Here is a 72,089-nt window from a genome sequence, read left to right on the forward strand (position 1 = left end):
GGCCTAGAAGATGGAAAGGAAGCATGCACAAGTGGAAGGAACATGAAGAATGGAGCTTTGGAGGAGCTGACATCGACGCGCATGCGTGGAAGCATATAGATGGGACTCACACGCAAGAGTGGACGCATTCGTGTAGATTGGCAAATTCTCATCCACGCGTACGCATGCTTGACGCGTACGCGTGGATCGCAAAACTCATCGACGCGTACGCGTGACGCTCAGCACATGACCTCATTAAAGAACTCGTGGCTGGCGATTTCTGAGGAGTTCTAGGCCCAAATCCAACCTGATTCTGTATGGAAAAGACCTAGGAATTATAGAGGGAAAGTGGGGGATCATTCATTACACACTCACTCACAATTTTAACAAGTTTTTTGTTCTTGTTCATCTAGAGAGAGAAACCCTCATTCCTCTCTAGATCTAGTTTGATTTGATCTTACTTGTTGAAATTCTGAATTGGATATTGTTGATTTTAGTTTGAATTACTTAATTTGAGTTCTATAGTATAATTTTATTTAGATCTTGTGTTGGATTTATGTTTTCTTGTTATTTTCCCATTTTCTTCTCTTTTTGTGAATTTTATGGATCTTGAATTTCTACTAGTATATTAATGTTCTCTATGATTAATGGTGTTGTTTGAGTTGTTTTCCATTGATAATTGTTAGTGGGTATTTGTAATTGTCAATTTAATTGCAATTTGAATGTCTTTTGTTAGTACGTACTATGTGTTTGATGAAATATTTCCTCTGATTATGGAGTAGCTTTCTTTACTCTTGGCCTAAGCTAAGGAAATTGAGTAAATTTGAGTCATTGGGACTAATTGATTTGGTGATTTAAGAACCCTTAGTGGTCAATTTGATAACCAATTTGATAACCATTGATACTAGCTTACTACTAAGTCAATTAGTAGCTAAGATAGGACTTATGGATTGATGTTGAACACACTACAAGAAACATCGTTAAAATCGACGGCCAAATGACGGCTAAGCCGTCGATAATATTGAAATTTGACGGCAAAATAAACGGCACAGTTGGTCGCTATAAAGCTTGTCGATTTTTCAAAATGCTAAAAAAATCGATGGCTTTCATGACGTCGATAATAATTTAATAAAATCGACGTTTGTTTTGTCTGTAATATGGGTGTCAGAATTTTACATTCTTAATAAAATTGACAACATTGCCGTCGATATTATTATTTAAAATCGACGTCTTCTTTGTCGATAATTGAGTGAATAAAATCGACGGCTTTTGCGTCGATATTTAACTCAATAAAATCAACAACACTTTTGTCTATAATATGTTTAATAAAATCGATGACAATGCCGTCGATATGTGATTGAATAAATCGACACAGCTGCGGTCGATTTAATTATCTAGATTTGTCTATTTTAACTTTTAAAAGCAACAACTTTACCGTCGATTTTAATAGTTATATGTTTTAATTTTTTTCTATTTGAAAATAGTAAACCGTTAATACAAATAAACTTTTAAATATAAAAATAAAATTTATACAGAATATTAGATAACAAAACAAATAAACTTTTAAATATAAAAATAAAATTTATACTAAATATTAGATAATGAATTTACAAACTTATCAAAGGTCTTTTGTTCATCTATTTGTCTTGTAATAGTACAAAATATTCAAAGTAATTAAATAAGACTTTCGGTTGCATTTGCTTCCCTTATACTAGACCATATAATTCATATAAGATAGATGATAGGAGTGAATGTTGTGTATTTCTTGGCTATGGCCTATGGCCCTCAACACAAGGGATACAAGTGTTTAACTACAGCTATAAAAACAATACTCAGCACACATATTTTCCTTAATTTGACGAGATTAACTTCCCTTTCAAGACATGTTTTAGTGCTAAATATTCTGACAAGGTCATTGCTAGCTCTTATTCAACAAATCCTTCTCTCATTATTCTTTCTAACGGTGCTAAACTAGTCTTAGATCATCCCTGAAATGTCTCATCACCATTGGGCACCTTGTTTGGATCACAAATTCATCTTCAGACTTCAAATAGTCCATCGTTTGTAGAATCTGCACCAATTTAAAATGAGATCTTAAACACTAAAATTTCCCAAAAGCATCTACTTAATCGAGATTGAGTAGCCAACAACTCAAAATTGTCATCCTATGACAACAAGGTCGAAGAATAGAATAAAATTATTGTCTACTTAATTAAATATTCAAAGTAAAAAATACTCCTCAAAATAGCCACGGTTTTCTTCTGAACCAAAGAAGCAAGTATATCAAAAATTCAAAATAACTTCAGAAAACAATAACAACAACAGATGAAATGAAAGAAAAAGAAAGGGAAGGAATGGCGCCAACCTTGGGAATGGAATCCAGAGAATGAAAGTGGCGGGATTAGAACAGAACTAGAAATGCTGAGATCATAGCCTAGATGCTGCCAGTACATTCAAAAAAAGATCCACTCCTCTATTGGTCATTTCAGCAATTAAATAACTAAGGCAACAGCTATGTTCTTGCAACAGCAATTAAACTCAAAATACATACCAGTATAAACGCTCACGTTTGTCTAGCTCTGTTCTTGCTATGCCTTTTTCTTGCAGTTGCTCACCTAATACCCAGAATCATTAAAGCAAGTAAATTAAAGACAGTATTCAAAGAAACTAAATTTCTATAGACTGGCCCATAACATAATACCTCTTACTTTAGATTCAATCTCTAGTTCTAAGCTTTGCTCCCTGTGAATATGCCTCAGAACAGGCAAGGCTTTATAGAGTAAGTAGCGCAGTCGATGTAATTTGACCCTGGAATTTACCTCTCGATCCTGTTAAAACAAAGAAGATAGTTACACAATGACATAAGGTAAGCAAGTTTCAAAAGTTTCCAAGTTTCATCATATGCCATCTACCCTAAGCACTGGAACCTCCCGCAAGCAGGCTTTGCAATTGCAATTTCCTGAACAGAATGGACATGCATTCGTAACTTCCTTCCGGGTTTTACCTGGGTACCTAATTCAAGACAATCAGTGAGAGACTGGAAACTCTAAAGTAGTAAAGGTAAAAGGCTATTCACCTTATATCAAAATGGGAAGATTATTAATTCCTTCAAGATGACTGCATATAATAGTTTTCAAGGTAAAAGGCATTGAAAATGCATTCTTTGGCATTCCATCTTCGTTTAGAACATTCTTGTAATTATCCTATTCAATTAAAAAATTAATTAATTAAGTAATATAATAATAATAATCAACTCAATTTAATTAATTAATTATATTCTCACCTTCAACCATTTGTTAGCTACGCTTTTATATCCAGTGGCAAACACAATTGCATTAAATTCCTTCTCCGTCTTGTTTCCAAATATCACTTTGTTGTTCTCAATTCTCATTATATGAGAAGAGATAACCTGTCATATATGTTTTGTTGGTATAAGAAATTACATAAATTAATTAAAAATATTATTGATTATTTAAAAAAATACCTTGATTGCACCGTCTTTAATCATGGCAATGGTTCCAACATCAAGAATTGGAGACCTACCAGCAGCTTCCTTCAGATAGAATGGTCCCTTATTTGGACGAGGAATTCCAAATTGAGAGAGATCACCAAATTTAATGTTTGCTACAAAAGAGTGGTGGCGGCAGTAGTGATGATTTTTCTGCGACGAACTAGGACACGATAGATACTTGTTAAATGAATAGGCACTTAGATATTAACCATTAGATGAAATGGTGTGGAGAATCATATTTTCGGAGATGACCCCAAATTTATATTCTCTAGATAGATTTTCCCTTATTGTATATGAAGTCAAAGCTCTAAAATCTTTAGAAAGATATTAAACATAGTAGAAACCTGTTCAAGTGCCTTTGAGATAATGATTTCCGTTTCTTGCATGAATTAATCCCACACCGTTTTGCATGAGCAAGGTCCAATCAGTGTCCAACAGGATGGAATCTACATAGGAAACTTGGTCACGATGAGTGATCCATACCGAAGGTGAAAAATCTTGCCATGCCATATATAGTAACAAAACTACGCAGAAAACTTGAAACAACACTTGAAAACTAAAATATGTTTTGATCAGAGTATATGTCAGCAGAATAAGTGCAAAATTTGATATCCCGTCGAATAGAATCAAGTAATAAAGCGTACCTGTTCCCAACTGTCAGGATCTAGGCACAGTGGATCAAACTTCACGCTGCTGCTTTCATTGGCAACACTGTGATAAATCACTATTTTATGGTTTATATTGTGTTTAATTGTGTGGTTTTATCATGATCCTTACCCACTTATTCATTAATTTAGCATGCATTTATATTTCCTTCCTGAAATTATTACATGATTGAAAACTGCTTCCTAGAGACTTTTAATTATGCATTTTAATTCTCCTTTATTCCATTCGATACCGTAATCTGTGTGTTAAGTGTTTTAGGCTTTATAGGACATGAATGAGTTGGAGATTGGAAAGGAAGCTAGCAAAAATGGAAGGAACACGAGAAATTGAGGAGATAACCAGCGAGAAGTGACGCAACCGCATGGCTCACGCGTTCGCGCGAAAGAGGAGAAATCGCAGTGACGCGGCCGCATGGCTCACGCGACCGCGTGGATTGGAAAAGCACAAGTGACGCGGAAGCGTGGACGACGCGAACGCGTGGCAGGGAAAAACGCGAATGACGCGTCCGCATGGATGACGCGATCGCGTGATGTGCGCGATCTGCATAATCTGTAGAATTCGCTGGGGGCGATTTTGGACCCTATTTTGGCCCAGTTTTCGGCCCAAAATAGCATACTAGAGCCAGAGAACATGTAGAAACCAGGGACAACATTCATTCTACACAGTTTTAGTTTAGATCTAGTTTTTACTCCTCCTCTAGGTTTTTCTCTCTACACATTCATAATTCTTAGGATTTTATTTTTCTACCACTTTTTGCATTGGGATACTGAGAAGAGTTATTACCTCATCAAGACTTCGTCATTCTAGTTCATTTTCTTTACTTGGCTTTACTCTTCCATGTCCTTTGCTTTATTTAATTTTACCATTGGAATATTTTTAGGATTATTTAATACAATGATTACTTTTATTTTTAATTGATTATTTTGATTTTTATTTACAATGTCTTTCTTTAATTCCTTTTCATATGTTATGAATTTTACATTCACAATGAGCGAGTAGTTCCCTAACTTGATGGGGAGTTGATTGAAAGGAACCCTTGAGTTGGAAAGCTTAAAAGAAAGATTGTAATTGGGTTTATTGTTGGATTGCCCTCTAGTCACTAACACCAATCCCTTTTAATTAAGTGGGTTGCAACTTGTGAACGGACGTAGCATTCCAACTTGTTTGACTTTCCCTTACCTAGTAAGAGATAACTAAATAGGATAACCTTTAATTATCAATTAATCTAAAGAGTAATCCAACAATAATGGGGCTTCCAACTAATCAACTCCCAGTCAAGGCTTTTATTTACATTATTCAAATTCTCCAATTTAATTCCTGTTTACTCAACTCAAACCTTTTTGAAAACATCTGATTAATAAAATAGCACACTTTTCTGCAACTCGTTGGGATACGACCTGGGATTCATACTCCCAGTATTTTAATTTTAAATTTCTGAGACACCTTTCTAAATTGATAAGTGGATTTCTGGCGAGTTAAGAACTATACTTGCAACGTATATATTTTAATAATTTTTAATTCGCCAATTTCTGCGTGCATCAATTTTTGGCGCCGTTGCGGGGGAGTTGCAACAGTGTGCTAATTTATTGATTGGTATCTATTTTTATTGCAATTTTTCTTTTCATTCTATCACTATGAGCTGTACGTTTCTTCCGTTAAATGATGCGTTCACTTCCTGATTCAAGCTTGCCAGTATTTGACCCTGAAATTGAAAGAACTCTTTTACGTATAAGGCAAGCTCGGCGTCGGCGACTCCTCTTTGAGGACGAATGATGAGCGGATAATTTGTACGCTTTTTGGCATTGTTTTTAGTATATTTTTAGTATCTTTTAGTTAGTTTTTAGTATATTTTTAGTAGTTTTTAGTTAAAATTCACTTTTCTGGACTTTACTATGAGTTTGTGTATTTTTCTGTGATTTCAGGTATTTTCTGACTGAAATTGAAGGTTCTGAGCAAAAATCTGATTCAGAGACTGAAAAGGACTGCAGATGCTGTTGGATTCTGACCTCTCTGCACTCGAAGTGGATTTTCTGGAGCTACAGAAGCCCAATTGGCGCGCTCTCAACGGCGTTGAAAAGTAGACATCCTGGGCTTTCCAGCAATATATGATAGTCCGTACTTTGCCCAAGATTTGATGGCCCAATTTGGTGTAGCAATTCGGCCTCAGAAATTCCAGCGTTAAACGCCGGAACTGGCATAAAACTTGGAGTTAAACGCCCAAACTGGCATGAAAGCTGGCGTTTAACTCCAGAAAAGGTCTCTACACGAAAATGCTTCAATGCTCAGCCCAAGCACACACCAAGTGGGCCCGGAAGTGGATTTTTCTGTCATTTACTCATTTATGTAAACCTTAGGTTACTAGTTTACTATTAATAGGATCTTTTGACATTGTATCCGTACCTCATGACATTTTTACACGTTTCATTGTATACTTTCCACGGCATGAGTCTCTAAACCCCATGGTTGGGGGTGAGGAGCTCTGCTGTGTCTTGATGGATTAATGCAATTACTACTGTTTCTTATTCAATCATGCTTGCTTCCATTCTAAGATATCACTTGCTCTTAACCCGGATGAATGTGATGATCCGTGACACTCATCATCATTCTCAACTATGAACATGTGCCTGACAACCACCTCTGTTCTACTTTAGATTGAGTAGATATCTCTTGGATTCCTTAACCAGAATCTTCGTGGTATAAGCTAGAACTGATGGTGGCATTCAAGAGAATCCGGAAGGTCTAAACCTTGTCTGTGGTATTCTGAGTAGGATTCAATGACTGAATGACTGTGACGTGCTTCAAACTCCTAGCAGGCGGGGCGTTAGTGACAGACGCAAAAGAATCAATGGATTCTATTCCGGCCTGACCGAGAACCGACAGATGATTAGCCATGCTGTGACAGAGCATAGGAACATTTTCACTGAGAGGATGGGAGGTAGCCACTGACAACGGTGAAACCCTACATACAGCTTGCCATGGAAGGAGCCTTGCGTGTTTGATGAAGAAGACAGTAGGAAAGCAGAGATTCAGAAGATGGAGCATCTCCAAAGCCTCAACCTATTCCCCATTACTGAAAAACAAGTAACCAATTCATGTTCTTTTGCTTTTTACAATCAATCCTGATAATTTCTAATATCCTGACTAAGATTTACAAGATAACCATAGCTTGCTTCAAGTCGACAATCTCCGTGGGATTGACCCTTGCTCACGCAAGGTATTACTTGGACGACCCAGTGCACTTGCTGGTTAGTTGTGCGGGACTGCAAAAGTGTTATTGCAATTTCGTGCACCAAGTTTTTGGCGCCGTTGCCGGGGATTGTCTGAGTTTGAACAACTAACGGCTTATCTTGTTGCTTAGATTAGGACTGTTTATTTGTGTTGGTTTAGAGTCTTTTAGTTGAGTTTAGTTTCATATTTTAAGTTTGGTGTCTTTTGCATGCTTTTATTTTTCTCTTGATTTTCGTTTTTGCATATTCTTAGTCCCTTTTTGATTTATAAAAATTCTAAGTTTGGTGTCCTCTTTGTGTTTTTCCTTTAAAATTTTCAAAAATTAGTGTTTGATTTTCTAAAAATTTTAAGTTTTGTGTCTTTTTGTGTTTTTCTCTTTCCTCTTTTCAAAAATCAAATCTTTTTCATAAAAATTTTTCAATCATATCTTTTTAATTGCTATTTTCAAAATCTTTTTGATTAACTAATTGATTCAGTTCTCAATTTGCTTTGATCTTATTTTCTTTTTGATTTTTGAATTTTTATTTTAATTTCCTTTTGTTTTTATTTTAATTTTCGGTTAATTCAAAAAAAAAAACAACAAAATTTATCTCTTTGCAATCATTATCATTTCCCTTTTGTCCATTATGGACTTAAGTGGGATTAATCATTCCAAAAGGACTCTGGGGTCATATGCTAACCCCATTACAGCTGCATACGGGAGTAGCATCTGCACACCTCCCATCAAAGCAAGCAGCTTTGAGCTAAATCCTCAACTCATTATCATAGTGCAGCAAAATTGCCAGTATTCCAGTCTTCCACAGGAAGAACCTACTGAGTTTCTGGCACAGTTCTTACAAATTGCTGACACAGTACATGATAAAGAGGTGGATCAGGATGTCTACAGACTATTACTGTTTCCATTTGCTATAAAAGATCAAGCTAAAAGGTGGTTGAGTAACCAACCTACAGCAAGCATAAAGACATGGAAACAGTTATCAGACAAATTCCTGAATCATTTTTACCCTCCAAAGAGGATGACATAGCTAAGGCTGGACATCCAAGGCTTTAAACAAGAGGATAATGAATCCCTTTATAATGCCTGGGAGAGGTATAGAGGTATGCTAAGAAAATGCCCCTCTGAAATGTTTTCAGAGTGGGTACAGTTAGACATCTTCTACTATGGGCTTACAGAAAAAGCTCAGATGTCTTTAGACCACTCAGCTGGTGGATCTATACACATGAGGAAGACAATTGAAGAGGCTCAAGAGCTTATAGACACTGTTGCTAGAAACCAGTACTTATATTCTAGCAATGAGTTCGTTCCAAAGGAGGAAGTCATGGCATTAGTCACTGATCCTAATCCTCAAGAACAGATGAATGAGCTTAATCAACAATTGCTCCTGATGACAGAACAGTTAGCAGAATTTAAAGAAATGCTCCATGATACTAAGGTTGCTAACAAGAGCATAGAACTGCAGTTGAATCAAGCAAAACAGCAAATATCTAAACAAATAACAGAGGAATGTCAAGCAGTTCAACTGAGGAGTGGGAAGACACTGAATAACACTGCTCAAAAGAGCAAAAAGCCAAACAAGGAACAATTGACAGAGGATAACCAACCCACTGTTCAAAATCCCTCTAAGGACAGTAAGAGCCCAGAGAGGAATGTTATTGGCGTTCAAACGCCAGAAAGGGAAGGAAAGCTGGCGTTAAACGCCCATTCCTTGCCTAGTTCTGGCGTTCAAACGCCAGAAAAGGGGGAAAAGTTGGCGTTAAACGCCCATTTTCCACCCAATCCTGGCGTTCATACGCCAAGGGAGGATCAGACACTTGAGAGTGCTGACAGTAATCCCTCTAACAAGGCTTCTTCAACCACTTCTGTAAGGAATAAACCTGCAGCATCTAGGGTTGAAGAATATCAAGCCAAGATGCCTTATCCTCAGAAACTCCGCAAAGCGGAACAGGATAAGCAATTTGCCCGCTTTGCAGACTATCTAAGGACTCTTGAAATAAAGATTTCGTTTGCAGAGGCACTTGAGCAAATACCTTCTTATGCTAAGTTCATGAAAGAGATCCTAAGTCATAAGAAGGATTGGAGAGAAACTGAAAAAGTGTTTCTCACTGAAGAATGCAGTGCAGTCATTCTGAAAAGCTTACCAGAAAAGCTTCAAGATCCTGGAAGCTTTATGATACCATGCACATTAGAAGGTGCTTGCACCAAGACAACTCTATGTGATCTTGGAGCAAGCATCAATCTAATACCTGCATCCACTATCAGAAAGCTTGGGTTGGCTGGAGAAGTCAAACCAACCAGGATATGCCTCCAACTTGCTGATGGCTCCATTAAACACCCATCAGGCATAATAGAGGACATGATTGTCAAGGTTGGGCCCTTTGCCTTTCCAACTGACTTTGTGGTGCTGGAAATGGAGGAGCACAAGAGTGCAACTCTCATTCTAGGAAGACCTTTCCTAGCAACTGGACGAACTCTCATTGATGTACAAAGAGGGGAAGTAACCCTGAGAGTCAATGAGGATGAGTTCAAGTTGAATGCTGTAAAAGCTATGCAGCATCCAGACACACCAAATGACTGCATGGGCGCTGACATTATTGACTCTCTGGTAGAAGAGATCAATATGGCTGAAAGCCTAGAATCAGAGCTTGAGGACATCTTCAAAGATGCTCAACCTGATCAAGAAGAACTAGAGGAAGCAAAGGAATTTTCGAAAATTCCTCAGGAGGAGGATAAACCTCCCAAACCTGAACTCAAACCTCTACCACCATCCCTGAAGTACGCATTTCTGGGAGAGGGTGACACTTTTCCAGTGATTATAAGCTCTGCTTTGAATCCACAGGAAGAGGAAGCACTGATTCAAGTGCTAAGGACACACAAGACAGCTCTTGGGTGGTCCATAAGTGATCTCAAGGGCATTAGCCCAGCTAGATGCATGCACAAGATCCTGTTGGAGGATAATGCCAAACCAGTGGTCCAACCACAGAGGAGGCTAAATCCAGCTATGAAGGAGGTGGTGCAGAAAGAGGTCACTAAATTACTAGAGGCTGGGATTATTTATCCTATTTCTGACAGCCCCTGGGTGAGCCCTGTCCAAGTTGTCCCCAAAAAGGGAGGCATGACAGTGGTTCATAATGAAAAAAATGAACTGGTTCCTACAAGAACAGTCACAGGGTGGCGCATGTGTATTGACTACAGAAGGCTCAATACAGCCACCAGAAAGGATCATTTTCCTTTACCATTTATAGACCAAATGCTAGAAAGACTAGCTGGTCATGATTACTACTGCTTTTTGGATGGCTATTCAGGCTACAACCAAATTGCAGTAGATCCTCAGGACCAAGAGAAAACAGCATTTACTTGCCCTTCTGGCGTGTTTGCCTACAGAAGGATGCCTTTTGGTCTGTGCAATGCACCTGCAACCTTTCAGAGGTGCATGCTCTCTATCTTCTCAGATATGGTAGAGAAATTTCTGGAAGTCTTCATGGACGACTTCTCAGTATATGGAGACTCATTCAGCTCCTGTCTTAATCACCTAGCACTTGTCCTGAAAAGATGCCAAGAGACTAACCTGGTTTTAAACTGGGAGAAATGTCACTTTATGGTGACTGAGGGAATTGTCCTTGGACATAAAATTTCAAGCAGGGGAATAGAGGTGGATAAGGCAAAGGTAGAGGTAATTGAAAAATTACCACCACCTGCCAATGTTAAGGCAATCAGAAGCTTTCTGGGGCATGCAGGATTCTACAGAAGGTTTATAAAGGATTTTTCGAAAATTGCAAAACCTCTGAGTAATCTGCTAGCTGCTGACACACCATTTGTGTTTGACACACAGTGTCTGCAGGCATTTGAGACCCTGAAAGCTAAACTGGTCACAGCACCAGTCATCTCTGCACCAGATTGGGCATTACCATTTGAATTAATGTGTGATGCCAGTGACCATGCCATTGGTGCAGTGTTGGGACAGAGGCATAACAAACTTCTGCACGTCATTTACTATGATAGCCATGTTCTAAATGATGCACAGAAGAATTACACAACCACAGAAAAAGAATTACTTGCAGTGGTTTATGCCATTGACAAGTTTAGATCTTATCTAGTGGGATCCAAGGTGATTGTGTACACTGACCATGCTGCTCTTAAATACTTACTCACAAAGCAGGATTCAAAACCCAGGCTTATCAGATGGGTGATGCTTCTGCAAGAGTTTGATATAGAATAAGAGACAAAAAAGGGACAGAGAACCAAGTAGCTGATCATCTGTCCCGAATAGAACCAGTAGCTGGGGCGTCCCTCCCTTCTACTGAGATCTCTGAGACTTTCCCAGATGAGCAACTCTTTGCCATTCAGGAAGCTCCATGGTTTGCAGATATTGCAAATTATAAAGCTGTGAGGTTCATACCCAAGGAGTACAGCAGTGTGCAAAGAAAGAAATTGCTTTCAGATGCCAAGTACTACCTCTGGGATGAACCATATCTCTTTAAGAGATGTGCTGACGGAGTGATCCGCAGATGTGTACCCAGAGAAGAAGCACAAAGGATCTTATGGCATTGCCATGGATCACAGTATGGAGGACATTTTGGAAGTGAGCGAACAGCCACTAAAGTCCTCCAGTGTGGCTTCTACTGGCCTACTCTCTATAAAGATTCCCGAGAGTTTGTGCGTAACTGTGACAGTTGCCAAAGAGCTGGTAACCTGCCTCACGGATATGCCATGCCTCAACAAGGGATATTAGAGATAGAATTGTTTGATGTATGGGGAATTAACTTCATGGGGCCATTCCCACCATCATACTCAAACACTTACATTCTGGTGGCGGTGGACTATGTATCTAAGTGGGTAGAAGCAATTGCTACGCCCACTAATGATACCAAGACCGTGCTAAAGTTCCTCCAGAAACACATCTTCAGCAGATTTGGTGTTCCCAGAGTACTAATCAGTGATGGGGGCTCTCATTTCTGCAACAAACAGCTATACTCTGCTATGGTTAGATATGGAATCAGCCATAAAGTGGCAACTCCGTATCATCCACAGACAAATGGGCAAGCTGAAGTCTCTAACAGAGAGCTAAAAAGAATCCTAGAACGGACTGTGATAGCCTGGAGAAAGGATTGGGCAAAAAGCTTGGATGATGCTCTGTGGGCATACAGAACAGCATTCAAGACTCCTATAGGAACCTCTCCATACCAACTGGTGTATGAGAAGGCCTGTCATTTGCCCATGGAACTGGAACATAAAGCCTACTGGGCAACCAGATTCCTAAACATGGATGCTCAGTTAGCTGGTGAAAAAAGATTGCTCCAGTTAAATGAGCTAGAGGAGTTCAGACTCAATGCCTTTGAAAATGCAAAAATTTATAAGGAAAAGGCAAAGAAGTGGCATGACAAGAAATTGTCAACCAGAGTCTTTGAGCCAGGACAAAAAGTTCTGCTCTTCAACTCCAGGCTCAAATTGTTCCCAGGAAAACTCAAATCCCGGTGGAGGGGTCCGTATGTGATCACAGGAGTGTCACCATATGGATATGTTGAGCTTCAAGATATTCATTCGGACAAAAAGTTCATTGTTAATGGACAGAGAATCAAGCATTATCTTGAGAGCAATTTTGAGCAGGAATGCTCAAAACTGAGACTTGAGTGATTCTCAGTGAAGGTCCAGCTAAAGACAGTAAAGAAGCGCTTGCTGGGAGGCAACCCAGTCATTAGAAGGTTATATGATTAGTTCTTACAGAGGCAAGTATCAAAAATGAAGGAATTCACAGAGTTACAGAAGGATTCAGCTCAAAAAGCAGAGAAAATGAGCTTACTGGCAAAAAAACGCCAGTAAGGGGCATTTTGGGCGTTAAACGCCTGAATGGGTGCCATTCTGGGCGTTTAACGCCAGCAAGGTGGGGGGACCACAATTTTGTTTTCAAATCAAATTTTTTCAAACTTTCCTTTTCTTACCCATACTTTTCTACAAAATCACACTTCAATCATTTATCATTCACTTTCAAATCTTCAAAAATCAAAACCATTCTTCAAATTTATTTCAAATCAATTACAAACATTGTTCAAAAAAATTTCACCCTTTTCTCAATTTCTTTCCATATCTTCTCAAATCTCCTTTCAAATTTCTCTCTTTTTTCGAAAACTCCCCTCCCCACCTTATAAATACACGTTTGGCTCCCTCTTTCCACCACACCATTCGAATTTCCTATTCCTCCCTCTCTCTTCCTTCCTTTCTTTTGCTTGAGGACAAGCAAACCTCTAAGTTTGGTGTGCTTTTCCGTGATCACTAAGCCAAGATTCATCAATATCATGGCTCCTAAGGGAAAACAAACCAATTTAAGAGGCAAGAAAGAGAATAATCCAAAGAATCTTTGGAATCTAGAGAAGTTCCTAACCAAAGAACATGAAGACCATTATCACAAAATAATGGGTCTGAGGTCAGTGATCCCGGAAGTAAAATTTGATCTAAAAGAAGATGAATATCCGGGGATCCAAGAGCAAATTCGAAATAGAGGATGGGAAGTTCTAACCAATCCTGAGACAAAGGTTGGAAGGAACATGGTTCAGGAATTCTACTCAAATCTGTGGCTGACAGATAAGCAGAGAATGACTGGAACCGCTTACCATACCTACAGAACCATGGTCAGAGGGAAAGTTATGTACTTCCATCTGGACAAAATAAGAGAAATCTTCAAGTTGCCTCAACTTCAAGATGATCCTGACTCCTTTAATAGGAGGATGGTGAGAGTAGATAAAGGGTTGGATCAAGTTCTAGAGGACATATGCCTCCCTGAAACTAAGTGGATAACCAATTCTAAGGGTGTCCCAAACCAACTCAAGAGGGGAGACCTCAAACCAATTGCAAGAGGTTGGCTAGACTTTATTGGGCGTTCCATATTGCCCACTAGCAACCGTTTTGAGGTTACCATCAAGAGAGCAGTGATGATTCATTGCATTATGCTTGGAAGAGAAGTGAAGGTTCATCATGTGATTGCCTGTGAGATCTACACAATTGCAAATAAGAATTCCACTGTAACAAAATTGGCTTACCCAAGCTTGATCTCCTTGCTCTGTAAAGAGGCTGGGGTAAAGATGGAAGTAGATGAGTTCATACCCATTGAACATCCAATCACCAAGAAGTCAATGGAAGGACAAGTGCAAGACAACTTGATGAGCGGATAATTTATACGCTTTTTGGCATTGTTTTTAGTATGTTTTTAGTAGTTTTAGTTGAGTTCTTAGTATATTTTTATTAGTTTTTAGCTAAAATTCACTTTTCTGGACTTTACTATGAGTTTGTGTGTTTTTCTGTGATTTCAGGTATTTTCTGGCTGAAATTGAGGGATCTGAGCAAAAATCTGATCCAGAGACTCAAAAGGACTGCAGATGCTGTTGGATTCTGACCTCCCTGCACTCGAAGTGGATTTTCTAGAGCTACAGAAGCCCAATTGGCGCGCTCTCAACGGCGTTGGAAAGTAGACATCCTGGGCTTTCCAGCAATATATGATAGTCCATACTTTGCCCAAGATTTGATGGCTTAAACCGGCGTTCAACGTCACCTACAGAAATTCCAGCGTTAAAGGCCGGAACTGGCACCTAAATGGGAGTTAAACGCCCAAACTGGCATAAAAGCTGGCGTTTAACTCCAAGGAGAGTCTCTACACGAAAATGCTTCATTGCTCAGCCCAAGCACACACCAAGTGGGCCCGGAAGTGGATTTCTATGTCATTTACTCATCTCTGTACACCCTAGGCTACTAGTTTTCTATATATAGGACCTTTTACTATTGTATTTTGATCTTTTGATCATGTTTTTATGATTGAACCCTCTTTTGGGAGGCTGGCCATTCGGCCATGCCTAGACTTTGTTCTTATGTATTTTCAACGGTGGAGTTTCTACACACCATAGATTAAGGTGTGGAGCTCTGCTGTACCTCGAGTATTAATGCAATTACTATTGTTCTTCTATTCAATTTCGCTTGTTCTTTGTCCAAGATATCACTTGTTCTTCAACTTGATGAATGTGATGATCAGTGACACTCATCATCATTCTCACTTATGAACAAAGTAACTGACAACCACTCTTGTTCTACAAGCATTCGAGGCTCTAGTGAATATCTCTTGGATTCTTTAACCGGAATCTTCGTGGTATAGGCAAGAACTGATGGCGGCATTCAAGAGAATCCGGAAGGTCTAAACCTTGTCCGTGGTATTCTGAGTAGGATTCAATGATTGAATGACTGTGACGTGCTTCAAACTCCTGAGGGCGGGGCGTTAGTGACAGACGCAAAAGAATCACTGGATTCTATTCCGGCCTGATTGAGAACCGACAGATGATTAGCCTATGCTGTGACAGAGCATCAGGGACGTATTTTCACTGAGAGGATGGGAGGTAGCCATTGACAACGGTGAAACCCTACACAAGCTTGCCATGGAAAGGAGTAAGAAGGATTGGATGAAGGCAGTAGGAAAGCAGAGAGACGGAAGGGAAGGCATCTTCATTCGCTCATCTGAAGCTCTCACCAATGATATACATAAGTATCTCTATCTTTATCTTTATGCTTTATTCGTTTATCACTATACCCATTTGAGTCTGCCTGACTGAGATTTACAAGGTGACCATAGCTTGCTTCATACCAACAATCTCCGTGGGATCGACCCTTACTCACGTAAGGTATTACTTGGACGACCCATTGCACTTGCTGGTTAGTTGTGCGAAGTTGTAGTGATCACAATTTCGTGCACCAAGTTTTTGGCGCCGTTGCCGGGGATTGTTCGAGTATGGACAACTGACGGTTCATCTTGTTGCTTAGATTAGGTATTATTTTTCTTCAGAGTTCTTAAGAATGAATTCTAGTGTTTCAAGGTGATGTTCTTATCATCACCAAAGCTGATTGATCATCATCAATTTAGCTCTTGAATGCAATGTCCTGCTGAAGCTTAGCTAGCTATGTCTAATTCCTTTAGACTAAAGCTTTAGACTAACATTGCATAATTCCTGGAATTCTCATTAAGAATTTTGATACCTTTATTTTCCTTTTCACCTAATTTTCGAAAAATAACCAAAAAAAAATTACAAAATCATAAAATCCAAAAATATTTCTTGTTTGAGTCTAGAGTCTCATCTTAAGTTTAGTGTCAATTGCATGTTTCTGTTCTTACTGCATTCATGCATGTGTCTTCATTAATCTTCAAGTTGTTCTTGATGATTTCCTTGTTTTGATCTTTGAATTCTATTGACTTGAGTGTTTTGTTGTTTCTCATATGCATTCTCATTTTGTTAGTGTCAAAAGTATACAAACTGCTAAGTTTGGTGTCTTGCATGCATTGTTATTAGATTTTAGTTGCATTTTGATTATTCCTAATTATTAAAAATCCAAAAATATTTTTAATTTGTGTCTTTTCAAGTCAATAATACAGAGAATTGAAGATTCAGAACATATTGCAGAGGAATTATACAGAAAAAGCTGGGCATTAAAAAATGCCCAGTGAAGAAGACAGACTGGCGTTTAAACGCCAGCCAGGGTGCCTGGCTGGGCGTTTAACGCCCAAAAGGGTATAGTTTTGGGCGTTAAACGCCAGAATGTGCACCATTCTGGGCGTTTAACGCCAAGATGGCACAAGGGGGAAGATTTTGTTTTTCAAATCAATTTTTTTCAAGTTTTCAAAGTATTTCAAAATCAAATCTTTTTCAAATCAAATCTTTTCAATCAAATCTTTTTCAAAATTAATTTCTTTCCTTTTTCAAAGATACTTACTAACAATTAATGATTTGATTAAACATTTCAAGTATGTTGCCTTTTCTGTTGAGGAAGGTTTAATGTTTGAATCATATCTTTTCTTGTTAGGCAAGTCATTAATTTTTTAAAATCAAATCTTTTTAAAATGTTTTTCAAATCATATCTTTTTAAAATTGTTTTCAAATCATATCTTCTCAATCACATCTTTTTAAAACCAATCATATCTTCTTAACCACATCTTTTTCAAAATAGTTTTCAATCAAATCTTTTTAACTTCTAATTTCAAAATCTTTTTTTCAAAAATCACTTGATTTCTTTCTCATTTTTATTTTCGAAAATCAATTAAGTGTTTTTCAAAATGTTTTCAAAATCTTTTTAATTTAATTTTCGAAAATTACCTTCCCCTCTTCCCACATCCTTCTATTTATGGAGTACTACTCCTTCTTAATGCACAATTCGAACTTCATCCAATTAAAGTTCGAATTCTTCCCCTTCTTCTGTCTTCTACTTTTCTTTTCCTCTGACACCTCAAGGAATCTCTATACTGTGACATAGAGGATTCCATATTTTCTTGTTCTCTTCTCTTTCATATGAGCAGGAACAAAGACAAAGGCATTCTTGTTGAAGCTGACCCTGAACCTGAAAGGACCTTGAAGCGAAAGCTAAGAGAAGCTAAGGCACAAATCTCTGTAGAGGACCTGACCGAATTCTTCAAAGAAGAAGAACACATGGCAGCCGAAAACAACAACAATGCCAACAATGCAAGGAAGGTGCTGGGTGACTTTACTGCACCTACTCCCAATTTCTATAGGAGAAGCATCTCTATCCCTGCCATTGGAGCAAACAACTTTGAGCTTAAGCCTCAATCAGTTTCTCTAATGCAACAGAATTGCAAGTTCCATGGACTTCCAATGGAAGATCCTCATCAGTTTTTAGCTGAGTTCTTGCAAATCTGTGACACAGTCAAGACTAATGGGGTTGACCCTGAGGTCTACAGACTGATGCTATTCCCTTTTGCTGTAAGAGACAGAGCTAGGACATGGTTGGACTCACAACCTAAAGAAAGCCTGGACTCTTGGGAAAAGCTAGTCAATGCCTTCTTGGCAAAGTTCTTTCCACCTCAAAAATTGAGTAAGCTTAGAGTGGAAGTCCAAACCTTCCGACAGAAGGATGGAGAATCCCTCTATGAAGCTTGGAAAAGATACAAACAATTGATTAGAAAATGTCCATCTGACATGCTTTCTGAATGGAGCATCATAGGTATTTTCTATGATGGTCTCTCTGAACTATCCAAGATGTCTTTGGATAGCTCTGCTGGAGGATCTCTTCATCTGAAAAAGACGCCTACAGAAGCTCAAGAGCTAATTGAAATGGTTGCAAATAACCAATTCATGTACACTTCTGAAAGAAATCCTGTGAACAATGGGACTAATCAGAAGAAAGGAGTTCTTGAGATTGATACTCTGAATGCCATACTGGCTCAGAACAAAATATTAACTCAACAAGTTAATTTGATTTCTCAAAGTCTGTCTGGAATGCAAAATGCACCTGGCAGTACTAAGGATGCTTCATCTGAGGAAGAAGCTTATGATCCTGAGAACCCTTCAATGGAAGAGGTGAATTACATGGGAGAACCCTATGGAAACACCTATAATTCTTCATGGAGAAATCACCCAAATTTCTCATGGAAGAATCAAGAGAGACCTCAACAAGGTTTCAACAATAATGGTGGAAGAAACAGGTTTAGCAATGGCAAGCCTTTTCCATCATCTTCTCAGCAACAGACAGAGAATTCTAAGCAGAACCCCTCTGACTTAGCAACCATGGTCTCTGATCTAATCAAAACCACTCAAAGTTTCATGACTGAAACAAGATCCTCCATTAGGAATTTGGAAGCACAAGTGGGACAGCTGAGCAAGAAAGTTACTGAACTCCCTCCTAGTACTCTCCCAAGTAATACAGAAGAAAATCCAAAAGGAGAGTGCAAGGTCATAAGCATGGCCGAATTTGGAGAGGAGGGAGAGGAAGTGAACGCCATTGAGGAAGACCTCAATGGGCGTGCACTGGCCTCCAATGAGTTCCCTAATGAGGAACCATGGGAATCTGAGGCTCAAAATGAGACCATAGAGATTCCATTGGACTTACCTCTGCCTTTCATGAGCTCTGATGAGTATTCTTCCTCTGAAGAGGATGAGTATGTCACTGAAGAGCAAGTTGCTAAATACCTTGGAGCAATCATGAAGCTAAATGACAAGTTATTTGGAAATGAGACTTGGGAGGATGAACCTCCTTTGCTCACCAAAGAACTGGATGACTTGTCTAGGCAGAAATTACCTCAAAAGAGACAAGACCCTAGGAAGTTTTCCATACCTTGTACCATAGGCACCATGACCTTCAAGAAGGCTCTGTGTGACTTAGGGTCAAGTGTAAACCTCATGCCTCTCTCAGTAATGGAGAAGCTAGGGATCTTTGAGGTACAAGCTGCAAGAATCTCACTAGAGATGGCATACAACTCAAGAAAACAAGCTTATGGACTTGTAGAGAATGTTTTGGTTAAGATTGAAGACCATTACATCCCTACTGATTTCATAGTCCTAGAGACTGGGAAATGCATGGATGAAACCATCATCCTTGGCAGACCTTTCCTAGCCACAGCAAAAGCTGTGATTGATGTTGATGGAGGTGAACTGATCATTCAAGTGAATGATGAATCCTTTGTGTTTAAGGCTCAAGGATATCCCTCTGTCACCATGGAGAGGAAGCATGAAGAGCTTCTCTCAAATCAGAGTCAAACAGAGCCCCCACAGTCAAACTCTAAGTTTGGTGTTGGGAGGCCACAACCAAACTCTAAGTTTGGTGTTGAACCCCCACATTCAAACTCTAAGTTTGGTGTTGGGAGGTCCCAACATTGCTCTGAGTATCTGTGAGGCTCCATGAGAGCCCTCTGTCAAGCTACTGACATTAAAGAAGCGCTTGTTGGGAGGCAACCCAATATTATATTTTACATATTTTCTTTTGTTATTTTATTTTATTTTGTAGGTTGATGATCATAAGAAGTCACAAAATTAATTGAAAAAGCAAAAACAGAATGAAAAACAGGAAGAAAAATAGCACACCCTGGAGGAAGATGCTGCTGGCGTTCAAACGCCAGTAAGCCTAGCAGTTGGGCGTTTAACGCCCAGTCTGGCACCATTCTGGGCGTTTAACGCCAGAAAGGGGCACTAGACTGGCGTTAAACGCCAGGAAAGGGCAAGAACCTGGCGTTAAACGCCAGAAATGGGCACCAGCCCGGCGTTTAACGCCAGAATTGGCTCAAAACGTGATTTTGAATGCCATCTGGTGCAGGGATGACTTTTCCTTGACACCACAGGATCTGTGGACCCCACGGGATCCCCACCAACCCCACCATTCTCTCTCTCTTCTTCACCCATTCACCAATCACCTCAACACCCCTATATAAACCCTTCTTCACCCCTTCATCTTCACACAACCTAAACACCACTTCTCCCCCTCTCTTTGGCCGAACACAAAGCCACTCCCTTCCTCCTCATTTCTTCTTCTTCTACTCTCTTCTTTCTTCTTTTGCTCGAGGACGAGCAAACCTTTTAAGTTTGGTGTGGTAAAAGCATTGCTTTTTGTTTTTCTATAACCATTTATGGCATCCAAAGCCGGTTCAACTGAGAAGGCATGACCTCAAGCCCATCACTAAGAAAAGGATGGAGCAAACAAGAGACCCCTCTCATCAAGAGATCCCTGAGATGCCTCAAGGGATGCACTCTCCTCCACAAGACCATTGGGAGCAAATTAACACCTCCCTAGGAGAATTGAGTTCCAACATGGGACAACTAAGGGTGGAGCACCAAGAACACTCCATTCTCCTCCATGAAATTAGAGAAGATCAAAGAATCATGAGGAAGGAGCAACAAAGACAAGGAAGAGACATTGAGGAGCTCAAGCACTCCATAGGATCTTCAAGAGGAAGAACAAGCCGCCATCACTAAGGTGGACCCGTTCTTTATTCTCCTTGTTCTTTATTTTCTTGTTTTTCGAAATTTTCATGCTTATGTTTATCTATGTTTGTGTCTTATGATCATTAGTGTCTTAGTGTCTATGCCTTAAAGCTATGAATATGAATCCATCACCTTTCTTAAAAGAAAAATGTTTTTATCACAAAAGAACAAGAAGTACAGGATTTCAAATTCATCTTTAAAACTAGCTTAATTAGTTTGATGTGGTGGCAACACTTTTTGTTTTCTGAATGTATGCTTGAACAGTGCATATGTCTTTTGAATTTGTTGTTCATGAATGTTAAAGTTGTTGGCTCTTGAAAGAATGATGAAAAAGGAGACATGTTACTGAGGATCTGAAAAATCATAAAAATGATTCTTGAAGGAAGAAAAAGCAGTGAATACAAAAAAAAAAGAAAAAAGAAAGGGGCAAACGAAAAAAAAAAGGGAGAAGAAGAAAAAGAAAGAAATAAAGTTGTGATCCAAGGCAATAAGAGTGTGCTTAAGAACCTTGGACACCTCTAATTGGGGACTTTAGCAAAGCTGAGTCACAATCTGAAAAGGTTCACCCAATTATGTGTCTGTGACATGTATGTATCCGGTGGTAATACTGGAAGACAGAGTGCTTTATCTGGATTCTGAGTTTCCTAAAGAACCAATCATCCTGAATTTCAAGGGATAAGTGAGATGCCAAAACTGTTCGGAGCAAAAAGCTACTAGTCCCGCTCATCTAATTTGGCGCTAAGTTTCATTGATAGTTTGGAGTATATAGTATATCTCTTCTTTTATCTTATTTGATTTTCAGTTGCTTGGGGACAAGCAACAATTTAAGTTGGTGTGTTGTGATGAGCGGATAATTTATACGCTTTTGTCATTGTTTTTAGTATGTTTTTAGTATTTAGTTGAGTTCTTAGTATATTTTTATTAGTTTTTAGCTAAAATTCACTTTTCTGGACTTTACTATGAGTTTGTGTGTTTTCTGTGATTTCAGGTATTTTCTGGCTGAAATTGAGGGATCTGAGCAAAATCTGATCCAGAGGCTCAAAAGGACTGCAGATGCTGGATTCTGACCTCCCTGCACTCGAAGTGGATTTTCTGGAGCTACAGAAGCCCAATTGGCGTGCTCTCAACGGCGTTGGAAAGTAGACATCCTGGCTTTCCAGCAATATATGATAGTCCATACTTTGCCCAAGATTTGATGGCTCAAACGGCGTTCAAAGTCACCTACAGAATTCCAGCGTTAAACGCCGGAACTGGCACCTAAATGGAGTTAAACGCCCAAACTGGCATAAAAGCTGGCGTTTAACTCCAAGAGAGTCTCTACACGAAAATGCTCATTGCTCTGCCCAAGCACACACCAAGGGGCCCGGAAGTGGATTTCTATGTCATTTACTCATCTCTGTACACCCTAGGCTACTAGTTTTCTATATATAGGACCTTTTACTATTGTATTTTGATCTTTTGATCATTTTTTATGATTGAACCCTCTTTTGGGAGGCTGGCCATTCGGCCATGCCTAGACTTTGTTCTTATGTATTTTCAACGGTTGGAGTTTCTACACACCATAGATTAAGGTGTGGAGCTCTGCTGTACCTCGAGTATTAATGCAATTACTATTGTTCTTCTATTCATTTCGCTTGTTCTTTGTCCAAGATATCACTTGTTCTTCAACTTGATGAATGTGATGATCAGTGACACTCATCATCATTCTCACTTATGAACAAAGTGACTGACAACCACTCTTGTTCACAACATTCGAGGCTCTAGTGAATATCTCTTGGATTCTTTAACCGGAATCTTCGTGGTATAGGCAAGAACTGATGGCGGCATTCAAGAGAATCCGGAAGGTCTAAACCTTGTCTGTGGTATTCTGATAGGATTCAATGATTGAATGACTGTGACGTGCTTCAAACTCCTGAGGGCGGGCGTTAGTGACAGACGCAAAAGAATCACTGGATTCTATTCCGGCCTGATTGAGAACCGACAGATGATTAGCCTATGCTGTGACAGAGCATCAGGGACGTATTTTCACTGAGAGGATGGGAGGTAGCCATTGACAACAGTGAAACCCTACACAAGCTGCCATGGAAAGGAGTAAGAAGGATTGGGAAGGCAGTAGAAAGCAAGAGACGGAAGGGAAGGCATCTTCATTCGCTCATCTGAAGCTCTCACCAATGATATACATAAGTATCTCTATCTTTATCTTTATGCTTTATTCGTTTATCACTATACCCATTTGAGTCTGCCTGACTGAGATTTACAAGGTGACCATAGCTTGCTTCATACCAACAATCTCCGTGGGATCGACCCTTACTCACGTAAGGTATTACTTGGACGACCTAGTGCACTTGCTGGTTAGTTGTGCGAAGTTGTAGTGATCACAATTTCGTGCACCTACAACTCTATCAAAAGGAGGGCGCAGGAGTTCCTCCCTGAATTTCCTGAAATTGGCTACTGGGCCAGCCTAGAAGCATCTATCACCAAGTTGCAAGAGACTATGGAGCAACTTAAGGAAGAACAGCAGAATCAGAACTGCATGCTCTGCAAATTGCTGAAGGAACAAGAGAAGCAGGGGCGTGAAATCCAAGAGATGAAACGCCAAAAGCTCTCCTCTCAAGCTGAGGGAGCATCCACTTCTCAAAATCAAGGTTGTTGAGTCCTAACTCTGTGAAAACCTCTATCATTAGGAGCCTATTTTTGCGTTTTTCTTTTGTTTTCTATTCTTATTTTTATTTTTTTTTAGTCTCATCTTATATCTATATTTGAGTCTTGCTCTTAATTCATAATTAATAAAATTTATGCCTTAAAGTTATGAATGTCCTATGAATCCATCACCTCTCTTAAATGAAAAATGCTTTAATCACAAAAGAACAAGAAGTAGAGGATTTCGAAATTTATCCTTGAAACTAGCTTAATTGGTTTGATGTGGTGACAATACTTTCTGTTTTCTGAATGTATGCTTGAACAGTGCATATGTCTTTTGAATTTGTTATTCATGAATGTTAAAATTGTTGGCTCTTGAAAGAATGATGAAAAAAGAAACATGTTATTGACGATCTGAAAAATCATAAAAATGATTCTTGAAGTAAGAAAAAGCAGTGAATCAAAAAAAAAATTTCGAAAAAAAAAGAAAGAAAAAAAAGAAAGAAATAAAGTTGTGAACCAAGGCAAAAAGAGTGTGCTTAAGAACCTTGGACACCTCTAATTGGGGACTCTAGCAAAGCTGAGTCACATCTAAAAAGGTTCACCCAATTATGTGTCTGTGGCATGTATGTATCCGGTGGTAATACTGGAAGACAGAGTGCTTTGGGCCACAGCCAAGACTCATACACTAGCTATGTTCAAGAATCATCATACTTAACTAGGAGAATCAATAACACTATCTGGATTCTGAGTTCCTAAAGAAGCCAATCATTCTGAATTTCAGAGGATAGAGTGAGATGCCAAAACTGTTCGGAGGCAAAAAGCTACTAGTCCCGCTCATCTAATTTGGAGCTAAGTTTCATTGATAGTTTGGAGTCTATAGTATATTCTCTTCTTTTTATCTTATTTGATTTTTCAGTTGCTTGGGGACAAGCAACAATTTAAGTTTGGTGTTGTGATGAGCGGATAATTTGTACGCTTTTTGGCATTGTTTTAGTATGTTTTTAGTACTTTTAGTTAGTTTTTAGTATATTTTAGTAGTTTTTAGTTAAAATTCACTTTTCTGGACTTTACTATGAGTTTGTGTGTTTTTCTGTGATTTCAGGTATTTTCTGACTGAAATTGAAGTTCTGAGCAAAATCTGATTCAGAGACTGAAAAGGACTGCAGATGCTGTTGGATTCTGACCTCCCTGCACTCGAAGTGGATTTTCTGGAGCTACAGAAGCCCAATTGGCGCGCTCTCAACGGCGTTAGAAAGTAGACATCCTGGGCTTTCCAGCAATATATGATAGTCCATACTTTGCCCAAGATTTGCTGGCCCAATTCGGCGTAGCAATTCGGCCTCAGAAATTCCAGCGTTAAACGCCGGAACTGGCATAAAACTTGGAGTTAAACGCCCAAACTGGCATGAAAGCTGGCGTTTAACTCCAGAAAAGGTCTCTACACGAAAATGCTTCAATGCTCAGCCCAAGCACACACCAAGTGGGCCCGGAAGTGGATTTTTCTGTCATTTACTCATTTATGTAAACCTTAAGTACTAGTTTACTATTATAGGATCTTTGACATTGTATCCGTACCTCATGACATTTTTACACGTTCATTATACTTTCCACGGCATGAGTCTCTAAACCCCATGGTTGGGGGTGAGGAGCTCTGCTGTGTCTTGATGGATTAATGCAATACTACTGTTTCTTATTCAATCATGCTTGCTTCCATTCTAAGATATCACTTGCTCTTAACGGATGAATGTGATGATCCGTGACACTCATCATCATTCTCAACTATGAACATGTGCCTGACAACCACCTCTGTTCTACTTTTGATTGAGTAGATATCTCTTGGATTCCTTAACCAGAATCTTCGTGGTATAAGCTAGAACTGATGGCGGCATTCAAGAGAATCCGGAAGGTCTAAACCTTGTCTGTGGTATTCTGAGTAGGATTCAATGACTGAATGACTGTGACGTGCTTCAAACTCCTAGCAGGTGGGGCGTTAGTGACAGACGCAAAAGAATCAATGGATTCTATTCCGGCCTGACCGAGAACCGACAGATGATTAGCCATGCTGTGACAGAGCATAGGAACATTTTCACTGAGAGGATGGGAGGTAGCCACTGACAACGGTGAAACCCTACATACAGTGCCATGGAAGGAGCCTTGCGTGTTTGATGAAGAAGACAGTAGGAAAGCAGAGATTCAGAAGATGGAGCATCTCCAAAGCCTCAACCTATCCCCATTTCTACATACAGCTTGCCAGGAAGGAGCCTTGCGTGTTTGATGAAGAAGACATAGGAAGCAGAGATTCAGAAGATGGAGCATCTCCAAAGCCTCAACCTATCCCCATTTTGAAAAACAAGTAACCAATTCATGTTCTTTTGCTTTTTACAATCAATCCTGATAATTTCTGATATCCTGACTAAGATTTACAAGATAACCATAGCTTGCTTCAAGCCGACAATCTCCGTGGGATCGACCCTTGCTCACGCAAGGTATTACTTGGACGACCCAGTGCACTTGCTGGTTAGTTGTGCGGGACTGCAAAAGTGTTATTGCAATTTCGTGCACCAATGAACCTGAACCGTCTTCTAAGGAAGAAACAAGCTCCCTCTCTACTAATCCAGTTCATTTACGTGCAGGTGACATGGCAGCGCCCAGAAGAGTCACTATCCAGGAGGAAGGAGCCCCTAATTTTACGCTCCAACCATTCCAGGCACACCACCCAACAGTAGCTGTAGATTTTGAAATAAAGTCTTCACTACTCAACTTGATGCCCAAGTTTCATGGCTTACCTGCTCAAGAGCCTATCAAGCATCTTAGGGATTTCCAGACTGCTTGTTCTACTATTAAGCATGATGGCACTGATGAAATCTCCATTCTATTGAAAGCCTTCCCGTTTTCTCTAGAGGGAAAGGCAAGAGAGTGGTACTACACTCAACCCGTAACAACTGTTTCCAACTGGGATACACTTAGGAGAGAGTTTCTGGATAAATTCTTTCCAGCTGAAGTTGCCGATAAGCTGAGGAAGGATGAATCTGAGACCCTCTATGAATACTTGGAATGCTTCAATAATCTTCGAGATGCATGCCCCCATCATATGATTGACAAGATAGTGTTGCTCGATTACTTTACACAGGGTTTGAAATCTCAAGATAGGACCACACTGGAAGGTGCTAGCAATGGTTCTATGAAAAAGTACAAGACTACGGAAGAAGCATGGCAATTGATCAGTGACTTAGTTGACTCTACTAGGAATCATAGGCAGAGACAAAGTCGGTCAAGAGCTGTGCAGAGGTATCCACTAGTAAAGAGACTGCTGCTATAGCTCAGAGCTTATGTGAAATGACTAACTTGCTGAAGCAGATGCAACTGAATCAACAACAGCCTCAGCAAGTTCAGCCTTCTCCACCACAGCACAACCAGCAGTTGGTTCCACAAAGAGTATGCGGAATCTGTGCAGATTACAGTCACTATACCGATGAGTGTCCATAACTCAAACCAGAAGACAACACTGTAGCAGCCACTCATAACTTTCATGACCGCCCCAATCAAGGGTACAATTAAGGTGGCAACTATAACCAAGGATGGCAGGATAACTCTAACCAACGTTGGAGAGACAATTCTAACCAGGGGTTGGAGGGACAATTATAACAGAGGAGGCAGAGATAATAATGGAAATCAGAGGTGGAATAACAATAACAACTTCAGGCAGCAGAATCAGAATCAGTCCTACAGAACACCTCATCTAAGACAGCCTCAAGCATCTCAGCAGACCTCTCAGATTACTTACCCCTCTTCATCTCCTAATGATGAATTACTACAAGCCATTGATCGGAGACAACAGGCCATGGAAAATAACCTTACTTCTACTTTGAATGGTTTGAATTCTACTTTTGCAAGCCCTTGTCTCACAAATTGGATTAATGAACAACTCCAACAACCAGTCCTCAAGCTCTGGTGGACTCCCCTCTCAACCATTACCCAACCCAAAGGGTGGTTTTAATGCCATCACCCTAAGGTCCGAAACCACATTGCAAGAGAGGAATCAAGAAGAGCCAACTCCATCTGAACACACCTCAGCTGAAGAGGTAGTGGAAATAGAAGATGTTGAAGAAGAAAAGAGCATGCAAGACATGGCTGAAGAAGAAGATGCCAAATCACAGGAAGAAGCACCAAAGGGCACAGACACTATAGAGGGCATCGTTCCTATTCCATTTTCACAACTTGCAAGGAAGCCCAGGAAGCAGTTGGAACCTGATCCCAAAATGGTAGAAATATTCAAAAAGGTTGAGGTAACTGTTCCCCTTTTTAATGTCATTCAACAGGTACCTAAATATGTAAAATATCTAAAAGATTTGTGCATACATAAAGACAAAATTACGGAATTAGAAACTATTCCTTTAGGAAGTTCTATATCTGCATTAATGGGAAATATACCTGAAAAATGTAGTGATCCAAGTCCATGCATGGTTAACTGTACAATTAGAGGTGTGATATTTTCTGACTGCATGTGTGATTTAGGAGTATGTGTTAGTATAATGCCTTTATCTGTATATGATGTTTTGAGGCTCCCTCCCTTAAAAAGGTCGGCAGCTCGTTTTGTGTTAGCAGATAAAAGTATTATTACAGTGGTTAGAGTTGCTGAAGATACTGGGAATTAAAGGTCTCACTTTCCCCATTGATTTTTACATCCTGGAGATGCCCCAAAATGACTCAGAAAAGCCATCATCAATCCTACTCGGAAGGCCTTTCTTGAAGACCTCGAAGTTCAAATTAGATGCTTTTGCAGGCACATACTCTTTTGAAATAGACGGCCGAGTAGTAAGCTTCAATCTGAATGGAGTTATGAAGCACCCTCTAGAAGATCGTTCTATCTTTCATTGTGACATCATAGATGAAACCGTAGCTGAAGTTCACCAAGAAGAGTTTGAAGATAAGTACATAGGACAAGGTCCAAGTGTGGGAAATTCCGAGGACAATGCAGGCACTCTACCACTGCCACCAGTTCCAGATAATCCAGAGTCAGACCATGACCAGAAGTTAGAATTGAAACCCCTCCCTCCACACCTCAAATATGCTTACCTCAAGGACAAGCAGAAGTTTCCATTTATCATTGCACAGGACCTCACTTCTCAGCAGGAAGAGCAATTACTTAGTGTGCTGAGGAGGCACAAGAAAGCAATTGGGTGGAGTTTAGCAGACATAGGAGGCATCAATCCTCAAGTTTGTGAGCACAGAATATTTTTAGAAGAAGGAGCAAGACCTGTTCGTCAACCCCAAAGAAGATTGAACCCCACTATTTTAGAGGTTGTCAAGAAGGAAGTGACCAGACTATTAGAGGCAGGTATTATCTACCCCATCTCAGACAGTGAATGGGTGAGCCCAGTACAAGTGGTGCCCAAGAAGTCTGGAGTAACTACAGTGAAGAATGAGCATGGAGAGCTCATAGCAACCAGAGTACAGAACGCTTGGAGGGTCTGCATTAATTATAGGCGTCTCAACCAAGCTACTCGTAAGGATCACTACCCTCTTCCATTCATTGATCAAATGCTGGATCGCCTGTCAGGTAAATCACATTATTGCTTTTTAGATGGTTTACACAGGCTATTTCCAGATTCATATAGCTCTTGAGGATCAGGAAAAGACTACCTTTACATGTCCTTTTGGGACTTATGCTTACAAGAGAATGCCCTTTAGCCTGTGCAATGCACCAGCTACCTTCCAGAGGTGCATGATGAGTCTTTTCTCTGATCTTATTGAGGTCTATATGGAGGTTTTTATGGACGATTTTAGCGTTTATGGTGATTCTTTTAGCCTTTGCTAAGATGGATTATCAAGAGTATTAGATAGATGTGTCAATACAAACCTTGTATTAAATTTTGAAAAATGTCACTTTATGGTAAAACAAGGGATTGTACTAGGACATGTTGTATCTAATAATGGCATTTCTGTAGACCCAGCAAAGGTGAATGTTATTTCTAGTTTACCTTACCCCTCCTCTGTAAGGGAAGTCCGTTCGTTCCTTGGCCATGCAGGTTTTTACAGGAGATTTATTAATGACTTTAGTAAGGTAGCACTTTCCTTATCCAGATTACTGCAGAAGGATATTGAGTTTGAGTTCAGTAAGGATTGCACACAAGCGTTTGATAAGTTGAAGACCGACCTGACTCAAGCTCCAATTGTGAGAGGACCAGACTGGAGCCAGCCGTTTGAAATCATGTGCGATGCTTCCAACCATGCAGTAGGAGTAGCGCTAGCTCAGTGTGAAGGTAAGGATCCTTTTGTTATTGCTTATGCATCTAAGACTTTAGACAGTGCCCAGTCCAATTATACTACTACTGAAAAAGAGCTTCTTGCTATTGTTTTTGCTCTGGATAAATTTCGAGCTTATTTACTTGGTACTAGAGTAGTAGTGTATTTGGACCATGCAGCTTTAAAGTATCTATTAACTAAAAAGGAGTCCAAACCAAGGCTCATACGTTGGATACTGCTATTATAAGAATTTGATTTAGAAATAAAGGATAGGAGTGGTAACCAGAATCTAGTGGCAGACCACTTGAGTCGCCTTGAGCACATTAAGGATGATTCTACTCCTATAGATGATAATTTTCCATTTGATAACCTGCAAGCAGTATCTGAGGTAGTCCCTTGGTACGCACCTGTAGCTAATTATCTAGTTAGCCGCACATTTCCTCCACACTTTTCTAAGCATCAAAGAGACAAGCTGAAAAGCGAGTCTAAAATTTATATGGGATGACCCATATTATGGAGATGTAGCGCTGATCAGGTAATTAGACGTTGTGTGCCTCAATCAGAATTCCAGTCTATTTTAGAGGCCTGTCACTCATCTGAGAGTGGAGGACATATTGGCCCTCAAAGAACAGCTAGAAAGATCTTAGACTGTGGATTCTGGTGGCCTACTTTTTAGAGACGCTGTGAGTTTTGTAAATCTTGTCTCCCATGCCAAAAATTTTGTAATATCCAGGAGGGATGAGATGCCTCAACAAATTATGCTTTTCTTGAAATTTTTATGTTTGGGGCATTGACTCATGGGTCCATTTCCAAATTCTAATGGTTATTTTTATATATTGTTAGCTGTGGATTACGTTTCCAAATGGGTGGAAGCAATTCTACCCGCATGATGATGCTAACACTGTTGTTTCCTTTGTGAGAAACCATATTATTTGCCGCTTTGGATCACCACGAGCAATCGTGAGCGATCAAGGCACCATTTTTGTAACAGAGGATAACAGGATAATGAAGAAGCATGGGATAATTCATAAGGTTGCAAACAGCATACCATCTCAGACCAATGGGCAAAGCCGAGGTGTCAAACAGAGAGATAAAGCGTATCTTGCAGAAGATAGTCAAACCTCATAGAAAAGACTGGAGCACCAGGCTACAAGATGCACTATGGGCATATAGGACAGCATATAAAACACCCATTGGGATGAGACCTTTCCGCTTAGTTTATGGAAAAGCTTGTCATCTCCCAGTTGAGGTAGAGCACAGAGCCTTTTGGGCAGTCAAGGAGTGCAACATGGGAATTGAGAAAGCTGGAGCTGGAAGGAAGTTGCAACTGCAAGAACTGGAGAGCCTTCGCCTAGAAGCTTATGAGAACTCAAGAATATACAAGGAGAAGATGAAGGCTGTACATGATCAGCACATCAAGAGAAAAGAATTCCAACCTGGGGATTTAGTCCTCCTTTACAAATCTCGACTGAGGCTCATGCCAGGCAAGTTGAGATCAAGATGGGAAGGTCCATACAGAGTAGAGAAGGCCGAACCATACGGAGTTTATCACCTAAGCCATCCTTCAAGCTCTGAACTTATCAAAGTTAATGGACAACGTCTGAAGCTGTACCATGGCGAGAAGATGCAGAAAAACAAAGAGCTTGAGATCTTCCTCTTAGAAGATCCCCACATAATAGAAGATTGAGCTAGTGGAGCGTCCAACTTACGGACGTTAAAGCAAAGTGCTAGGTGAGAGACAACCCACCATGGTATGGTCGTTCTTTTCTTTATTTTTAGTTTTTCCTATTCAATAACTCTTCTCTTTATCAGTACTTTCATGCATCTGCATTTACATACATTTATTTCTCTAAAAAAAATGCCACGCGACGCGACTGCATCAGCGACGAATCCACGTCGAAAGGAGAGGGGAGAAAATAAAAACGAACAGAGAGTCACGCTGGAGCGTGGCTAGAGGCGTGCCAGTGGCACAAATCGTCCCACGCGACTGCGACGCTGACACGTCCGCGTCACATGGGAATAATGGCCTCCCTCGCGACCGCATGTCCCACGCGACCGCGTGCCCTGATTTTCGACTTAAAAAGGGTGCACAACGGATTATTGTGCGAGAGTGGTGCTGGATTGGTGCTGGACACACAATCCTATCACGCGACCGCGTCGCCGACGCGTCCGCGTCATTCCTTTATGAAGCCCACTCACGCGATCGCATGCCCCACGCGATTGCGTCACCCCAAATTTGGCAAATACATAAATTCGAACAGAGAGTTGTGCAAGTGCGAGGCTGCACTCGCGCCAGAAGCATAACATGGGTCACGCGACCGCGTGACCGACGCGACCGTGTCAACTGAATTAAAGCGCAATCACACGAACGCGTGCCCCACGCGGCCGTGTCGCTTGCGCCGCACAGCTCAACCTAAATTGCCAAAATATCTTATCTTTCTTTTCTCCAAATCCTAATTTTTCTTTTCCCTCCTTATTTCTTCCTTCTCCCTTCTTCCTTCTATCTCACCTTTCACTCTCTCTCTCTCTCTCACCTCCATTAACAAGGTTTTATTTTCTTCTTTCCTCCTTCCTTTTCTATCATTCTTCTTATTTTATATGTTATTTTCTTTTCTTTTCTTTTTCTTTTCATTATCCATAATTTCTTTTTTCTTCTTTCCTTTTTACATGGTGTTAGAAATTTATTTGAGTCATTATTCCTCATTATATGCTTGTGGATTGTTGCAAATTGTTTGGCAATTATATATTATTTTCTTTAAAGGGTTGCTTGCATGTTAACTTTAATACTTTCTATACCTTATTTACCATGCATGCTATGTGTTTGTGAAAAAGCCCATATGGCATTATGCACTTCTCTATTATACTTTCTACTATTCAATGCTTGCTTTTCATAAACTCCCTTTACTATTGTATTAATTGAATTTAATTGTCAATACAACATGGTGATTTATTATAAGTAATGCTTGGTCTATGCTACTCACGCCCTTTTCCGGCATGCCAATAAACACCTTGCATTCACTTGTCATTATATGCACTAGCTATTTTCCATCGATGATTTTTCACATGTACTCATGACCATGTGTTAATGTCAGTTACATCTTAATGTGCATCCATCACCACCTTTTCCGTTCCCTTCCTTGCTATATCTGTTTGAATTTAAATTACTTTCTCTTCCCTTTTTCAGGATGGCCACCAAGAAAGGTAAGGAGAAAGCTACTCCCAAACCCCCAGCAAGAAGAGGAACTAAAAGAGCATTAGTGGCAGAACCTTCTTCAACTGCAGTCAAGCCCTCAACAAAAAGAGTTAAGAGAATCATAAAGGTTGATGAAAAGGAGAAAGCCTTTCCAATCGCTACTGTAAGCAGATGTTCCCTATCCTGACAGAAAGGAGCTATAACAACGAATATCTTCTTATCCTCCCGCCTAATATTGCTACCTTTGTTGAGCCGCAAATTGAACGAAGACAAAGGGATTCCTACAGAGACAACCAAGGCAAGTCAATCTTTCTTGGGTAGTCGAGTTCTACTCTAACTTCTACCTGCCAACCCTGCAGTCTGTCTATGTCCGTCAGAAGTAAGTTCACATTACAGAAGAGGCTATTCAACAAGCTCTAGGTCTTCCCCCTATTCCAGAGGTAATGGATACCTTTCAAGAAGCTGCACTCAAGCGCCAGAAGTACCAATTTGATTGGGACGCCGTTCTCAGAGTTATCGCATTACCTGGCAGCCGTTGGATCTACGGACACCATCGTACCTGCCCTAAGGGAATATCGGCTTCAGCACTTACCTTGGAGGCTCGCGTATGGGCACAGATCATGTCCCATTACGTCTTTCCGAGCACTCACGAATCCTCCTTCACTGCGGACATGGCCGTTCTACTATGGTGCATCCTTACAGACCAACCTCTGAACCTACCAAGACATATCCGGAATGCCATGGGACACGTACAAATTGCGGGCAACTTACCTTTTCCCGCCTTGGTCTCAGATCTTGTCTCAGTAGCCGGAGTCTCCTACAGAGCTGGGGACACCAAAGCCATGCTTCCACGGGATGATCAGTATGTCCCTAACGGGAAATACCTCAGACTTCCAGCAGCAACTACAAACCTTCCTACTGCACTGGTTGAAGATATTCCTTCTTCAACACCACAAGCACCTACAACAGACGAACTGCTCCAGCAGATAATCGAAAGGTTGGATCGGCAAGAACAGAAAGCGAAGTTAAGCGAGCGCCATAACAACCGCCGATTCAAACACCTCAGGGAGCTACTTAGAGGAGATTGCAGAGACTCAGACACCCCGGAATCCACTTTTTTTACCAGCACAGGGAGCCATGATGGTCCCGACTGTGGAGATACTGCTATCAGCCCACCCCTGTTCCTGACAGATGGTACCGAGGACGGTGCAAAACCTTAAGTGTGGGGAGGTCGGTCAGTACCTGACTTCCGGAGGTAATTTCTATTCCCTAGCACCAATAAATTAGGATATTTTAGTTAGATTTTCTTCTTTTATAGAATAGGATAAATTGCATAGTAATAGGTTAGTTGCATGCATGTTCTACTTGATTGAAAAGACAATAAGTTTCTTCTAAGACTCTATCTTTGGAACAAAATTTTACTAATTTTAATTAAAAAAAATTTTTATGATAAATCTGCTTGAAGTTGTATTTGGAACATGATTTTTGAGCTAAAGAACACACAACCTGTGAAGATTTGAGCCTTTATGCATGGTTAAATTATTTAACCATAATTATTTTATTCTTGTGTGTGTTTACTTCTCTATGATTGTAATCTATATTTTGTTTCATCCTATATGTCTAATATTTATTATGTTTGTATGCTTGCATATGATTGAGGCCATTATTTGTTTAAACTCACTTATCCAAATTAAGCCTACCCTTTTCAATTACCTTTGTTAACCACTTTGAGCCTTTAAATCCCATTTGTTCTATATTTTTCCACATTACTAGCCTTAAGCGGAAAAACAATTGTATATCCCAAATTGAATCTTTGGTTAGCTTAAGATAGAATTGTGTATGCTAGTTAAGTATGGGAAATTGTGGGAACAAAAGTTATTAAGGGAATGTGTCATGATAATACAATGGGAATTTGGATACCTACTCATGTGAAACTATAAGAATTAAAAATCTATGTGCATTGACAAGCTATGTTTATTTTTATGTCTATATTAAAAAAATCAATAAATAAATAAGGGGATAAAATTACCCCAATGCTGAATTAAGAATTCAAAGATCAATGCACATATGATAAAATTAAAAAAAATTGATACATGAGTATGGAATGTAAAAGGGAATTCTGGGTAGCTAGGTATGAATTCTAAGGTTATATAAAATATATAGGTCGGGTTAAAGCTTGGGTTAATTAAAGATTCAATTTATAAGCTCACTTAACCATATATGTATCCCTACCCTTACCTTGGCCCCATTACTACCTTGAAAAGACCTCATGATGTTTGCATTGGTATATTAACTGTTGTTGATTGGTTAGGAGAAGAACAAAAGTTAAAGAGCATGATTAGAGAAAGATAGAGTGATTACCCTATACACTAGAGAGATTAGAGCGTACATACATCATCAGTGAGGGTTCAATGCTTGAATTTCCATGTTCCCTCCTTTCATGAGCTATCTTCTTGCACTTTTATCTGTCTTACTGTATAATGATAGAATTAGTGGAATTTGATTTGTAATTGTTTTGAAGAGCTTATTTACTTTTGATCATGTGGGCAAAAATCATATAGTTGCATTCATATATATAGGTTGCATTGCATTGCATGAGTTTCTACATGTTCATACTTATTTATCTTATCTCCTTCAGTTAAACATGAGGACATGCTAATGTTTAAGTGTGGGGAGGTTGATAAACCATTATTTTATGGTTTATATTGTGTTTAATTGTGTGGTTTTATCATGATCCTTACCCACTTATTCATTAATTTAGCATGCATTTATATTTCCTTCCTGAAATTATTACATGATTGAAAACTGCTTCCTGGAGACTCTTAATTATGCATTTTAATTCTCCTTTATTCCATTCGATGCCGTAATCTGTGTGTTAAGTGTTTCAGGCAAAAATGAAGCTAGCAAAAATGGAAGGAACACGAGAAATTGAGAAGATAACCAGTGAGAAGTGACGCGGCCGCATGGCTCACGCGAAAGAGGAGAAATCACATTAACGCGGCCTCATGGATCACGCGACCACGCGGATTGGAAAAGCACAGGTGACGCAGAAGTGTGGACGACGCGAACACATGGCAGGGAAAAACGTGAATGACGCATCTGCATGGATGACGCGATCGCGTGATGTGCGCGATCTGCATAATCTGTAGAATTCGTTGGGGGCAATTTTGGACCCTATTTTGACCCAGTTTTCGGCCTAGAATAGCAGACTAGAGCTAGAGAACATGCAGAAACCAGGGACAACATTCATTCTACACAGTTTTAGTTTAGATCTAGTTTTTACTCCTCCTCTAGGTTTTTCTCTCTACACATTCATAGTTCTTAGGATTTTATTTTTCTACCACTTTTTGCATTGGGATACTGAGAAGAGTTATTACCTCATCAAGACTTCGTCATTCTAGTTCGTTTTCTTTACTTTGCTTTACTCTTCCATGTCCTTTGCTTTATTTAATTTTACCATTGGAATATTTTTAGGATTATTTAATACAATGATTACTTTTATTTTTAATTGATTATTTTGATTTTTATTTACAATGTCTTTCTTTAATTCCTTTTCATATGTTATGAATTTTACATTCACAATGAGCGAGTAGTTTCTTAACTTGATGGGGAGTTGATTGAAAGGAACCCTTGAGTTGGAAAGCTTAAAAGAAAGATTGTAATTGGGTTTATTGTTGGATTGCCCTCTAGTCACTAATACCAATCCTTTTTAATTAAGTGGGTTGCAACTTGTGAACGGACGTAGCATTCCAACTTGTTTGACTTTTCCTTACCTAGTAAGAGATAACTAAACAGGATAACCTTTAATTATCAATTAATCTAAAGAGTAATCCAACAATAATGGGGCTTCCAACTAATCAACTCCCAGTCAAGGCTTTTATTTACATTATTCAAATTCTCCAATTTAATTTCCTGTTTACTCAACTCAAACCTTTTTGAAAACATCTGATTAATAAAATAGCACACTTTTCTGCAACTCGTTGGGAGACGACCTGGGATTCATACTCCCAATATTTTAATTTTAAATTTCTGTGGCACCTTTCTAAATTGATAAGTGGATTTCTGGCGAGTTAAGAACTATACTTGCAACGTATATATTTTAATAATTTTTAATTCGCCAATTTCTGCCCGCATCACACTACTTGATAATACGAATAATTCAGCTTCTAATTTTTCCTTAATGTCATCAATGTCATCTTCATTCAAACCAATTGCAGCCAAAATAGATAGTAATGCCAAAGACTGCATAGGATTAAGACTTTGGCATATGAGAAAATAGCAATTTCTTTCTCAATTTTTGCTTAACATATGTGCATATATTCAGTGAAATAGAAGCAAAACTAACTCGTGGTTTTGATAGAAAGCATTCCATCCATTTTACAAGCATTAAATTCGAAAACTCAAAGCTTGAAATTCCTCTAAGCAGCTTCCATAACCAGTACCAGAGACTACTCACAAAAACTCTAATATTATAAACTAATAACGAGAGGAACAATTAGAAATTAAAAATCACGCAAATAGTAAAGGTTTATGCTTGTTACTTGAAACTGGAAGAGAGGAAGATGAAAATCAAGCGAGAATCACCAAGAGTCTGCATATCTCCTCCAATAATCGACATCTCTGAAATGCAGAAGATATTAATTGAGATCGCATACTCACAAGTTACAATTAACAAAATAAATCACATAATTTGAGAAGAAAATGAAACTTAATCAATTGTGTAACAGAGACAAATCAAAGAACAAAAAAAGAAAGAAATCAACAATTCGTAGAGCAGAGAAGAAAAACTCCATTCAAAAATCAAAATTTGGAATCACAATTCACAAAACAAGGAAAACAACATAGAAAAGTAAAGAGAAATGGAAAACTGAACCTTATTCGATTTTGCAAGTCTAATGGAACTATGAAATCGTTTGTTGCAAATTAAGATTCATACGGAGAAAGAGGTGCTACGACGTGTTTTCGATTTGAAACAGGGGACGGAGGGATGGCGACGCGAGTGTGATGGGGCGACGATGGGTGCGGGAGCAACAGAGCAATGACATGGTGGCAGCGGAGCGAAGAGGCACAGCGGCATCGAAGATGGAGGGTTGGTAAAAGGGCAGAGGTGAAATGGAGGTGAATTGGGGGGAATTGGGTTAACTTCTAAGGTATATTGAGGTGAATTGGGGCAAAACGAGGGACGCAGGAAGTAGACGGTGATGACAAGTCATCATATACCCATTTTTTAAGCTAATTTTACTTGTTTTGTTAGTCTTTATGCACTTTCTTGCATCCTAAGTAATTGATTTGGATTGAAATGCATAACTTCTTTAAATCAAACAACCACCATGAAATTAATGTTAACTCATGAGGTTTAAGCTAAATTTAATTGATTTTTAATTGATTTATAAGCCTTGTGAATTTAGTGATACTTGGAGTGGTTGTTTTGGTTTATTGTAGGTGAAGAAAAGAAGAAAAGAGAAAAGCGTGGCCTAAGAAAGCGTGGCCCAAGGAGAAGAAAACGTGGTCAAAGGAAGGAGAAGTGTGGCGCATAATGGAGGAAGCAAGCATTGCCCTCCACAAGGGCACACTGCCCTCTAGGAGGGCAACATAAGGGAGCAAGCCAAGAAGAGGCAACTCTGCCCTGCCCACGACAAGGGCAGAGCACAAAATGGTGCCTTGGATCAAAGGAAGGAAAACCTTGCCCTGCCCTCCACAAGGGCAGTATCGGGCTCTCCAAAAGGAAAAATTCAAAGAAAAAGCCCACCATTGCTTACAACAAGAGTCGAATACGGAACCATGAGGAAACAAGAAACTAAGTCTCACTTTGGTGCCAAGAATATCAAAGAAAAGAAGTAGCCTGTGCGTCACTCAAGGATCGAACACGGGGCTTCAATTTGGAAACACTGCCCTGCCCTCCACGAGGGCAGGGCAGCATTTTGTTGTGGCGCACCAAGGCACCATTCTGGCACACCAAGGAGGCTTCGACAGCATCAATCTGGCGCACAGGCATCAAGAATGGCGCACCAGAAATTTCTGCCCTGCCCTCCGCGAGGGCAGGGCAGCATCCTGCGCACCAAGCTCGCACCACGCGCACGCACCATGGGCCAGCCGCATCAATTTTCTGCCCTTCCCTCCGCAAGGGCAGGGCAGCCTCCTGGAAGCAATTTCTCATGGGCCGAAAATTGAATTAAAAATCCAATTTAATTCAATTCTTCACCAAATCAAAAGCCCATCCAAATCCCAAGATCCAAGAATAGAAAGTGTATAAATAGGAGTTAGTTTGATGTAATTAGGACTTTTTACAAAAAAACTTTACATTGACCTTTTACTTGACTTTTGAATTTTGCACTTTCTTTGGAGCTTTGAATTTTGCAACTTCTCTTGGTGACTTCACTGAGATTTCAGAGAATTGGGGAGGAGAATTGATCTCTCTTCTTCCTCGTTCTTGCTTGGGCACTTTTACTTTTCTTGTTTTGAGTTCTGGGTGTGAGGAATTGAGGAAATTCTGTCTCAATCTCCATTTAAAATCTCTTTAATTACTTTCTGCACAATTGAGTTTAATTTCAATTTCCTTTACTGCTTCTTCTTCTATTTCTTGTCATTTGCTTTGTGAACTTGGATCTGGGAAGGCAATTGAGATCTAGACTTTGCTTTCTAGTCTCTTGAGACCTGAGATCCCAATTTTCTTTTGGTTCTTCTGTGAACCTTTGCTGCACTTAATTCCCTTACTGTTTGAGTTCTAATTGCTTCTAATTCAATTTCTGCTCTATTGATTGTTGCAATTCAATTTCTCTTGCTTAAATTCTGAAATCCCTGTCCTCAAATCCCTTTTACATTCAAGAAATTTATATTCCTTGCATTTTAAGTTACTGCAATTTACATTTCTTGCACTTTAAGTTTCAGTCATTTACTCTCTTGTTCTTTAAGATTCAGTCATTTTACTTTCCTGCTCTTTAATTTACTGCAATTCTCCCTTCTCCCTTTACATTTCCTGTTGTTTAATTGCTGTTGGATACAAAACACTCAACCAAAACTTAATTCGCTTGACTAAATCAACCACTAAACTAAAATTGCTCAATCCTTCAATCCTTGTGGGATCGACCTCACTCATGTGAGTTATTATTACTTGATGCGACCCGGTACACTTGCCGGTGAGTTTTGTGTCGGATCGTTTTCCGCACATCAAGTTTTTGGCGCCGTTGCCGGGGATTGAAATAGATTGACAATGATTAAGTGAAGTGGAGGTCTAGATCAAGCACTTTTTCTTTTCTGCTGTTTTAATTTCGGCTAACACACTAACTGTTTGAATTTTTGCTTAAACTAACTAAAACTTCATTTTAGCTATAGATTGAAGTTTCATTGGTTATCTGGATCTGTGTGTTTATTGTTGTGTGTTTGTATGTCAGGTACAGGAAGATCTTCCCCTATCCTCTCTGAAATTGACCAAAGAGCTCTTCGAAGAATAAGAAGAGCTGAAAGAGGGAAGAACGTCATTGAAGAGGAAGAATCTGAGGAGGAATTCCAAGAGATGGAAGGAGATCCATCAAATCCCAATCAACCAGAAGGAGGAGCCAATAATAACCAACAACAAAGAAGAGTACTGGCTTCATACACATTTGCAAATGCTAGACACTGTGGGAGTAGCATTCTTCCCCCCAATGTCAATGCAAACAATTTTGAACTAAAGCCACAACTCATCACTTTGGTTCAAAACAACTGTTCTTTTGGAGGAGGACCATTGGAGGACCCAAATCAACACTTATCCACCTTCTTGAGGATTTGTGACACTGTCAAAACCAATGGTGTGCCTCCTGACAGTTACAAGTTATTGCTCTTTCCATTTTCTCTCAGGGACAAAGCCACTCAATGGCTAGAAACGTTCCCAAAAGAAAGCATCAACACTTGGGATGACTTGGTGAGCAAGTTCCTTGCCAAATTTTATCCCCCTCAAAGAATCATAAGATTGAAGACTGAGGTGCAGACATTCACTCAAATGGAGGCTGAGAATTTATATGAAGCATGGGAAAGATATAAAGCTCTATTGAGAAAATGTCCACCAGAGATGTTTACTGAATGGGATAAGTTGCAGAACTTCTATGAAGGACTTACTCTGAAAGCTCAAGAAGCACTTGATCACTCAGCTGGAGGTTCATTACAACTCATGAAGACTACAGAGGAAGCTCAAAACCTCATTGATATGGTGGCCAACAACCAATATTTCTTTGCTCATCAAAGACAACGCCAACCATCACAGAGAAGAGGAGTAATGGAGTTAGAAGGAGTAGATTCAATTCTAGCTCAGAACAAGATGATGCAGCAGCAGATTCAACAACAGTTTGAGCAAATGGCCAAAAGAATTGATGGCTTGCAAGTAGCAGCAGTGAGCACCACAAGCCAACCATCAACCACATGGGTGCAAAGTGAAGAAACTCAAGAGGAGCAACAGCAAGAGCAAGTCCAATACATGCACAACCAAAATCCTGGAACAAATGAAGTCTATGGTGATACTTACAATCCATCTTGGAAGAACCATCCCAACCTCAGATGGGGAGACAACCACAATCAAAACCAACAACCATGGCAAAGAAACTCAAGTCAGAACAATTGGAAAAGCCCAAACCACAACCCCCAGCCAAATATTAACCAAAATACATACAGAAAACCACAAAATAATTACCCCAACTCTAACCATCACATACCCAATAACCACCCAACTAACCAAAGCACTTACCATCATCCATCAACATCCCAAAACCAACCCATCTCACAAGACTCTCAGAGGATCACTAATTTAGAGATGCTCATGGAAAAAATGATGAAGAACCAAGAATTGACAACAAAGAACCAAGAAGCTTCCATGAAGAACCTAGAGAGGCAAATTGGGCAAATCTCCAAACAGATTTCTGTTGAAAAACCATCAAGCTCACTTCCAAGTGACACCATTCCTAACCCAAAGGAAGAATGCAAGGTCGTGCAACTAAGAAGTGGAAAGATGTTAGTGGATGGTAACCAAGGAGCAACCAAGAACAATGACAATGAGCCAACAAAGAATGATGAAGCCATCAACAAGGACATGATAAGTAAGAATGTCCCAGAAAAACTCACAGAAGAAAACAACCAACCACAAAATCTGAAGAAGGGAAAGCAGATCATGGAAGAGCCAATTCCAAGACAACTTCAAGGGGAGAAAAGCTTGACACCCCCAATACCTTATCCACAGAGATTCCACAAAGAGACAAAGGATCAGCATTTCCACAAATTTCTTGAGACTTTCAAGAAGCTGGAAATCAACATACCTTTGGCTGAGGCATTAGAGCAAATGCCTCTGTATGCCAAGTTTTTAAAGGAGCTCAACAACAAGAAGAGAAGTTGGAATGAGAAGGAGACTGTAATGCTTAGTGAAGAATGCAGTGCACTCATCAAAAAGGGACTCCCTCCCAAGCTTGAAGATCCTGGAGGTTTCTTCCTATCCTGCACTATTGGAAGCCTATTCATCAACAAGGGGATGTGTGACTTAGGAGCAAGTATAAATCTAATCCCATCTTCTTTAGTGAAAAAGCTTGGCATAGAGGAGGTGAAACCAATACAGATGTCCTTGGAGTTGGTGGATCAATCAGTAGTATATCCTAAAGGGCTGATTGAGAACCTTTTAGTTAAGATTGACAAGTTCATCTATCCGGCAGATTTTGTGATCTTGGATTCTTCAGAAAATGGAAATGACTCCATAATACTTGGTCGACCATTTTTGGCCACTGCTAGAGCCATTGTGGATATAGAGCAGGGAGAGCTAACCCTCAGGATGCATGAGGAGAGCATCACCTTGAAAGTCTTTCCAGAATTACAAAGGAATGAAGAAACAAGCAAGACAAGTGGTGACTTCCTTCCAAAGCAAGCAACCGACAAGGCAGTAGAACAGGAAAACAAGCATCTACAAGAAAAAAAAGGAATTCAAAAAGAAGCTGGGATGATAAACAAGAAAGAAGGTATCACAACTCAAGTCACTGTCAAAGGAAGCATACCAACAAGGAAGAAAAAGAAGAAAAACAAGAAAAAGGCCTACAAAGGGTGGAAGAATAAGAAGATCCCAACTGAAGGATTTGCCAAAGGTGACAAGGTGCAACTAGTATATCAACAGCTGGGAACAAAAGATTATTACACTGTCAACCAAGTACTTTCTCTTGAGCATATGGAAATTGAGCATCAAGGCACACAGAGAAAGCTCACAGTGAGAGGTGACAAGTTGAGACACCACCAACATCAACCACCCTAAAGGGAGTCCAATGTCAAGCTAGTGACAATAAAAGAGCGCTTCATGGGAGGCAACCCATGATTTAAGATTTCTGTCTTCTCTTTAATAAGCTATGAATTCCTGAGTATGATTTTGAACTTTCATATTTGATAAATGCATATTTTATTTTAGAGCATAAGTCAGACTTCTAAGTTTGGTGTCCCTTGAGGCAAACTTAATTTTTGCTTTTCAAAAGAAAGGGAGCTATTCTTAGAACATATGCGTAATTCTTTTGATGGAGCATATGACCAAACACTAAGTTTGGTGTCTGCATGTGTAACAATGTTCAGAAGATCATTTCCCAATCATGGAATCAAAACCATACAGAAAGGGATCATGCATCAAATTTTTTTTAAAATACATCAATTGTGAAGAATGGTTTGCATTGCTAAGCCGTCCCCTCAATAAAAGATAAGTTTGGTGTTCACCAACTTTTAGCATCTTTAATTAAGGGACACAATTGACCATAAAAAGAAAAAAATTTTTTAATAATAAACAAAACAAAACAATTCTTTTCCTTTAGTACAAATCAATTGCCACGACTACATTAATGTTCTAAGGCTAGTTGTTTTGGTTCATGCAGGAGAAAAAAAATTAAAACAAACACAAGGAAGGGCCACGGCTAGGATCAGCTATGTGAGGATGGTCACATGTGCCTAGAAGAATGCGCTCATGGGGAAACAGAATTTGCATGCATGCATCATCGAACAACTAAATGCATGCAGCCAATGGGAAGAGGATCCTCGTCAAAGCCTCAACAATGCATGCAGACCGTCCATTCCATGAACCCCTTAGATGAACAACTCAATCTCAACCCTTCATGAGCACCAACGAGCTCCTTTCTCACTTATTATGGTTTTGTTGGAAAGCTTGAAGAATCCACCTATAAATAGCCGTTGGCACCAAAACGGTCTACACACTCATTCAAGCCACTTTCATATGAAAGCCATAATCTCTTCTACTCCCAAAACCAAAATAATTCCATTATCTCACACAATAGAACCGAACCAAAACTCATCCCAAACACAACACATACTTCTTATATTATCACTTTTTCTTTCTTCTTACCTCAAATCCAATGGCCTCCTCAAGTTCAAAAAGAATGCCGGGAAAGGAACCTATGGTAGCCGAACCTCCATCATTTGATGCAACCAAATTTAGATCCCAATTCCATGAAGGGAGATATCATAGGTTCATGGAGACAAAGAATGTCATTTATGAGAAAGGCCTTGAGTTGAGAGACGGGGAATACCCCGTCATGAGGCAAATCACTAAAGAAAGAAGGTGGGAACTTTTATGTGCTCCTCTTGTTGACATCGGTGCAGTCATGATCAGGGAGTTCTATGCAAATGCTGTAAAAGAAAACAAAGATAGTGCTCCTTACATAAGTTATGTCAGAGGAGTTGAAGTGAGTTTTAGCCCAGCTGCCATCACAAGAGCCCTCAAGTTGAGAACCATAACTTATGCAGAGTCCAGTTATGAAACCAAATTGCAGATGGAAAACAATCCTGGTGAGATCTTGCAGGGGTTATGTGTGGAGAATACAGATTGGGAAAGAGATTCAAAGGGAGTTCCAAGTCACTTGAGGAGGATAAATCTCACTCCTGTGGCAAAGGGATGGTATGAAATAGTGAGGAGATCTATCCTTCCTACTGGAAACGCCTCTTGGGTCACAATCAAAAGAGCACTCTTAACATACTGCATCTTGCATGGAGGTGAAATCAACCTCGCACAACTCATAGCCGACAGTATTCAAGAGATGGCCAATAGCACAAGCAAATCAAGTGGTCTTGGACATCCAAGTACCATCCTCAGGCTATGTGACAAAGCTAGAGTAATCTTTGAAGATGAGGACACAGAAAAAGTGAAAAAGGGAAAAGGGATCACTAAGAAGAGTATGGAAGGAATAAATGAAGAAGATGATCCAGAGGGGGTGGTAGTTCCCAGACAAAGGAGATCACAAAGAGAGGAAGGACGAAATCAAGCTCAGGATGCCATAGACATGAGCCAGCTACACAGGGCGATAGAAGAGCTATCTCAACAACTCATGCAGACTCAACAAGAGCAAAATCAGGGGCGCCAAGAGAAATATCCAGAGCCCCATTCAGAGTTTAGGGAGCAATATCTGAAAGACAAAGAGGAGAGAGAAGCTTGGCAGCATCAAATGGAGGAGAAGCAAGAGAGATGGCAACAGCAAATGATGACTCAGCAGCAAGAATTTCAAGCACAGATTCTTGAAGGACAAAAAGAGCAATACAAAGAATTCAAAGAATCATATGATAAGCTGTACTTTAGTCAAGCTAAAGCAGGGGAATATAGTCACAACCTGTATCAATGGAAGAATATTCATCACACCATGGGAGAAGTTAGATATGCGCAAAGAATGGAGAATGATGAAAACATGCAAGCAAGGTTGGAGTACTTGACCCATAATTTGCCAACACTCAATCCTCAGATCAAGCCATTTGAGCAATGCCCTGAATTTGAAGCCAAGCAACAAGCGAGGTCTCGTCACTATACGGAGGAAACCTTTAAAAGATTGGAAGATGTTGGGCTCTCAGGACTCTTAGATTCTGTCTGGGGTAGAAGATGTCCTGGTGAAGAGATCCGAGATTATTCCAAGCTAGGGAAGAGAAAGAAGAAAAAGGGAGAATCAAGCAGCAGCCACGACCAATAGAAGGTGGCAAAGTTCTTTCATTCCCCTTCTTTCACTCTTCTAATAAGGAGAAGCATGTCTGAAACATGATATGCCTCCACTGTTTATTTCCTTTTTATTTCTTTTTTCTTGTACTTTCTTTTGTTCACTAAGTAGCTAGAGAAATGATTTGCATAATGCTTGTCATTCATCACGTAGCTTTAATTTTGTTTTGTTTCCCATATGCTTGAATAAAAGAGATTTTGTTTGAATTGAAAAGTGAAATATCCAATGTCGCATAAGTAGAATGGAAGTTAATGGTGGTATATATGTTTGATTAAATGCATAACTCATGAAATAATTGTTGCATAATCTCATTCTCATTCAAGTGTGAGTTAGCTTGCTGTTATCAAGACCCTTACCAATAAAGAAAAAGCCCTTGAGAACAAAAAGAAAGAAAAGGAAGAAGAAAAAGCCAAAGTGGCAAGAAAAGCAAAAAAAAAAAAATAAAGGTTGGACACCAATAGCTTGGACCCTAGGACATATGCCTGTGGTGTTCTTGTACTAAGATATGCTTGGATGAGTAAATTCTAAGGGGTATTTTAAAACCCGGTCACTTAGATCAACTGATTTGGGATGGCCAATTGAAAGTCCACAATAAAGAGCAACTTAGCTACAGAACATTTAGTTATCCAAAGAGATGCTGGGCATCAATGATCCTAGGAAGAATTAGTGAGCCATGTGTCTGTGGTGGAAAGATGTTGAGTAAAAGAAAGAAAAAAATAAAGCCAAAGGCTATTACTGCAACATTAGACACCAAACCTCCAAAAGAATAAGCTTGTTAAGCATTATAAGAAAGAAAAGTTAGCAAGGGAGTGATTAAAAGAGTAAGTCTTATAACAGCAAGTTTAGCAAACCTTTGATGAAAAATGTATACTATGTAACAGCAAACAATAACTTGAGTTATCATTGTCTGCATGAAGACCCCAAAAATCAAGTTCTGCTATATGCCTAATAAGGATATGTGTTCTTTTCTTGTTCATTTCAATTTCTCTTAGCTTTGATGCTTGCTTGGGGACAAGCAAGATTTAAGTTTGGTGTTGTGATGACAAGTCATCATATACCCATTTTTCAAGCTAATTTTACTTGTTTTGTTAGTCTTTATGCACTTTCTTGCATCCTAAGTAATTGATTTGGAGTGAAAATGCATAACTTCTTTAAATCAAACAACCACCATGAAATTAATGTTAACTCATGAGGTTTAAGCTAAATTTAATTGATTTTTAATTGATTTATAAGCCTTGTGAATTTAATGATACTTGGAGTGGTTGTTTTGGTTTATTGTAGGTGAAGAAAAGAAGAAAAGAGAAAAACGTGGCCTAAGAAAGCGTGGCCCAAGGAGAAGAAAACGTGGTCAAAGGAAGGAGAAGTGTGGCGCATAATGGAGGAAGCAAGCATTGCCCTCCACAAGGGCACACTGCCCTCTAGGAGGGCAACATAAGGGAGCAAGCCAAGAAGAGGCAACTCTGCCCTGCCCACGACAAGAGCAGAGCACAAAATGGTGCCTTGGATCAAAGGAAGGAAAACCTTGCCCTGCCCTCCACAAGGGAAGTATCGGGCTCTCCAAAAGGAAAAATTCAAAGAAAAAGCCCACCATTGCTTACAACAAGAGTCGAACACGGAACCATGAGGAAACAAGAAACTAAGTCTCACTTTGGTGCCAAGAATATCAAAGAAAAGAAGTAGCGTGTGCGTCACTCAAGGATCGAACACGGGGCTTCAATTTGGAAACACTGCCCTGCCCTCCGCGAGGGCAGGGCAGCATTTTGTGTGTGGCGCACCAAGGCACCATTCTAGCGCACCAAGGAGGCTTCGACAGCATCAATCTGGCGCACAGGCATCAAGAATGGCGCACCAGAAATTTTTGCCCTGCCCTCCGCGAGGGCAGGGCAGCATCCTGCGCACCAAGCTCGCACCACGCGCACGCACCATGGGCCAGCCGCATCAATTTTCTGCCCTGCCCTCCGCAAGGGCAGGGCAGCCTCCTGGAAGCAATTTCTCATGGGCCAAAAATTGAATTAAAAATCCAACTTAATTCAATTCTTCACTAAATCAAAAGCCCATCCAAATCCCAAGATCCAAGAATAGAAAGTGTATAAATAGGAGTTAGTTTGATGTAATTAGGACTTTTTACAAAAAAACTTTACATTGACCTTTTACTTGACTTTTGAATTTTGCACTTTCTTTGGAGCTTTGAATTTTGCAACTTCTCTTGGTGACTTCACTGAGATTTCAGAGAATTGGGGAGGAGAATTGATCTCTCTTCTTCCTCGTTCTTGCTTGGGCACTTTTACTTTTCTTGTTTTGAGTTTTGGGTGTGAGGAATTGAGGAAATTCTGTCTCAATCTCCATTCAAAATCTCTTTAATTACTTTCTGCACAATTGAGTTTAATTTCAATTTCCTTTACTGCTTCTTCTTCTATTTCTTGTCAATTGCTTTGTGAATTTGGATCTGGGAAGGCAATTGAGATCTAGACTTTGCTTTCTAGTCTCTTGAGACCTGAGATACCAATTTTCTTTTGGTTCTTCTGTGAACCTTTGCTGCACTTAATTCCCTTACTGTTTGAGTTCTAATTGCTTCTAATTCAATTTCTGCTCTATTGATTGTTGCAATTCAATTTCTCTTGCTTAAATTCTGAAATCCCTGTCCTCAAATCCCTTTTACATTCAAGCAATTTATATTCCTTGCATTTTAAGTTACTGTAATTTACATTTCTTGCACTTTAAGTTTCAGTCATTTACTCTCTTGTTCTTTAAGATTCAGTCATTTTACTTTCCTGCTCTTTAATTTACTGCAATTCTCCCTTCCCCCTTTACATTTCCTGTTGTTTAATTGTTGTTGGATACAAAACACTCAACCAAAACCTAATTCGCTTGACTAAATCAACCACTAAACTAAAATTGCTCAATCCTTCAATCTCTGTGGGATCGACCTCACTCATGTGAGTTATTATTACTTGATGCGACCCGGTACACTTGCCGGTGAGTTTTGTGTCGGATCGTTTTCCACACATCAGACGGGGCAGAAATTTTTTGTTGATAAAAATCAACAACAATATCGTCGATTTTATTTGGAAAAAATCAACGTTTTTACCATCTATTTTATAAAATAAATCCAAACCATTCATCTAATTTTAAAAAAAGATCATAATCGTTCAAATTTATCGACGACGTCTTGCCGTCGATATAATAATAATAAAATCGACAACATTTCTGTCGATTTTAATGGAAAAGATATTTGTTTTGAGTCTCTAATATAACAGATGATTCTATCGTCGATTTTAATACTTTATTTTTAATTTCTATTTTTTTATTTTATCGACGAGAAAACTGTCGAAAATTATCGACGAAAATTTTGGCGTCGATAATTATCCTGTTTCTTGTAGTGATCGACGGCATATTTGTCGATTTTAATTAAAAAAAGCAACACATATAGCATCTATTTTATACATTAAATCTACACCGTTTATTCCATTTTAGAAAGCGATCTAGACCGTTAAAATTTATCGACAACAACATTGTCGATATTTTAAATAATAAAATAGACGCAATATTTGTTGATTTTAATTTATAAAAAAGCAACACCTATAAGGTCTATTTTATACATTAAATCTACACCGTTTATTCCATTTTAAAAAGCGATCTAGACCGTTAAAATTTATCGACGACAAAATTGTCGATATTTTAAATAATAAAATAGACGCCATATTCGTCCATTTTAAAATAAAAGTATTTTTGACTTCCGGTGCGTTGATAATATGACGATAATAGAAAAACAAGTAATGCATCATAAAAATATCGACAAACTGGCCGTCGATTTTAATATTTTATTTTTAATTATTTTTTTGACAATATCGATAGCAAGCCGTCGAAAAATATCGACGGCAGAAATAGCCGTCGATTTTTGGCGTCGAAAAAACACTTTTTCTTGTAGTGCCAAGTCATTTGACATACTTCAAGTATAGAAGTAAACTTAATAAGCTTGGTTCCTCACAATTGTCAAGATATGGTTATTATACAAGGATGGTGATCTCAATTCCTATGCAAAATCTCAATTGCTTGATCCTTGTTATAGTTAATTGCTTAGTTTTAGAGTAGAAATAGATTACATGTTCCCTTGTTAGATTGAAATTGCTCATACCTTGCTTTAGTTACTTGATTTAGTTTCTTGCACTTTAAGATTCCTTGCATGTTAAGTTTAGTAGTTTAAATTTTTTATCATGACTTCCAACCTCGGACTTTTAACCAATGTTGATACACATGTTTTCCCATTCCTTGTGAGACGACCCGAGGTTTGAATACTTCAGTTTACTTCTATTGGGGTTAAACTTTATGACAACCAATCCTTAAAATTTGATTGAGAGTTATTAGTTGGTTTGGAACTATACTAGCAACGTGAATACTTTGTGAAATTCTTAACCGACAATAATTCTCACCATCATTACTTCAGAAAGACAAAGCAACTCCAACTCTCAACTCTATTTCTATCCATATACAACATTACTATTAATTGTTTAACAACCTTCTAATTCTTCCTGACTAAGACCTGCAAGACAACCATAGCTTGCTTCAAGCCACAATCCTCGTGGGATCGACCTTGACCCGCTCATGTATTACTTGGACGACCCAATGCACCTGCTGGTACTGCTACTGTACGAAATAGAGTGGGTTTTGCGTACTCGCGCACCACTTCACTAATTCAATTAGTGAGTGGCTAGGACTTATGGATTAAAATTGATGAAGCTCATTTAACTTTCCATCAATTGTTAGAGGATGACTAATAATGGGATTGATCCTTGCAATTATCATGTCGTGGTTAGTAACAAGGATAGAGATCCTTAACCATCAACCCTTGCCAAGACCTTTTCACCATTTGAATTTCCTTTCTTTGTTAGTTAATTACCATTTACCTTCTTATTATTTACATTTCTTGTCTCTTATTACAAAAACCCCAAAAAAACTTCATAGCCAATAATAGCATACTCAATTACAATTCCTTGAGAGACGACCCAAGATTTAAATACTTCGGTTTATTTTTATTGGGGTTTGTACTTGTGACAAACGAATTAAACTTTGATTGAGGATTATTTGTTGGTTTGGATCTATACTATTAACGGAATTATTTTGTGAAAATGCCTAACCGACATTTTTCCTATCCATTAATGCTCCAAGCTTTGGACCCTTTTTACCCTTGCCTTTTGGTTTAAAGGGCTATTGGCTTTTTCTGCTTGCTTTTTCTTTTTCTTTTCTCCCTTTTTTTCGCCATTTTTTTTGCTACTCTCTTTTTTTTCACTGCTTTTTCTTGCTTCAAGAATCAATTTTTATGATTTTTTTCAGATTATCAATAACATTTCTCCTTTTTCCTTATTCTTTCAAGAGACAACAATTTTAACATTCATAAACAACAAGATCAAAAATATGCATTGTTCAAGCATTCATTCAGAAAATAAAAAGTATTGTCACCACATCAATATAATTAAACTAATTTCAAGGACAAATTTTGAAACTCATGTACTTTTTGTTCTTTTGTTTTTAAAACATTTTTCATTTAAGAGAGGTAAAGGATTCATGGAATTATTCATAGCTTTAAGACATAGATACTAGACACTAATGATCATGTAGTGAAGACACAAACATAGATAGAACATACATCATAAAGCCGAAAACAGAAAAATAAATAGACAAGGGGATTAAGGAATGAGTCTACCTTAGTGAGGATGGCGTCTTCCTCCTCTTGAAGAACCAATGCTGCTCTTGAGCTCCTCTATGTCTCTTCCTTGCCTTTGTTGCTCCTCCTTCATAGCTCTTTGATCTTCTCTAATCTCATGGAGAATGATGGAGTGCTCTTGGTGTTCCATCCTTAATTTGTCCATGTTGTAACTCAAGCTTTCCAAAGAAGTGTTGAGTTGCTCCCAATAATTGTGTGGAGAAAATTGCATCCCTTGAGGCATCTCAGAGATTTCTTGATGAGGGAATTCCTCATGCTCTTGTTGAGTGCCATGAATGGGCTCTCTAGTTTGCTCCATCCTCTTCTTAGTGATGGGCTTGTCCTCTTCAATGAGGATGTCTCCCTCTATGACAATCCCAGCTGAATAGCAAAGGTGACATATGAGATGAGGAAAGGCTAATCTTGCCAAAGGTGAGGACTTGTCAGCCACCTTGTAGAGTTCTAGAGGTATGATTTCATGAACTTCTACTTCCTCTCCAATCATGATACTATGGATCATGATGGCCCGATTCATAGTTACCTCAGATCGGTTGCTAGTGGGAATGATAGAGCATTGGATGAACTCCAACCATCCTCTAGCCACAAGCTTAAGATCCGATCTTCTCAATTGAACTGGGTTGTCTCTTGAGTCTCTTTTCCATTGAGCTCATTTTGCACATATGTCCATGAGGACTTGGTCTAACCTTTGATCAAAGTTGACCCTTCTAGTGTAGGAGCGTGCATTTTCTTCCATCATTGGCAAGTTGAACGTTAGCCTCACATTTTCCGGACTGAAATCTAAGTATTTCCCCCGAACCATTGTAAGCCAATACTTTGGGTTTGGGTTCATACCTTGATCATGGTTCCTTGTGATCCATGCATTTGCATAGAACTCTTGAACCATTAAGATTCCAACTTGTTGAATGGGGTTGGCAAGAACTTCCCAACCTCTTTTTCGGATCTCCGGATATTTGCCCTTTTTGAGCCTAAAAGGGACCTCAGGGATCACCTTCTTCTTGGCCACAACTTCATAGAAGTGGTCTTGATGGACCTTTGAGATGAATATCTCCATCTTCCATGACTCAAAGGTGGAGACAGTTGCTTTCCCTTTCCTCTTGCTAGAGGTTTCTCTGGCCTTAGGTGCCATAATTGGTTATGGAAAAATAAAAAGCAATGCTTTTACCACACCAAACTTAAAATATTTGCTCGTTCTTGAGCAAAAGATGAAAGAAAGATGTAGAAGAAGAAGAAAATGGAGGAGATGGAAGGTGTATGTGTTTCGGCCAAGGGGAAGGGAAAGTGTGTATGATGTGTGAAAATGAAGGAGTGGAGAGGGGTATTTATAGGAAAAGGAAAGGAGATTTGCCAAAAGGTTTGGGTGGGTTTGGGAGGGAAATGGTTTTGAATTTTGAAGGTGGGTGGGGGTTTTGGGGAAAGAGTTAAGGAAGTGATTGGTGAAGGGTATTTGGGGAAGAGATATGGAAGTGATTGGTGAAGGGTATTTGGGGAAGAGTGTTGTAGAAAGGTGTGAAGAGGAAAGAGAGTGAGTTGAGGTTGATGGGGATCCTGTGGGGTATATAGATCCTGACGGGTCAAGGAATTCTCATCCCTGCCCCAATTGGGCGTTCAAAACACCTTAGAGTGCAATTCTGGCGTTTAAACGCGAGTCTGCTCTCCTGTTCTGGCGTTTAAACACTAGTTTTCCTTCCTGTTCTGGCATCTAAACGCCAGTTTGTTGCCCTGTTCTGGCGTTTAAACGCCAATCTGGTGCCCTATTCTGGCGTTTAAACGCCCAGAAAGGTGCCAGATTGGGCGTTTAAACGCCCATTTTGCTACCCTTACTGGCGTTTAAATGCCAGTAAGTCCTTCCTCCAGGGTGTGCTATTTTTAATGCTGTTTTTGATTTTTTTTTTTCTTTATTTTTGTAATTATCTTTGTGACTTCACATGATCATCAACCTAAAAGAAAACAAAATAATATAGATTAAAATAAAATTGGGTTGCCTCCAAATAAGCGCTTCTTTAATGTCAATAGCTTGACAGTGAGCTCTCATGGAGTCTCACAGATGATCAGAGTATGGTTGAGATCTCTCAACACCAAACTTAGAGTTTGGTTGTGGCCTCCCAACATCAAACTTAGAACTTGAATGTAGGAGCTCTGTTTGACTCTGTATTGGGAGAAGCTCTGCATGCTTACTCTCCACGGTTACAGATGGAGAACCTTGAGTCTTTACTACAAGGCATTCTTCATTCACATGAAGGATCAACACTCCTCTGTCAACATCAATCACAGCTCTTGCTGTGGCTAGGAAGGGTCTTCCAAGGATGATGGATTCATCCTCATCCCTCCTAGTGTCTAGGATTATGAAATCAGCAGCGAAGTAAAGGCCTTCAACCTTCACTAGCACGTCCTCTACTAGTCCATAAGCCTTTTTCATAGATTTATCTGCCATCTCCAATGAGAATTTGGCAGCCTGTACCTCATAGATTCCCAGTTTCTTCATTACAGAGAGTGGCATCATGTTTATCCCTGACCCCAGGTCACACAGATCTTTTTCAAAGGTCATGGTGCTTATGGTACAGGGCATTAAGAATTTATCAAGATCCTGTTTCTTTTGAGGTAAATTTTGCTGAACCAATGTATTCAGTTCATTGGTGAGCAAGGGAGGCTCTTCCTCCCAAGTCTCATTACCAAATAGCTTGGCATTCAGCTTTATGATTGCTCCTAAATATTGGGCAACTTGCCCTTCAACAATGTCTTCATCCTCTTCAGAAGATGAATAGTTATCAAAGCTCATGAATGGTAAAAGGAGGTCCAAGAAAATCTCTATGGTCTCTGTATGAGCATCAAATTCCTTTGGTTCCTCATTAGGGTATTCATTACTGGCCACTGGACATTCCTAGAGGTTTTCCTTATTGGGATTCACGTCCTCCTCCTCCTCTAAGGTTTCGGCCATGTTGATTATATCAATGGCCTTGCACTCTCCTTTGGGATTCTCTTCTGTATTGCTTGGGAGAGTACTAGGGGAGTTTCAGTAACCCTTTTACTCAGCTGGCCCACTTATGTCTCAAAATTCCTAATGGAGGATCTTGTTTTAGTCATGAAACTAAGAGTGGCCTTAGATAGATCAGAGACTATGTTTGCTACGCTAGAAGGATTCTACTCAGAATGCTCTGTCTGTTGCTGAGATGATGATGGAAAAGGTTTGTTATTGCTAAACCTGTTTCTTCCACCATTGTTATTATTGAAGCCTTGCTTCTGTTGATCCTTCCATGAAAAATTTGGATGATTTTTCCATGAAGGATTATAGGTGTTGCCAAAGGCTTCACCCATGTAATTCACCTCTGTCATTGCATGGTTCTCAGGATCATAAGCTTCTTCTTCAAAAGATGCTTCTTTAGCACTGTTGGATGTATTTTACAATCCATTCAGACTCTGAGAGATCATATTGACTTGTTGGGTCAATATTTTGTTCTGAGTCAGTATGGCATTCAGAGCATCAATTTCAAGAACTCCTCTCTTTTGAGGCATCCCATTACTCACAGGATTCCTCTCAGAGGTATACATGAACTGGTTATTTGCAATCATTTCAATAAGTTCTTGAGCTTCTGCAGGTGTTTTCTTTAGGTGAATGGATCCACCTGCAGAGTGGTCCAGTGACATCTTGGAAAATTCAAACAGACCATCATAGAATATATCTAATGTGGTCCATTCTGAAAGCATGTCAGAATGACACTTTTTGGTCAGTTGCTTGTATCTTTCCCAAGCTTCATAGAGGGACTCACCATCTTTTTGTCTGAAGGTCTGAACATCCACTCTAAGCTTGCTCAGCTTTTGAAGAGGAAAGAACTTGGCTAAGAAAGCCGTGACCAGCTTATCCCAAGAGTCTAGGCTATCTCTAGGTTGTGATTCCAACCATGTTCTAGCTCTGTCCCTTATAGCAAAAGGAAAAAGCATAAACTTGTAGACCTCAGGATCAACTCCATTGGTCTTAACAGTATCATATATCTGCAAGAACTCAATTAAAAACTGATAAGGGTCTGGAAGTCCATGAAACTTGCAGTTCTGTTGCAGTAAAGAAACTAATTGAGGCTTTAGCTCAAAATTGTTTGCTCCTATGGTAGGGATTGAGATGCTTCTTCCATAGAAGTTGGAAGTTGGTGTAGTAAAATCACCAAGCATCTTCCTTGCATTGTTGTTTGGTTCGGCCATAATTGTTTCTTTTGCTGCTCCCTTTTTGAAAATTTCAGTGAGATCCTCTTTAGAGTTTTGTGCTTTAGCTACTCTTAGCTTTCTCTTCAGAGTCCTTTCAAGTTCAGGATCAGCTTCAACAAGTATGCCTTTATCTTTGTTCCTGCTCATATGAAAGAGAAGAAAACAAAGAAAATATAGAATTCTCTATGTCATAGTATAGAGATTCCTTGAGGTGTCAAAGGAAAACAAGAATGGAAGGATGAGGTAGGTAAGGAAGAATTCGAACACACAAAGAGAGATGGAGTTCGAATTGACAATTAAGGAGGAATATTAGTGTTTAAATAGAAAAAGATAAGAGAGGGGGAAGAATTTTCGAAAATAAAAAGAATAAAATTTAAAATAAATTTTTGAAAAATTGGTTGTGGTTTTGAAAAAGATAAGAAATAAAGCTGAAAAAGATAAGAAGTTATAAAAAGATTTTGAAATTAGAATTTAAAAAAATTGTGATTTGAAAAAAATATGATTTAAAAAAATATGGTTGAAAAGATAAAATTAACAAGATTTGACTTTTAAAAAGTTAATGACTTGATTAACAAGAAACTAAAAGATATGATTCTAAATTTCAAATATTGAATCTCTCTTAACAAGAAAGTAACAAAATTGAAATTTTTGAATTAAGATTTTTGAAAATATGAGGAAAAGATTTGATTTTTGAAAAAGATATGTTTGAAAAGATATCACTTTGAAAAAGATATGATTGAAGATATTTGATTTGAAAAAGATTTGATTTTGAAAAAAATATGAAGATTTGAAAAATATTTTATTTGAAAACAAAATTCGCCTCCTTGTGTCATCTTGGCATTAAATGCCCAGGAGCTGTATGTTTTGGGCGTTTAACGCCCAATTGCTGCATGGTTTGGGCGTTTAAATGCACAGCCAGGTTCCCTGGCTGGCGTTTAAATGCCAGTTTTCCTTCTTCATTGGGCGTTTTGAACACCCAGCTTTTTCTATGTAATTCCACTGCTTTATGTTCTTTGATCTTTATTTTGCTAAATCCTTTATTCAAGAAGATATGTTTTCAACTTTGAAAAACAACAAAATGAGTCGAAACATATAATTCTTGGATCAAAACACAAGATATATGCAAGAACGTTATGAACGTCAAGATAAACACCAAGAACAATCTTGAAGATCAAGATGAACATCAAGAACTCAGTTTTCTTAATAACAGAAAACATGGAGGACACCAAACTTAGAACTTTCTCATGTTTGGGCTATATGAATGCAAGAATGCATATGTAGAACATCATGCAATACAAATCAATAAATCATGAAGATCAAACAAGGCAATTCATCAAGAACGACTTGAAGATCATCAAGAACACAATGCATGTGTTTCGAAAATTGCAAGACAATTAAAATCATGCAATTGACACCAAACTTAAAATTTGGCCCTAGATTCAAACAAGAACCATGAAATATTTTTGAGTTTTTATGATTTTATGAAATTTTTTTTGGGTTTTTTTTCTTTTTTTTCGAAAATTATTTTGGAAAAACGAAAAAGAAGAAAAATTTTTGAAAGATTTTTGAAAACTTTTTGAAAATAAAATAATGGTTAAAACAAGAAGAAAGTTACCTAATCTGAGCAACAAGATGAACCGTCAGTTGTCCAAACTCGAATAATCCCCGGCAACGGCGCCAAAAACTTGGTGCACGAAATTGTGATCTCAATGGTGCCAACAACTTGGTACGCACAATTATAATATCACTCTTTTTCACAACTTCGCACAACTAACCAGCAAGTGCACTGGGTCGTCCAAGTAATAAAGTTTTACCAACTAAAAGAATAATAAACATAAAATAAAGATAGAGATACTTATGTAATTCCTTGGTGGGAATTTCAGATAAGCGTATGGAGATGCGTTGTTCCTTCTGAATCTCTGCTTTCCTACTGCCTTCATCCAATCCTTCTGACTCCTTTCTATGGCAAGCTGTATGTTGGGTGTCACTGTTGTCAATGGCTACTTCCCATCCTCTCAGTGAAAATGGTCCTCTACGATTTCTGTACGGCTAATCAACTGTCAGATTGCTCGTCTCGGATGAAAAATACCATGCATAGATATTGTATGGCTAATCAGTTATTGGTTCTCGATTGTGTAGGAATAGGATTTACTATCATTTTGCTTCTGTCACCACGCCCTACAGTCGCGAGTTTGAAGCTCGTCACAGTCATCCCATCCCAGATCCTACTCGAAATACCACAGACAAGGTTTAGACTTTCCGGATCTCAGGAATGCTGCCAATGGATTCTAGCCTATACCACGAAGATTCTAATCTCGCATTCAGATGTCCCATTGTTAGAGGGGAGTCGATGTGAATCATTGATTAGAAATCCAAGAGATATACATTCAAGCTTGTCTTCATGTAGAACGGAAGTTGTTGTCAATCACGCGTTCATAAGTGAGAATGGTGATGAGTGTCACATAATCATCACATTCATCATGTTCTTGTGTGAGAATGGATATCTTAGAATAAGAATAACCATGAATTGAATAGAAAACAGTAGTACTTTGCATTAATACTCGAGGAACAGCAGAGCTCCACACCTTAATCTATGGTGTGTAGAAACTCCACCGTTGAAAATACATAAGTGATAGAGGTCCAGGCATGGCCATGAGGCCAGCCCCCAATATCTAAGATTGCATAAATTGATCAAAGATAGATACCAAGATGAAAATACAATTGTAAAAAGTCTTATTTATACTAGACTAGTTACTAGGGGTATAGAAATGAGTAAATGATGCAGAAATCCACTTCTGGGCCCACTTGGTGTGTGCTTGGGCTGAGCATTGAGTTTTACACGTGTAGAGACTTCTCTTGGAGTTAAACGCAAGCTTTTATGCCAGTTTGGGCATTTAACTCTGGTTTGTAACGTGTTTCTGGCGTTTAACTTCAAAGTAGGACAGAGAAGGGGCGTTTGAACGCCAGTTTGTGTTGTCAAAACTCGAGCAAAGTATGAACTATTATATATTGATGGAAAGCTCTGAATGTCTACTTTCTAACGCAATTAAGAGCGCATCATTTGGAGTTTTGTAACTCCTGAAAATCAACTTCGAGTGTAGGGAGGTCAGAATCCAATAGCATATGCAGTCCTTTTTCAGCTTCTGAATTAGATTTGTGCTCAGGTCCCTCAATTTCAGCCAGAAAATACCTAAAATCACAGAAAAATACACAATCTCATAGTAAAGTCCAGAAATATGAATTTTGCATAAAAACTAATAAAAACATCCCAAAAAGTAGCTAGATCTAAAAACTACCTAAAAACAATGTCAAAAAGTGTATAAATTATCCGCTCATCAAGTACATTGAGCCTAATCTACTTCATGATTTCCAACTTCAGAATTGAGGCCAAAAGTAAGTCCCAACTTCGGAAGAGGCTATTCAGCAAGTGCTTAATGTTCTACTAGTACCAGAGGAAATGGATGACTACCAAGAAGTCTTGCATCGGCGGAGTGAATTTGGGTTTGATTGGAACTCAATTCTTTGAGTCATTGCCGAGCCAGAGTCATATTGGACCCCAGAATGACTCCGGATGTGACCCAAGTGCATTGATGCACGCTGCCTCACTGTAGAGGCAAGAGCTTGGACCGAGATCCTATCTCACTATGCGCTACCTAGTACCCACAAGTCGTCCTTTACGGTGGATCTCGCCCTCCTTGTTTGGTGTATTCTCATGGAGAGGCCGGTGAACCTCCCTCTCCTCATCCAACAAGCGATGGATAAAGTCCATGCCAAGGGTAATCTACCATTTCCTGCATTGGTATCCGATTTAGTTGCTGCTGCCGGTGTTCCTTGTGAGGCTACGGACACGAAAGCTACAATTCTGACGAAAGGCGATGTCGTCCCAAGCGGGAAGTACTTACAGCCTCCCATAGACACCCCAAGCCTTGACATAGCCCCTCTGTCTACTGTACCTTCCACCTCACCCGCACCACCATAAAGACCCACCCACCAATGAATTGAGGATCTACACAAGAAGATGGATAGATATGAACGGCAGAATCAATGCCAATTTGCTTACATAAAGAAGCTTTTGAGTTTTATTACCCCATCAATGGAAGAGCCCGATATATCCACATCCACCTCGACTCCATCTGACAGTAGCAATCAGGAGGAGGATAGTGGGGGTTCCAATCCCGATCGCCCTTTGCACATTGCTAGTAGCACGGAGGACCGTGCTAAATTTTAAAGTGTGGGGAGGTCGTTCGACCGATCTTCGTGGGGTAATAATCTCCTCCTTTCAACATCTATGAACTTCAATTCTTTCCTTTTATTTAGTTAGTTAGTTTTTGCTTGTGATATCTCTTGCATGATAGCTATTTCTTGTAGAGCTACTTGGTTAGGATAATAACTTTCATTCCAAGAAAATGTGTTTTTAGGGCATCCCACCAATTTTTGAAAAATTTTTTGTGCAACTTGCTTGAGGAATGTATTTTGGAACATGATTGTTGAGTTAAGAACACAAGCTAGTGAGATTTGAGTCTAATGGTGTGATTACATCTTATAACCACTTATCTTCCTTCTTGTGTGCAAATATTCTCTTCCTATGATTGCAATCCTTGCTTTGTCTAATTTTATATGTCTTTTATTTTGTGTATGAATGTATTTACATGATTGAGGCCATCATTTCAATAGTCACTTTCCCAAAATGGCCTTAACCCTTTTATCTACCATTGCAAACCAACTTTGAGCCCATAATATACCCTTTTATTCTTAAATTTAGCACATCAACACCCCTAACCAACATACTCATGTAGTGAATGATTGGACCACATGCATTGGCACCCTTGTACATAAAACCCAAAAAGAAAAAAGAAAGGGGACAAGCAAAGAAGAAAAAGAAAGAAAAATGAAGGATGTAAAGAAAAAGAAATAGAAAAATAAAAGAAACAAAAAACATAGAAAAAGAAACAATAAAAAAGGGGACAAATTGCCCCAAGGCAAAGCCAATGATAACCAATGCTTATGGGTTGTGAACTAAAAAGAAATACATGAGCATGTGAAAAGTGGATAAATGGGTAGCTAGGTTGTGTATTAGAATTGCATAGGTTATTGTATGTGTTAGGTAAGGGCCTAAGCTAATCAAAGATCCAAATTGTAAGCTCACTTGACCATACATGCATCCTTACCCTTACCTTAACCCCATTACAACCGAAGATAAGACCTCATGATGATTGTATGCATGCATTAAATAATTGTTGATTGTTAGATGAAAGACAAATATTGAAAAGCATTATTAGGAGAGAATTGAGTGACGAACCCGATACACTTGAGCGAATAGAGCGGATACACTTTCGGTGAGGGTTCGATACTCAACTTTTTGTTCCTGGCTTTCACAAGCGTTCGTCTCACAAGTTATGTTCACCCTATTTTGATGTTTGAATTGGTAGGATTCATGGACTATCATGTCACCTTAGCCCTATATATTCACATATGTTCTTGGAGGATAGATCCACCCTTGACCAAGTAGATAGATGTATTTGCATTAGTTGCATGTCATAAACCTCTTTCTCCTATGTCCTTTGGTCTTTCTATTTTTAGCATGAGGACATGCTTGGTTTAAGTGTGGGGAGGTTTGATAAACCCCAATTTTTTGGTTTATCTTGTGTTGATTTGAGGGGATTTTGTCAATACTTTCCGCACTTATCCACATAAAATGCATGGTTTTGTGTTTCCTTCATTATTTTGCCTCAGGATCGAAAACATGCTTACTTGGTCCAAAAATGCTATATTTTGATCTCTTCTATTACCATTCGATGCCGTGATGCATTTGTTAAGTGATTTCAGAGTTTATAGGGCAAGATTGTCTAGAAGATGGAAAGGAAGCACGCACAAGTGAGGAAACATGGAGCTTTGGAGCTTTGGAGTTTGAGCATCGACGCGCACGCGTGCATGGCACGCACAGCTGACGCTTTCGCGTACATAGGAAAAACCACACCGATGCGCACGCGCACCTTACGCGTACGCATGGATTGAGAAGCCTATCGACGTGCACGCGTACTTGGTGCGTACGTGTCGCGACCAGCACGTGACCTCATTAAAGAAATCGTGGCTGGTAATTTCTGAGGCTTTCCAGGCCCAATTCCAAGCACACTCTGAAGGGAAAAGACCAAAGGATTGTAGGGAAAAGGGGGGGATCACTCATTACACACTTAGACACATTTTTTGCTTGTTTTTTGTTCTTGTTCTTCTAGAGAGAGAAACCCTTATTCCTCTCTAGATTTAGTTTGATTTTGATCTCTAACGTTAGGATTTTTGCTAGTAAAGAATTTTATAAAAATAGTCGCACTGTAGATATAGATTCTAAACCAATAGAAATCCCTTCGTGCAAATGTTTTGGTTGTCACAAGTAACAAACCCCTAAATAAATTGATAACCGAAGTATTTAAACCTCGGGTCGTCTTCTCAAGGAATTGCAGGAAAGTATGTTCTTATTATTGGTTATGAAAAAGTGTATTTTGGGGTTTTGGATTAAGGTAAAAGGTTAGTTGAATGACAAGTAAAATAAAATAATAATAACTGTAAAATAAACTCTTCGCAAAGTATGATAACTGGAAGTCCTATCCTAGTTGTCCTTATCAATTGTGATGAGAATTGGAGTTTTCTCATACTTTGTTAACCTCTAACTATGAAGGTAAGTTAAGTAGATGAATTAATTCGAATCCTCAAGTCCCAGTCTTTCCTTGGGAAAAGTTAGAGTTATTGGATCTCGAATCAATTCTTGAAGAATTCCAATTTTCAATCAACAATGAGTTTGATAACCCAAGAGTCACCAATTAATCAACCAAAGCCAAGAATGTAGAAAGCTAAATTAAAATCATAAATATCTGGAATACCTCAAATAACATACATTCGAAGCAATGAAATCTAACATGGAAAAGTTCATAAGCCAATTGGGCAACATAAATCAAATACAAATAAAAGCATTAAAGTATCTCAAAGTAGAAGAGAAGTCAAAATAAAGAAATATTGAACCTGATGTGAAGATGAGATAAATTTCTAACTTCTAAAAATCCTAATCCTAAATTCTAAGAGAGAGGAGAGAGCCTCTCTATCTAAAAACTACATCTAAAACATGAAAAGTGAATTATGAGAGCATGATCTCAAGTCTCCTTCATTCCTCCACTTTGCAGCCTTTAATCCGTGTTTTCTGGGCTTGAAATTGGGCCGGAAATAGCCCAGGATTCGCTGTTTGCGAATTCTGCCACGCTGATTTTCGCAGATGCGATGCGTCCGCGTGAATGCCGCGTTTGCGTCGCCTATCTGTACGGTCACTATAGCAAATTATATATCAAATCGAAGCCCCGGACGTTAGCTTTCCAACTCAAGTAGAACCGCGTCATTTGGACCTCTGTAGCTCAAGTTATGGTTGTTTTAGTGCGAGAGTGTCAGGTTGACAGCTTTGCAGTTTCTCTAACTTCTTGTATTCCTTCCACTTTTGCATGCTTCCTTTCCATCCTCCAAGCCATTCCTGCCCTATAATATCTGAAAACACTTAACACACATATCAAGGCATCTAATGGTAATAAGAGAGGATTAATAATAAGCAAATATAAGATCAAAGAAGCATGTTTTCAATCATAGAACAAATTCTGGGAAGGAATTGTAAAACATGCAAATAGTATGAATAAGTGGGTAAAGAGTTGATAAAATCCACTCAATTAAGCACAAGATAAACCATAAAATAGTGGTTTATCAACCTTCCCACACTTAAACAATAGCATGTCCTCATGCTAAGCTCAAGAGAAACTATAAAGATGAAGAGGAATGGTAGGATGTATGAAATGCAACCTATCTATATGAATGCAACTACATGCAAAAATGTTTCTACCTACTTGGTTAAAAATAAATAAGTTCTCCAAGACAAACATAAATCAGATTTCACTAATTCAAATCATAAAATACAATATAAATAACTTGCAAGAAGAAGATAGCTCATAAAAGCAGGGAACATAGATTTAAGCACTGAACCCTTACTAGTAGTGTATATCATTCTAACTCTCAAGTGTCTAGGGTCAATTCTCTCAATTCTCTACTAATCTTGCTTTCTATAGCTTGCTCTTCATCTAACAATCAACAAAAATTTAATACACCAATACACAAATCAAGAGGTCTTTTAAGGGTTGCAATGGGGTTAGGGTCAAGGTAGGATTGTATTTGGCCAAGTGGACTAAAATCTGAATCTTTAATTGACATAAACTTTCCACCTAACTCAAGACAATCCATTTAATTAAAATACAAAATCTAACTTCCCATCAACTGTGTTTACTACATATTTATGCATTCCAAGTTTTAAGTACAGCTCATATGCATTGATTTCACTTATTTATTTTGGGGCATTTTGTCCCCTTTTATTAATTGCTCTTTTCTTTTTCTTTTTCACTTTTTTTTTCAATGCATATAATTAAAGTATTGAATGCAATAACATGTGCTCAACCATAACACCAAATTATTCAAACCAAATATTTTCAAACCCAACTTCCCCACACTTAAATCATAAGCACTTTTACTAGTCTAAGCTAACCAAGGATTCAAATTAAGGACATTATTGTTTTCCACTTAGAGTCAGTAATGAGCTAGAGTAAAGAACAAATGGGTATATTAGGCTCAAATTGGTTTGCAAAGGATAATGAAAGGTGTTCATACCCTGACCGGGCTCCTCCAACTCGGCAAATCCATGAAAAGGTCCGACCTCGCCCTAAGGCCCACGCCTAAAGGTCGGACCTCGGACAATCAAGCAAAGGAAGGCCCATCAAAAGGAACGCAGCCCAAAAGCTAAAGGCCGAAAGGGCCTAGAAAGGGCGGTTCCACAAAGATAGAGATAAAACTCCCAAAGATAAGATAAGATAAGAATATCTTATCCAGGGAAGATCACGGCCAACTACTATAAATACACTGGAGCACCCAGGTATTTCATTCATTCCACATTCTACACTTATCTGCTTGGACCCATGCTAACTTAAGCATCGGAGTGTCATTGCAGGTACAACCACCAACCACTCCACATATCGAGCTCGGGTCCCTGAACCCCCACCTCGGGCCTCTCCAGACGACCGAGCTACACGTTTCAGGTAACCCCTGGAACATTGGCGCCGTTGCCGGGGACCTGGAAGTCATCCCTCTACCATGGCGGACGACCCTCACAATAATGACCGCGCTGCGTCTGAACATGAGGAAGAAATTGACACCGGAGAACGTCCGGACAGCCCACTGTCACCACGCACTCCAGGAGGAAACAAACAGAATCACCCAAAGACATCACTCCCAAACAAAGATCCACAAAATCCCGAAAAAGAAAAGAGCTCGGAAATTCTAGAAGCAGTCCAGGCACAACAAAACCGACTGAAACAACTCGAAAAGGACATAAGGAAACAGAAAGAAACTGAACAAGATCTGAGGAGGGAGACTCGAAAGCGCAGAGAATTGGAAGAAAAACTGCGCAAGATAGAGGCCAACCTGAAAAGCCGGACAGAACGCGGCACCACCCCCGAAGGCAACCATGATCCCTTCACGCAAGAGATCATGAAGGAGAAGGTACCGCGAAACTTCAAACCACCCGATATGGATCTCTACGACGGCACCACCGATCCAAGTCACCACCTCAGCAATTTCAGAAGCAGAATGTACCTAGTCGACGCCTCCGACGCGATTCGGTGCAAAGCCTTCCCCACCACTCTCACCAAGACAGCCATGAAGTGGTTCGACAACCTGCCACCAAGATCAATCACCAGCTTCAAAGACCTGACCAAAAAATTCCTAACAAGGTTCTCTATTCAAAAGGACAAGACAAAACATGCCCCCAGTCTACTCGGGATCAAACAAGGTAACCAAGAAACCCTCCGAGAATACATGGAGCGATTCAACAAAGCCTGCCTGGACATACAACACTTACCCACCGAAGCAGCCATCATGGGACTAGCAAACGGCCTAAAAGAGGGACCGTTTAGCCAATCCCTATCCAAACGATACCCGACCTCCCTATACGAGGTGCAGGAGCGAGCAGAAAAATATATCAACATGGAGGAAACCTCCCAGCTAAGAGACTCTTCTAGGAAGGAATCAACCTACCCACTCCGAGAGCGAGATCGGGAACAGAAGAAGAAAGAAGAACCCAACTCGGACAAGCCACGGAAGTACCACAACTACACCCCCCTCCGAGTCTCCCTGGTAGACGTCTAAGTACTGTGAATATCACAAACTCTACGGTCATCCTACTAACGACTGCTACGACCTAAAAAATGTTATAGAAAAGCTAGCCAGAGAAGGAAAACTCGACAGATACATAGCAGAGAAAGGAGAAGAGACCAGGAAGAGAAGGCGGGGAGATAACGAAGGTCGGGCCGAACAAACCCCGCGAACCCCCGAAAGGCACGTACACATGATAAATGGAGGTTTTGCAGGCGGAGGAACATCCAGATCCTCACGAAAAAGACACCTCAAAGAAGTCTATCATGTCCGAGAAGACAGTCCCCTGCCTGAATTACCTACTATCTCATTTACCCGAGAAGATGCTCAAGGGATAATACCCGGGCACGACGACCCAATGGTAATCACCATTATCCTAGCAAACGCCAACTTACATCGAACCCTGATTGACCAGGGAAGCTCGGCAGATATCCTGTTCAAAACGGCCTTCGACAAGCTCGGACTTGAAGAAAGAGAGCTAAAGGCCTATCCCACCGACCTATTTGGGCTAGGGGACACCCCGATCCGTCCCTTAGGATACATCTCGCTACACACTACCTTTGGAAGAGGCGAGCAATCTAAAACATTAAGCATCGACTACATTATAGTCGACGTCACTTCAGCATACAATGCCCTCATTGGGCGACCAACCTTAAACAGATTGGCAGCAATAGTCTCGACCCCACACCTCTGTATGAAGTTCCCTACCGCAAAAGGAATCGCTACCCTAAAAGGCGACCAAAAGCTAGCGCGGCGATGCTACAACGAAAGCCTGAGCCTAAAAGGGAAAGAGATCAACACAATAGAACTCGGACGAGTTCAAGCCCGAGAAGATCTTCGGCCACAACCAGAGGGAGAAACCGAAAAAGTCCAAATTGGGAACACACCTGAAAAAATAACAAACATAGGAGCAAACCTTGAGGCAGGCCTAAAAGAGGAACTCATAACCCTCTTAAAAGGAAATTCCGACCTCTTCGCATGGAAAGCCTCCGACATGCCAGGCATAAGCCCCGACCTGATGTGCCATAAGCTATCAGTATACCCGGGATCCAGACCGGTCCAACAAAGACGCCGGAAGCTCGGACCCGAGCGCATGCAAGCAATAGAAGAACAGGTACAAGCACTGCTAGATGCAGGGTTCATTAGGGAAGTAAAATACCCCCTATGGCTCGCAAACGTGGTCCTGGTAAAAAAGCCTAACGGAAAATGGAGGATGTGCGTCGATTACACGGATCTCAACAAAGCCTGCCCCAAAGACCCATATCCACTACCAAACATCGACACCTTAGTAGACGCAGCCTCAGGCTACAGATATCTCTCCTTCATGGACGCATACTCGGGATACAATCAAATCCCGACGTACGAACCCGACCAAGAAAAGACCTCGTTCATAACCCCAAGGGCAAACTACTGCTACGTAGTAATGCCCTTCGGGCTGAAGAACGCAGGGGCAACCTACCAGAGGCTAATGAACAAAGTGTTCTCAGAGCACATCGGACTACAGCTGGAGGTGTACGTCGACGACATGCTGGTAAAGACACAAGAAGATGGAAACTTGCTGACCGACCTCACCAGTATCTTCGGCACCCTCAGAAAACACAACATGAGACTTAACCCGACAAAGTGCACCTTCGCCGCAGAAGCCGGAAAGTTCTTAGGCTTCATGCTGACTCAAAGGGGCATCGAAGCAAACCCGGACAAATGCCAAGCGATACTCAATATGAAGAGTCCGACGTGTGTCAAAGAAGTACAACAACTGAATGGAAGGCTAGCCGCCCTATCAAGATTCTTGGCAGGATCAGCAATAAAATCACTACCTCTCTACTCACTCCTGAAGAAAGGGAAACCCTTCTCATGGACCCCGGAGTGCGAAAAAGCCTTTCAAGAATTCAAGGAATTCCTCGGACAACCACCAATCCTAACCCGACCTCTAAAAGGAGAAGAACTCGTACTATACCTCTCGGTTGGAAATCGAGCAGTCGCTTCAGCGTTAATACGAGAAAATGACCAAGGACAACGCCCCATATACTTTGTAAGCAAAGCACTACAAGGGGCCGAATTAAATTATCAGAAGATAGAAAAATTCGCCTACGCCCTAGTGTTCACAGCTCGGAGGCTCCGTCCCTACTTTCAAGCCCACACCATCAAAATCCGGACAAACCAACCCATGAGACACATCCTGCAAAAAACAGACCTGGCAGGACGAATACTACAATGGGCGGTGGAACTGTCCGAGTTCGACCTCCACTATGAAGCCCGGACTGCCATAAAATCTCAGTATCTAGCCGACTTCATCGCAGAATACACTGAAACTCCTGGAACCCCACTCTCATGGAACCTGTATGTCGACGGGTCCTCAAACAAAACAGGAAGCGGAGCCGGGGTTATACTCGAAAGCGACCAAGGAACGCGGATAGAACTATCCCTAAAATTCGAGTTCCAGGCTTCAAACAATCAAGCCGAATACGAGGCCCTACTAGCAGGTCTAAAGCTAGCCGAAGAGGTCGGAGCCCAGAAAATCACGATCTTCAGTGACTCCCAGGTCGTCACGTCACAAGTAAATGGAAGCTACCAGGCCAAAGACCCAACTATGAAGAAATACCTGGACCAAACACAGGCACAATTACGCCACTTTTCAGAAATACAGATCCAGCACATACCTCGGGAACAAAACGCCCGGGCAGACGCCCTCTCAAAGCTTGCCAGCACCAAACCCGGAGGCAACAACAGAAGTCTCCTCCAGGAAACCTTACAATCTCCCTCCGTGCTAAGAGGGAAAGAAACGCTAAATATATCCAGCCAACAGCAAGGATGGATGACCCCCATACTCAACTACCTGAAGTCGGGAACTCTTCCCGCCGAAAGAAAGGAAGCTAAAAGACTCACGAAAGACGCCCAGAATTATACGCTAATTCACGACGTATTATACAGAAGAGGATTCTCAAATCCCCTCCTTAGGTGCGTCCCGACCTCAGAAACAAAGAACGTCCTCGAAGAAGTCCACGGAGGCATGTGTGGGAACCATCTCGGAGCTCGGGCATTATCCAAAAAAGTAGTCCGAGCCGGGTTCTACTGGCCGACCTTACAAAGAGACGCAACGGAATTTGTGAAAATATGCCCCCCCTGCCAAAAACACGCCAATTTTCACAAGGCACCACCCGAAGACCTTATCAGCATCACCGCACCATGGCCCTTCGCAAAATGGGGACTTGACCTACTCGGCCCGTTCCCCCAAGGACCGGGGCAAGTCAAATACCTCATAGTAGGGGTCGACTACTTCACAAAGTGGATCGAAGCTGAACCCTTAGCCACCATTACGGCTCAGAAAAGTCGCAAATTCCTATACAAAAACATTGTCACAAGGTTCGGAGTCCCCTACTCCATCACAACAGACAATGGAACACAGTTCACAGACACAAGTTTTCAAAACTTGGTGGCCGAACTAAACATCAAACAGCAATTCACCTCAATCGAGCACCCACAAGCCAATGGACAAGCAGAGGCTGCAAATAAAGTTATCTTGGCCGGGTTAAAACGGAGACTCCAAGAAGCCAAAGGGGCATGGGCCGAAGAGCTTCCCCAGGTGCTATGGGCATATCGGACAACTCCACACTCCACAACGGGAGAATCACCATTCCGACTAGCCTACGGGATGGAGGCAATGATTCCTATCGAAATAGAGGAAGGGTCACCTAGAACCATCTTCTACAACGAAAAAGGTAACCCGCAGGCACAAAGGGAAGAACTCGACCTCCTCCCCGAGGTCCGAGAAAGAGCCCGAATCCAAGAAGAAGCCTTAAAGCGGCGAACGGCACTCAGATACAATCAGAAAGTAATAAAGCGAAGCTTCTCCATTCACGACCTAATTCTAATCCGAAATGACATCGGAACACAAAAGTCGGGAGAAGGAAAGCTAGCTGCAAATTGGAAAGGACCCTACAAAGTAACAGAAGTCTTAGGGACAGGCTACTACAAAGTATCCGACCTAGAAGGCAATGAGCTGCCCAGGGCCTGGCACGCCTGCAATCTAAGACGGTACTACAGCTAGAAAAATTTAACCCGAGGTGTACTCTTTTTCCCTACAAGGGTTTTTTAATGAGACACTCGGTTAAATAAAGACACCCGACCTAGTCAAGGGTAAACACTCTGTAAATATTCCTTCTTTTTTAATACTAATCAAATTTTTCTATTTTCTTTTCTCCTTCCTCATAAATGAAACAAGTCCTGGAAAGTACCCCGCCAAGGCGCATTAATTTATGCTCGGCAAAACGCAAAAAATCATTTGCCAAGAGACCACACGAGGTCGGCAAAGATAAAGCGACGAGGTTCAAATTAATGTGAGAAGTTATAAAGCAACTCTGAAAAGGCTCAAAAAGCCAAATAAAAAGAGATTACAAAAATAACTTAAAAGGCCGACCAAACAAGGTCGGACCCAACAAAGGGAGGTACTCGAACGCCCGAGGTCCGAGAAAAAGTCCGGATCCAAGAAAGAAGCCTTAAAAACGGCAAAAGCCAAGATTTCGAAAACGCTTACTAAAAAGTTGTTATCCAAAAACAACTAAAAAAGTACAAGCGAAGAAACGAAATCGAAGGAAAGGATAAAACGAAGTTTCGAAAACGCTTACTAAAAAAGTTGTTATCCAAAAACAACTAAAAAAGTACAAGCGAAGAAACGAAATCGAAGGAAAGGATAAAACGAAGTTTCGAAAACGCTTACTAAAAAAGTTGTTATCCAAAAACAACTAAAAAAGTACAAGCGAAGAAACGAAATCGAAGGAAAGGATAAAACGAAGTTTCGAAAACGCTTACTAAAAAAGTTGTTATCCAAAAACAACTAAAAAAGTACAAGCGAAGAAACGAAATCGAAGGAAAGGATAAAAACGAAGTTTCAAGCGCTAGCTAAAAAGTTGTTATCCAAAAAACAACTAAAAAGCATAAAAGCGGAACAAAAAGTCAAAGCAAAACACCGCATAATAAGCTAAAAAGTTACTACAAGTAGCTAATGGCAGAAAAGCGTCCAAAGCGTTCACAGAAACCATCCAAAAACAAAAGAGCCCACAGGCCGGGCAAAAAACCAAAAATAAAAGATTACAGAGAATCAAGGTCCTTTCCGGATTCCACATCGGTAGAAGGCTGCGGAGGAAGAACCATAGAAATCGGGACAGCCTTGACAGCACCATCATCTCGGTTTGAAACCTCCACACCAGATCCATCCCCGGCCAAAGGTGAAGTCGGGTTCGCAACCGGAACATTAAGGTCGGACACCGGAACCTCATCCTCGTTGGGAGCAGGAACAATCTTTCCCTCCACAACAACGTTATCCGTGCTAAACAAACTCAGATCCAGGTCAGGAGCAAGAACCCGGACCTGATCCTTCAAATTGCCAAACATAGCATCCATACCTTTGGCCACATGACCCTCTAGCTCGTAAAAATCATCCCGAGCAGATTGCAACTTCTCCTTTGTCTCCACAAGCTCGGCGTATACCCGAGTATAATTCTCCGTCGTCGCCTTCGCCATCTCCTCAGATGCTTTCGCTGCCGCCACAGCCGCGGTAGCTTTAGCTTTCTCTTTCTCCAGAGAGGCCTCCAGCTCAGTAATCCTAGCAGCCTTCAGCTCACTAATCCTCTCAAACTCAGACTGAGCCTTCTCAAGTCGGGAGCTGGTCGCACCAATGGGGGATTTCTTGAACTCCCGGGCAATAGCAGCATGAAGACTGGCCATCCGAACACAACTCCGCGCCATATATTGAAAATGGTGCTCCATAGACACGTCATC

The sequence above is a fragment of the Arachis stenosperma genome, chromosome 10 (assembly GCF_014773155.1).
Source record: "Arachis stenosperma cultivar V10309 chromosome 10, arast.V10309.gnm1.PFL2, whole genome shotgun sequence".
Lineage (NCBI taxonomy): Eukaryota > Viridiplantae > Streptophyta > Magnoliopsida > Fabales > Fabaceae > Arachis > Arachis stenosperma.